The following is a 72,089-nucleotide window of genomic DNA, read 5'->3' on the forward strand; positions in this document are numbered from 1 at the left end:
AGTTCTAAATATATAGAATGCACCCTTGACCCTTAATAAAATTCACTTCCTAGTATTTTGTAAAGCGTGGCCCATAAACATGCCTATTTTTTTGACAACGTACAATACCACTTTCCTCTGTTCTACCCTCCATTCAAAACAAACCACACAAAACCTAAATCAAAGATAAGTACTAATTTTTCTCTCTTTTTTAATGACGCTAACCTCTCAAATAACACACGCGAAAAACACAAAACTCTGAAATTCCGCTCGAAGATACTGGGTGCTGAAGATAATTGCTATAATACGGAAAGATCACATAGAACTGCAGGGCCTAATAAAATAAATGAGACTGTCACGCACCCAGGCTTACAAACCAACAATTCGATTTGCCTAAATTACAAGAGGCTCTAAATTTACAGTGTTCGTAAATACACGTGAAAAAATTGAAAGCCAATTACAAACACCGTATATCCAAATTTAAACCCCGTTTTTTAACGCATACCAAACATGTTTAAAATCTTTCCAGATCCCACTTACTTTGTCACAGACATATCAAAATTACACAAAAAGGTTTAAAGAAACACCTGCAAATTTATCATTTTACAATGTCTCATCAATTTCAATAAAATCAATAAATAAGTAAATTACAAAACCTACAAGGAAATAGCAATCTGGATCCTCTCCAATGAGGAAAGGCAGGCCTGATGGCAAAATGTGTTACTATTTATCCTGTGACGTTACGAAATACCGCTGTGATGCTCCTTTCTTAGTAAAAAGTAAAGATAAATCGAACGCCTACGAAAGGATGTCACTGTTAGTGATCGAATGAACCAAAATCCGATACCGTAATCTATACAGTCTCTATTACCACATTTGTGAGCTCGATCAAACTTTTAACGTGATTTATTATTTTCAGGAGAACTTCCCGCCGCTGTACATCATGGAAACGCAGCCACCTCGAACGATCCTTCTGGAGTAAGACTGGTAGTAATGGCACTTTGCGCTTTAAACCTTTTAAGGTGACAAGAACAAGACGCTCCGAACGATTTGTTTGGAAGTATCCTGCGTTTATAAAGGAAGGCAAATAAGTAGATTAGACCGCTGTATTTCAATAATGATACCATATCAAGTAAAGAAAAGCTCGGCAGTAAAATGGACCAAGTTGCCAAGACTGCAGTTATCTTTTATGCGCATTTTTGCGGCGTATGTGTAGGTGTTAATAATTGCCGATGGGGTGAAGCTCTCGCCCTCACTCGATTGCCTGGTATAGAAACGTTCGTGTCGCCTTTTTTACTCGTACTAGTTTCGTTACAATAACCGACGTAGGCATTACTGTGAAGTGGTTTTTACTGTATTGCGTGCACTGCACATAACTTTGTAGGTGTTAAAAGGGGTTGAAGTATTTGTGGTTTTACATCCGCAAATTCCATCAGAGCAGTCTTGGACACACTAATAGTGCTGCCGCACACATAACCGGCGACCATAAGAACTAGGTGGTGTAAAAGGCACCTACAAAAGTATAATTACTCAACAGAAAATATTGTGATATAGTTAAACTAATGTATCTTCTTAGTCAGTATTAATACTATATATTTTATGCATACTTGTATAAGTAATATTTATATTATAGATATACGTACATTGGGACTTTAAAATGCCATGGCACGAAATTCTTTAAAGCGTTGCCTTTGGATTTGAGCATTATTTCCTCAAAGATCAGCTTACACTTTAGAGCTTCCGGGATATAACATATCAATATCTACATGCTCTCGTTGTGAATAAACCAATCTGATCGTTAAGTTGCTGTTGACGTAGGAGCTTTCTGTATTGTGTTCAGTACAAAACGCTCATTTATTTCGTTGGAGGGATACTTGAGTTGGCCGTTCATTTGCACTCTGTACTTGTAGCTCGTAATTTTTGGCTTTGTAAGTTACGAACCGAGGATTACAAAATGATCGGATCTGAAACTAAAACTCGCTAGGCCAAGTTGGTCGATCTCCAAACGTTGGTGTAGCTGACATGGATCGTAAAGCTTCCACTAAGCGCTGTTCAACCGCATCCCTTGTGGAAACGTGCAGTAGAAATAGAGTTCTCTGTTAAAAGGTAATTAAACGCATATCAACCTTATATAATATACTAACGTATTCATGTTTAAATATAACTTAACAGAGATTTGCAACATCAAAGCTTTAAAGAATTTCGTAACTTAACACGTTGATGTAGATTCCGGTCCCGTGTTACATTATTTTCTTGCACGTTTTAGAGATTTTCTCGAAACGCCAAGACATTTTATAAGCTTCCAAGTATGAGGTAACAAAATTTAATGATTTCAAAAGTATTTCCAGTTAAAACTTTATTCTAAGATGGAATATTTATTACGTTGCATATACTCAAAATAAATTCATTAAAAGACTATTCCAATACAAATTGTAAATATATGATGTATGTACGTACTGTATATATTTCGTACTATGTCAGAACTAGAAGTATTCGGGCTGTTGCTTTTTTCGATATCATTTCTAAATTTCATATGACGAGTTGAAGGCCTAAGTAGAGTGTTCTCCTGGCGATTGAGGGCCTCATGCTCTACCATTTTAAAGCGTATCTAGCGGAATCAGTCTAATCTCTGTAATTTACACAAACTGAGCGCGATACCATAACTCAATTTTATCACTTGCACTTTAATGGTCGAAGAAGGTATTAATTTAAATCCCAATATTGTAAAATATGTGCAGTGTGTCTACTAATCTATTACATTGTTGGTCTAGTTTTCCACTACCTAAATTCTGTGCTCTTATGATGAATTATTCAAGTTTTTAAAATGCATCTCCACCTCCAGGTCTCAGGCTGACCATGTTTTGAACGCTTCCAGACACTGAAACTGAAGTCACTCGAGCTCCTAGATTCAGTTTGAGGACCCTAAAGTCGTCAAACCACCAAATCCTCAAGTTCCCGGTTCTTCCAGTTCCCTCAAAGTCAAGATTCTCAAGCCTCCTAGCTCCGTATAACTCAATTCCTCAAATTTTAAAGCACGAGGCTCTCAAATGCACCAATCCCCATTCTTTGAAACCTCAAATCCTGTAAAATGACTTCCCTGTTTCTCATTTTCACTGCCGTCCCACAAACTTCAACTCCACATAACATGGCTTTTATTTACCGTGGTACTGATTACCCTTCTCTTGCTTGCCCCTATGTTCTTGAACAGGATTTACAGCTTTTTTTGCGGATTTGTTCAAGCTTCTATCTATCGTGAACGTCGGCCTCCTCAGTCTTCACCACTATCTGGGAAAGTTTTCGCATTTTAGGTTTTCCCTCACCAGTTTTAACCTCTTCTCCCCCATCCGCCTGCCGATGGCTTCTATGGTGGTGTCCATACGGAGTTTCACCACCTCCAGTTTCCTATCCATAGTTATCCTTATCACTGTAAGGTCATCTGCAAAAGCAACCAACTTCACCCCCCCCCCCTCCCCGGGCGTCGGTACCGTCATACCTACCACTTCATCGTACGCCATATTCCATAGCAGTGGCCCTAATACCGTCATACCTACCACTTCATCGTACGCCATATTCCATAGCAGTGGCCCTAATATTGATCCCTGAGGCACGCCTCCATTTCCCTCTATTTCATAACTATTTCCGGACGATAGCCTTACATTAATTTTCCGCTCTGTTATGTTGCTATACATTAATTTACACATTGTGATCGGCGCGGCGTCCCATCCTTTCTAGGGCGTCTATTATCACAGACGCGTTTTGGATGCCCAGAGATGCCATTATCACCACCTCCCTGGTTCGCCACGGACCTGCCTTAGCCCTCTCTACCAGATTTCGTCCTCCTTCTTTTCACGAAGCCGTACTGATTTGCGGAGCCCTTTAATCGCGCCGCAACTACCCTCTTGAATAACTTGCCTAGAAGGCTTAGTAGGGCGATCGGCCTAAAATTTCCCTTATCATTTTTAAAGTCAACACCACTTTCCACGTTGGTGAGTATTTCCCTTCCCTCATAGGCGGCTGAAAACATCTTGGTGGCTCCCTTTGCCACGAGTGTCACGAATTTCGGAGGCAGTTCGTCCGGCCCTGGACATTTCTTCTTATGCATTTTTTTGGCCACCTTTGTGATCTCCATTTTTCCTTCCTGGATTTCCGTCCGATAGCTCGCTACCTCACGCCAATCTCCCCTCTTATATGCCTTCCCCATGGCTCCTGCTCGCTCTGGTTACACAGCTCTCGCCAACATTCTTTCTTCCTTTTTTCAATCACGCTCCTTAGTTGTTTGCGGATAGTCCTTAATTCTTCCACTTCCCTGGCGTTTAGGGATTGCGCCCTTCTTCTGGCGCCCTTCTACTTTCCAGATACTTGTCCCTAAGAGCCGCTATCTCGGCGTTCCACCAGTAAGTCCTATGTTTCCTAGACCCAGATGATGTTTTTGGCATTGAGAACTCTGCCAGCTTTCGCAGTAAGGCATCGCACTCCGCTGGTGTAGTCGGCCTTTGTTCCACTCCCATCCTTTTCCATAGCCTCTCCTGCCTTGTGCTTTTGGTGGCTTAGGTTTTGCGTTTTCTATATTAAAACTGATATATTTATGGTCACTCAGTATTTCATCCTTTTCAACTTTCCAATCCCGAACCGTGTAGTTGTTAGTGCCGCCACTTACCAACGTTACGTCCAGGATCGAGCGGCTGGCTCCTCTCTCGGAGGTATGCTCGTTCCCCTGTCAACCATAATCAAAGCCATCTCTTCCACCATATTTCCTCTTTGACTTCTCTCACCCCCACATAGTCGAGGCCCGCGACCATCAACAGAAATTTTTCTCGCTCCCTCAGGATCCTCTCCGAAAGTCTCCAGGGTATCGTTTGGAAGAAAGTAACACCTACATACTATTACTCCCCCGTTATCTCCGCCCACTAATAATTCCTTCCGGAGTGCCCCTTGTTTATTGGTGCTCTTCACCTCGTGACTATTAACCAAAAAATCAACTGTTGCAATTGAAATGAACGTAATCTTGTACATGATTTTCTATTCTTGTTCCGTCTTTACTATTTAAAGTGCGGCTTCAGTTATCCACAGACCACATATCCGTCGAATTCAAAACAACCAACGACAAATAAAAAATCCGATACAACTGAATACCGAACGATCCTCGAGATCTTCACACATACATCATTTTTACAATACAATACATTAAGGGGTTGATTCTGTCCCACCAGATCAGCATGGCTTGTAAAACAAACTTTTGATGCGCAAAACAATTTTTTGATTCGGCACTAGTTTTACTTTTATTCGAGGTGCCTACATACAAAATTTCATCTAAATATCTTAACAAATAAAAAAAAACGACTGCGCATGCGCAATACAAATTTTTTGATTCGGCTCTAGTTTTCCTTTTATTCGAGGTGCCTACATACAAAATTTCATTTAAATATCTTAACAAATAAAAAGCCCACTGCGCATGCGCAAAATCAATTTTTTGATTCGGCATTAGTTTTACTTTTATTCGAGGTGACTACATACAAAATTTCCATTAAATATCGTAACTAATAAAAAAATTGGGATTGCGCAAATATAAAGGATGTAATGCGCACGCGCAATATTTTTTTGCATCTACATAGTTGCCTGAGGTTTAAGAAATATTTACTAACAAAGAAAACCGGACATTCATATGTTCTTTGTAACAAGAGTTATAAAGGTGTGCGGTAAATTCGCCTCGGAAGACTCACCCCGGTAAATTCGCCCCCAAGTAAATTCGCCCCCAGAATATACGCCCCCAACAAATTCGCCCCCGGAATATTCGCCCCCAACAAATTCTCCTCCGAAAAATTCGGCCCGACAAATTCGCCCTTAGAAGATTCGCCCCCTTAGGATTCGCCCCAAAACATTTATTAACCCTCGGAAGTAATGGCTTGGTTTGGTAATATATTAAACAAATCACAATTAAACAAAATTCATTTTATGAACTGCTGGCCCTGTTACCTCCGAGGATTAATCTTATGGGGCGAATCCTACGGGAGCGAAATCGCCAGGGACGAATTTTCCGGGGCGAAACTTACGGAGTCGAATAGTCTGGGGGCGAATTTACTTGGGAGCGAGTTTTTCTTGGGGGCGAATGTTCCTGGGGAGAATTTTCAGGGGCGAATTTACCGGGGCGCATTTACAATCGTTATAGGAGAAACCCTTTTTGGAGGTTGGGCAGTTTTTGGGCGGTAACTTTTTGGCCCGTTAGTCTACGTAGCCAAAAAACAATAGCGACCTTTCATATATCCCGAAGAACATGTGTATCAATTTGCAAAGCGATCGGATGTTTCTACACAAAGTTATGGTGCACACGGACAGACAGACGGACGGACGGACAAGACAGACGGACGGACAGACAGCAATACAAAATTATAAATGATCTCGAGGATCGTTATTAATAAAGAAAACAAAATGAAGCAATTTTAAACAAACTTAGAATTTCACTTAGGGTAAATGTTTTTTTTTTTGGTAAAATAGTCACTTCCTTGCCACCTTTCTAGTCGCTAGTATAATAATAGTGATGCTTCATCTTCGCATGATTTAAAGCTCTAAAACTGCGTTATGTTTGAATAGTACGCGAGGTAGGTAATTGTTATTTATAATATACATCGATCGGTTCTTGTTGAGTGTTTCCTCTTTGCATCCTCTCTGTGTTCTACACCCCTAGTAGAAATGTGATAAGGAAACAGTCAAGTAGTGCCACAACATTGAATATATAATTAGTAATTTACTTCTAGCATTAAACCGCTACACTCAATTCGTGTAATTTCTGCGGAAAGTACTATTTACTATTATAATTGCCACACCATTTTCCAGCACGTATTGTGTTCCACTTCCACAAGAAGTGGAAATTAAATTTTCTGCAAGATTACGTAGACACACTGTACCGTATTATCGTAGGTCATGTTAATAGTTTCGTATTGTTATTGACGAGGAGTGTTTTTGTGAATAATCATATGTTAAGCGTTACGTAATTAAGATGGCGCTACTCCTAAAACGTTCGCTACCGATTTTCTTGCAACTTTCCAGCCGAGAAAAGCCAATTGAATTAGGAGAATCCTATTTATAAAGACTTTACTTAGAAAATGAGCTCAGCTTATAGATGTAGGGAGTTCGGTAACTTTTTATGGCAAGCTGTAAATAAGCACATATTCTGTACATGCCATGACCACTTCTGCACATGAACAACCGTTACTTTCGTTATCCAGGGATGAATGTCAAGTTAAATGGTGCTTGTTGTAATCTAACAGCTGTTTTGGAAGGTTTGGATTTGATCAATACACCGCTAACTGTATTTTAGGTTTTAGTGTATACATTCCTATTCATCATTTACGAAATATTCAATAGTTTGGCAATTAATTATCTTTACGTTAAATGCGAGAGGGGATATCATCCTGCTCTAAAATATTACTTAGGGCTGTAATCTCTAAGTATAACATAAGCTCTGCACAACCAACTCTACGAGGAACATATTTTCATGCAGAAGGAAACGACAGCATAATACGCAGTTGTATTAAGTACATCTCTAGATCCGGTCTTTAGATTGACTATCTGTTACACGACCGACTCCACCATACAATAATTATTCTCGCTTTTGTCTTAATCGGTATTACAATATGGCAAAAGTACGACTTAATTACAACAAAGCTTGGCAATACAGTTTTACCTCCATAAATTTTACTTTACGCTTCCTTTGGTTCATCTAAAATTGCGCACCACGCATTATTCTATATCGACTTCTAATTTTTAGGGAAACTAACGATACGGGGTTGTGCTTACAGCAGATCGGAAAATGAGGAATTTGTGCTGAACTATACACGAAATGCCGATATTGATCTAATACGCATTATCCGCCACCAGTTGCAGATCAGATTATTTTAACAATGTAAGGGATGAAAATTATTCAAACCTCAAACGTACCTACATTGTAACTGGAATGCATTGTTAACTGTAAGATATATCCTATCTCGTTTGCTTTTAACTCTCACAAAGTAATGGGATTTTCACCGACACGTTGCTTGCCCGAATTCATTAGACAAAGTTATTCATATCAATCCGATCCGAGCGGAACCCCTATTCAATAGTGTATTAAAAAGCTATTAAGACGTCTAGACCGGTAACCAAGTTAATAAATTCTCGCACGTAGTAAAAAATCCCTGATGAGCAGTAATTAGTTCGTCGGGTTTAAGATTTTTCGAGAATGAGCGCAAAAAGGAACGTAATTCACCGTTACATCTTTCAATGTTTTTAGTCTAAAAAAGCAGTGACAAATTTGTACAAAAATTTTGTCTTGAAAGCACTACAATGCGGTTGAATGATTTTTATCTAACTCACTCTTTTACACATCTAACAAATTCAATGGGGAGGTTACGAGCTATCTCTTCTTTATTTAAACTTCTCTGGATATTCTTTCCCCTACAACGTTTTTTACTATAACAGGAACGGCGGCATTTCCTCTGAAGCAGAAGCTTATGAAGTCGATCTTTTATTAATTCTATTTTTACTTTCGCTTATTGATTAAACCGAATCTTCCCGCGATTTCAGTATTAATATGTAGGTATGCATCCCTGGTTGGCAGAAGGTTTCGGTTACGTTTAATTTTTGAATGTAAATAATGTTAAACTATGTGTTTCACAATGTGATTACTATATACAATATATATTGTTTGTTGTTTTATAAACAAAAACTATGTGTATAAATTGATAGACATTTTATTTTAGAGAGGAACAATTTGAGAATGTAAGGGAAAAGTGATGAAATAAATTTAATTAAGTTGTGTTATAATAATTTGTCCATTCCATACGTCGGACCATTTCCTCAACCCGAAATTGCGAATCCTATTAGAAAATGGCTTCGATAAAGGTAAGTAAAGTTCATTTATTGCTAGAGTAGGAAAGCCACACTCGTTATTTTAAGTCAAAGTTATAATGTCGTGGCGATGCCGTTTTTAGGGGAATTTTTCGAAAGAAATTCCCCTTGTGTGACGGTTTTGTCCGTCTGTTCCTCGTATAACTCGAAAACGAAAAGAGACAGCGACGTCAAACTTTCGCCAATCGATTTCTACGAGTCCAAGGATCAGTGCTATTGAATGTGAGCCGGATTGAAAATCTGGGTTCCGAATGCGAGCTGATGGCAAAAAAATCCCCTACTGAAAATCGTATGCAATTCTTCGTACATTGTTTACTTCTGTTGCAGGCATCAGCAAAATTGTGGAAAAGTCAACGGATTTTAGTAACAAATTTACAAGTGCGCCTACTTCGCTTTGTAAAGTTAGGGGTGCACCTCGGGGTGCGCTGGGCAGCGACATATGCCAAAGAATGTTGTGGATTGGGGAGGTTGTGGGGGAGGGGGGCTAACTGGGTGTTATCCGACCCGAAAGGGTACGGCCACAGCTTCGCCGCTGGAATATCTGCATTAGAGGGAACTCTCTGCTTCCTGTTAATGGCCTCGCCCCCATGCGTCTCGTTACCTTCCTTTTTGTTTCTCCCTTTCTTATTATTGTCCCCTCCCTGCTTCTTTTTCTGTCTCCTCCTTCTCCTCTGGGCTGCTTGTGCTTATATCTGATTCTTCCTCTACCTCCAGTACTCATCAGCTGATTTCCTTCCAGTGCTATGGTATGCTGGCGTCTTGAATGAGTGGCCCTCTAGGCATTGTAGTAGGTTGGTTGCGTATATCTTGTATCTCGCGCTGCATAACGAGGTTCTCCTGTAATCGTCTGTTCCTTGTGGTGACCTGACTTTTGGGATGGGGATCCGCCCTGTCTGTTGCCATTCCTTGGGGATCAAGTTCCTAGTCCATACCTCTTGAATTAATTCATGTAGGTCCTTTATTAGCCATTCTGAAGCGTATTGTAGTAATTCGGCCTGGACCCAATCCTGCCCTGGCATTTTCTCCTTTTTCAGTCTTCCTATTATCTCCATCATTTCTTCCAGCGTGGGGGTCGGTGGTAGTGGCCAGTAATCGTTCTCCTCCAATAACTGGACCTGTGCTTCTTGTTCCTCCTTCAGAATCTTCTCCCATGCAGTCATTGGTACAAATTTTTTGATTCCTCCTCTGTTTTTTTAATTGGCGCATTCCTCTCCATTGGGATAAGCTTGTTGATGTTCTCTGCGAACTCAGCGAATTCCTTAATTCCATGTTGTTCAAAGGCTCTGTTTTTCTCCTCCCTGACCTCTTTTTTTTGCTTCGGGTCCTTCCTTTTCGCTTTCGCCCTTTATCATCTTGTGGTTCGATCCTACTGAACGGGGCCATACTCCTACTGTGTTCGTGATGCTTATTTTCATCGACTTGGTCCTTACTATGTGGTCGATCTGTGATTCAGAGTTCCCTTGTGAAGTGAAATTTAGATTAATTAAGTGGATCGAAGGGAGTAAACTTCTTATTTATCCCGTATAATTTATTTGACAACTATATGTACCCGCACAAAAACTTGCCAGTTCTCGGAATGTGCTATTATTGACCTAAGGGTTTCCCCAAACATACCAAGAAGTGTCGTCAACTTGAGAATTTAAGTAGCTTGCTTTATGGGTTAGGGTGGTTGTATTTCGCCAATTGACAGGTTTATGTTTCCTTTCAAAAGGACGCCCATGTGTGTTGCTAACCTGCGATATTTCCCGTTTCATTTATCTAGACTACCTGGTTAATTGCCCCCTTCCCCCGTGGCCTGTGTCTCCCTATCCTATCTCTAGTTTAATTTAATTTAAATTGTAACCTTAATCCTAGTACTTATCTTTTCGCCCTGTTGTGTTGTTGATTTGGTTTCTACACGGTTTTGCCACAATTTAATTAAGACTTCGCGTTTCATTCATTTATGTCTTGATAAAGACAAATTTCAGTTGGGCTTCAAGTGTAAGTTCGATTTAAGCCCGGATTACTAGAGTAGGTAAAGTAAAAAAAGTAAACACAGAACTCGCCAGGGACAACCTCTCTCTTTGCTGGTCCAGACTGAACTTCGTACCAGTTTTTATTTGAAGTTTTAATTATTTTCGTACGCTTATTGTATAAGTTAGGTTAAATTATGTGACCTTTTTGGGAGTAGGCTGTTTTGTCTTCTTTTGGTTTTTTTGTCCGCGGGCACTTTTATAATTCCTGATGCTAATCATTTTATTTCAGATTTTGGACTTTACGTAACAAAAGGCAAAAGTCCAAAAAAAGTACGATTTCTAAAGTTAAACGATCTTTAAATTGCCATTTAAATTGTGATAAGGACAAACCATATAATATCAGGTCTATAGTTAAATCATTGTATATTTTCGTCATGCGATTTACGAGAGGGTTACAGAGAGTATGAGTTTTACACATGGGATTCGGGAGACTGAAGAAATGCAACGGTATGTGAAAGATAAAGTGCGAGAACAGCTTTAAAGCTGTAAATATCTAGGAACCACTGAAACAGACGATTGGAGAAGGGAAAGAATTAAAGACGTACATTGGATTTGCAGAAGGAGTATTGGTAAGAAGAAGTAGAATACTGTACATCAATTTGAACATGTATCTAAGAAAAGTGAAGTGAATTGTGTTGTGATAATCCAGGGTGCAACGGATAAGCTGACAAAATCAAAGCTCCCGCCAAAACTAACTAATAAACTATTTAAGATCAGAGCTGGGCAGTATTCGATTCTGTAAATACTTTTTAGTATTCAAATCCTTTAAAGTATTCAAATACTTTGTAATTAAATACTTTTATGGAAGCAGTATTTGTTTTTGTAACTCAAATACTTCCACAAATATTTAGTATTCGAATACTTCGCAAAGTATTTGGATACTTCGTAAAGTATTCGAATACTTCGCAAGGTATTTGAATACTTTGAGAAGTATTCGAATACTTCGCATAGTATTTGAATACTTAACCTTCCTTTTTTACCAAAAATCGACTACTCCAAAATTTCTCGGGAAAAGACTTTTTCTTATTAATTTTGGTGCGTAGAATCCAAAACAATTCGTACTTTTTCGATCAGACTTCTCAATCAAAAGTTATAGACTAGAAACCAATTTCGAAAGAAAATTCAAAGTGCCGTAACTTATTCTATAAGAAAATTTTTTTCCGGGTCGATCTGAGACAATTTTTTTTCGGGCCTCAAAGAAAGGCAGTGTATAACCTTCCTTTTTTACCAAAAATCGACTGCACCAAAGGAAAACAGTTTTTCTTATTCATTTTGGTGCGTAGAATCCAAAACAATTCGTACTTTTTCGATCAGACTTCTCAATCAAAGGTTATAGACTAGAAACCAATTTCGAAAAAAAATTCAAAGTGCTGTAACTTTTGAACTAGTAGCCCAATCTTGGAACTGTTTGAAATTGTGGATTCTACAGGCCGCATTCTATAAGAAAATTATTTTCCGGGTCGATCTGAGGCAATTTTTTTTTCGGGCCTCAAAGAAAGGCAGTGTATAACCTTCCTTTTTTACCAAAAATCGACTGCACCAAAATTTCTCGGGAAAACAGTTTTTCTTATTAATTTTGGTGCGTAGAATCCAAAACAATTCGTACTTTTTCGATCAGACTTCTCAATCAAAAGTTACGGACTAGAAACCAATTTCGAAAGAAAATTCAAAGGGCTGTAACTTTTGAACTAGTAGCCCAATCTTGGAACTGTTTGAAATTGTGGATTCTACAGCCCACATTCTATAAGAAAATTTTTTTCCGGGTCGATCTGAGACAATTTTTTTTTCGGGCCTCAAAAAAAGGCAGTGTATAACCTTCCTTTTTTACCAAAAATCGACTGCACCAAAATTTCTCGGGAAAACAGTTTTTCTTATTAATTTTGGTGCGTAGAATCCAAAACAATTCGTACTTTTTCTATTAGACTTCTCAATCAAAGTTATGGACTAGAAACCAATTTCGAAAGAAAATTCAAAGGGCTGTAACTTTTGAACTAGTTGCCCAATCTTCAAAATGTTTGAAATTATGGATTCTACGGGCCAAATTCTCCATTGCCACAAAATCAAATATAAAAATCCGATACAACTGAATACCGAACGATCCAGGAGGGAAACTTTTTGACTCGATAGTCTACGTAACTTAAAAACAATAGGGACTTTTCTTATATCCTTTAGACCATGTGTACCAATTTTCAAAGCGATCGCACTTTTCTAAACAAACTATCATGCACACGGACAAACGGATGGTCAAAAATGGATCTGATCCAAAATCGCTAGGATTATAATTTCAGAAAGGCGTACGTATCATGTGCACGACGCTTTGAAAACTGGTATACGTATTCTTAAGATAACTGGTATAAGAAAGGTTACCTCTTATATAATAATAATACGCTTTTACTCCCCTTAAATTTGTATATAATAATAGAAATATAAAAAAGCTAACCCCATACAAAGTATAGGTAACATGATTTTTTAAGTAGTATTAAGACTTTTATCTTGTAACGTTTCAAAATTTCGTTCACGTCCCTGTATATATAATGTGTTGTTTTGGTCGTAATTGTTCGTTTCCTTGTCGGCGTGTGAGCGATACTTAAATGATAGTAAGAATGGGTAAAGCGATAGGGGGCTTTTCCGAGCGCATTTTCCTTGAAAGATTATGTTTGGAGTGCACGTTTGAAAATTTACTTCGTGCCAAATTAAACTAATTATTAGTTTTTGTGCCGTTCAGAAACAAAGTTACGGGCCGATTCTTTGAAAATTACGTTTCGAGTACGTATTACAGATTTACCTCGTACTAAGTTGAACTGCGTATCTACTAGTTTTTTGAGCCACTGAGAAACAAGCCACGTATTGGTCTACAGTTTTGGGGATTACAGATCCATAAGTGGAATTAGATCAAATTTTTGACATCCATTTAATCTAAGAGCCGATTTCTATCAAAAGTAAGTCACGAAATAAACTAAAACCCTTCATGATTCGCATTACGTTTTAGGGCTCATTTGTACCTCTAGTTTGATTCCCTTTAAACCATTTGGCTGTGAATCTACATCAGTAGCTGTTTGGTAGCTGCAACGAACAGTAATAGTAAATGACGGTACGGTAACCAGGCGTCCCGAATGAGCTCCGATTAACACTCTAGTCTAATCAAGATATACCATTCCTGCCAGAGGATTGGAGACCTTCGACCTTCCAGATAAGCTGGTATCATTCATTATCATCCATTTTATTTCACTAATACGTTCATAGATAATAATAGACAACTAATCGTTCATGATCAGGTTACGTATTTCACCCAACTATGATGTACCAACTGCTAATTCATAGATACTGTAATTGTAATATAACTAGCATAGTTCCCTGAATGATCATTCAGTTTAAGGAGGCTGGGTACGGTACCTATAATTTAATTAATAACGTCCTAATAGCTATATGTCTACATGCCTTCCTAATAAACTGAATTGTTATTTATATTATTATCGTTTAGTGCCGGCGCGCTTGATTTATCTGTCGATCAGTGCGTACAATTAAGACAGATTGGCGCCCATCATCATCTTCAACCCACGTCCCAAGCTCCCGCAGGAATTGAGCCACCTAACCGTGGCAAATTATGCCAAAAGTTCGCGGCAATCTAGTATACTCTTTTAAATTTTTAATGTATTTGGGTGACTAGTATTTGAATACTTTTTACTGTATTCGAATACTTTTCAAAGTAAGTTAATGAAATACTTTTCAAAGTATTGGAATACTTTTTATAGTATTCGAATACCTTTGATAGTATTAGAATACTTTTGAAAGTATTCGAATACTTTTGAAAGTATTCGAATACATTCTAAAGTATTTAAATACTTATTTTTTAAAGTATTTGAATAGTTTTCTATGTATCTGTATCTAGTATTCGCTTGTGCTGGACGTAAAAGTATTTAGTATTCAAATACCTTTGATTTGTGTAAAGTATTTACTATTTAGTATTCAAATACTTTTTGAAAGTATTATGCCCAGCTCTGTTTAAGATATTGTGCCACCATTTTTCAGGGAAAAGAATGTAGGTAACACCAGGGTTTAATTGGAGAAAAATGTATGCTTATGGTTTTCGGATGGTGGTTAGAATTTGGCGTTACCTTTGGCTAGGACATAACCCTTCTGATAACAATAATACAGGGTATAATATTTCCATACCCAGTAAGGTCTCGAGACCCATCACATAACAGTATTCAATTAGCAAATATTCGGAAGTCATAAAAATAATCATATTTGGCAGTTATGCAGAATAAGGTAGTGGCAAAGTATCATTGTCTGGTATAGCAGTTGTAAACTCCAAAAAGAGGGCAACATTATCGTAAAATATTAGCATAATTTATACTCGAGCATAAGGAGGAGACGAAGGAGTGGAAATGTAACATTCAAACTTAATTGAGTTCGGGGTCAAGCTAAGGCAGTTCCAGTACTGAGATTCATAGCCAGGTTACAATCAAAATAGAAACAAAGTCATGGGCTCTAAGCTAAACAAGAACAAATCAGTCTCGAAATGTTAATTCTATGGACCTCAACCACCACCATGTCAAACACCTTCCTGGCTAATCCACATTTTCGAACAGAGGGGTCAGGTCTAAGAGAAACCTTTTCGCTTTTTACCGAATTTAAGGGATTGATTCTCATTGGCATGTCCAGTCAGTTCTCAAATAAGTAGCATAAGTAGCAACCTGAGGACAGATGCACTTGTTTTATTTGGGATCGAAAGACAATTATACGATCTTTCAACAAAAGCATCATCAATTACTAATTAACAAAATCTTATGGCAATACAGGAACAAATTCAACAAATGTATCGCCCAAGCCGATAAGAAAAATCATAAATGAATTTCGGTCACCTTTCTGTTAAAACTATAAAACGTAATTGGTAATGTCTATAAACGTACCTAATTAAACCTACGCGAAATTGTAACGTGCATGGGAAAGCGCTCCGTATGTACCATCTCTAGCAAATAAACAAAGCTGCCACTAAGTGAAGCTGAAACTCATAATATTGCGCAGTCTTAGACAAAAGGGCTCTGCAAATTCAAATGAAGCACCTATTTAATCAACAGCAATTAATATGACAATAACCCAGACTCTATGCTAATTACAGGGGTGACAAAGGGTGCATTTACCTAGCTTCGAGAACGCACAAAACACCCACAGAGCTACCTTATTTTTCTGCTGCCTCAACTAAAACTCCTCAACCTGCTCTTTCTCGCTTATGAGGATCGGAAGACTGGCAACATGAAAGTTGTCGTATTCAAAGGTAGTGCTCCACACGGTTCCATTCGAATTGGCTGATAACGATATTTATTCATTCTGAATTTATCGCGCGGTAAGACAGGCGGACGGACAGACAAACACCACGGAATCAATAGTATGCTAATCGTTTTTTTTTAGCATACCAATAAATAAGGTAGGTACACAGCACCTCTTTAGCGATTTGAAAGCTATATCAAAATAAAAGTACAACAAGTAGGTACTATATTAGCCCATTTTTTAAATAGTCAATTAGTATACGTCAGTCAAATCGCCCTTACCTACGCCGGCCCTGCACGAAAGCTCTTTTTACAAAAGTAATCAGACAAGTCCCCTTACGTTTACATATTTTGCTCTCTTCGTTCTTCTTAGAAAGTTCTTGTCGACGCGCATGCGCATTTATTTATTTATTTATTTACCTTCTTTTGTTCTGGGCCCTCAACAGGCTTGCGCCCAAGAAGGTCTTAAGTTGTTCTATACTACTCCGGTTTTTACCTTATGAATTAGGAAAACTGTAGGAAAACCTGATTCGAAGTAGCCAGCAGAATGCTCGAAACTATGGTCTAAGGTAATTTCCCATATCTGCCACAGAAGAAGAATTCATCTCGACCCAGGTTCGAACACCCGACCTCCGGCTTTATAGCCCAACGCTCTTCCATTGAACCACAAAGTCGGTGGCGCAAGTAAGCAGCATAATTTTTAATATAACCCGTCTGTGTACGGTACGGTATCTTAGAGTAGGATTTTGAGAAAACTCTTACTGAATTAGAAGGGAAACGCTGAAAAACATAGCCAAAGTAATTAATATAACCCTTCTAGTTATTGTGATCATTGGGAAGAAAAAATAAGTTCCCATATTTATTTGTGGGAAATACTTGCTTTGATCCTTTCTACTACCCAATATTTTCACATACTTTAACTGTTACACCATGTATAGTTGTATTTATGGAGCTTGCATGACCTTTGGTAGTTCCAAAAGGTTCTCAACCATGGAGATTAACCACAGTTGCGCTTTCAAAATATTCCCACAATGGTGAGGTCACTATAGTTAATGAAGATGAGATAATTGCGCTCCACAAAAAGGTGACTTTCCAGGAGACATGTGAGACCCTCGGCAGCGCTAGACGTATGTCTGCCGTAGGGAAGCCTTGGTGTCCCCACTTTTTGCCCCGAGTCTTTCAAAAGGATCTTACGAAGTTTTTGAACCTCCATGACCTTCGGTGGGACCTTCAAATATGGTCGTTATACCTACCTGCACTGAGCGATCTTGAGATCTTCCCAGTCCGCAGGCAGTTTAATTTGCATGGGCCTATTAAAGAGTCTGCCAACCTCCTTACGAACCGTTTCAAGGTCTGAGTTCCACAAATGTGTTCTCTTCGTTCAAAATATTGTCAACTACCATTATGTACTACTTGTATGGCCAATAACTTAAAATGTCGAAAAATAATCTTGGTTGATCCTGTACTTAAAATGTACAAGCGCATGCAAAGTGCTAAATTGTGAGAACGTCACTGAAGAAGAGGAAGAAGCAGCAGATTTTAATGTATATGAAACCTTTGGGAGTGATGAAGATTAATGAGTTGATCCTTAATTGTTGATTTAAAAAAATGTTGCAGTTACATGTGATATACCCAATTAAAGATTACCTCCTTCACTGCATTTTTTATTCAAAACAGTTTTAAAAAATATATTTTTTTAAATTAATTACTACCTATAAGAGTTGATTTTATCGAAAAAGTAGTTATGACAAAACTGGTACCACACATAAAGAGCTTTCATTTAAAAAAAAGAATAATGAAATCAGGTCAATAGTTCCAGAGACATAGTTGATTTTATAAAACTCAAAAAACTCAATTGAACTTGGAATATATTTCATTAGTAGCACCACTACTTATAGATGCTATAGATTCCACTTGTTAACAACATTAACCCACACCCCTTATCATAAATTGACGTACGAGTTGCGATTCATCCCCATTATTGCCACGCAAACGTTATCCTTTATACCCTGCAGTGCTGGGGTAATTAAAACAAAAAAAAACTTGGTCTTTTGTTACACGTTGTTTCTGTGTTGCTTCCTTCTATAGAGTCCCCAAAAAAAAGCGAAAGGCCGTAACCCTCTTTTGAATATCACACATTAATTAAATCTGTCTGGAAATGTTCTATTCGACATTGCGCTTTAATATAATCGTGTTAGTCATGTTAACACGCATGCTGCTTTTTGGCTTAAAAGTAACCGTTGTTAGCATTAATAACGTTGTAGGTTTGCATTAGTAATGACTCATGTGGTACTTCCTCATGAGTTCCTTTGAAGGCCCATTTACTTATTTAACACCGTGAAATAACATGTTTGACACATTAACCATTCATTTGGTTCGAATAAGTAAATAGTTGATAAAATATTTACAATTACGGTGGTGTCGTTGTGTTGCAACCCGAGAATCACTTCACGTAGACACGAAACCGTTCTCCGAGATTAATTCTCTGTCATTTACGGAAGCACCCTGACCTTTTAAGTGCAAATCAATTCCCAGCTTGTAATAAATCAAGATGCATTCATGTTTTTATGGACATTTCTAATAAATCCTGTACGAAATGAGGGCCTTATGCTGCTTAACAAAATTTACGGTCGCAGCAGCTAACTAGGTATACCTATATCCCAAGTATCCATAAACCACAATTTAACAAGCAGCTTTGCTTTGACTTGGACAAAGGTAACGGAGGGTTTTAGGAAGACCCTTTATTTAGTAATAATAACCACTTAACGCATTTTAAGGTATAAAATATTTAAAGGTCAAACGCTCCGCATTTACTAATTAAATTAGATTTCCAATTGGACGAACTCCAATGAATGTATATCTCATTTGTAAAGTGAAATTTACGTTTGACTGAACTTTCAGCATTGGTTCAGATTTGCAGTTATATAATTATGGATTCTAATAAATGTCCCGGAGCTTTAAACTTGCTATGTATATAGGCTAATTCAATAGAAATTAACTTTTTATACAAGTTTGGAATTAAGACTACAATGAGAGATATAATAATGTATTTATTTGTCCAACAGAAACAAAAATTTCAATAATAGGACAAAGCAAAGTTTGTCGTGCTCACGAACAACCTAAATAAATGTTCTATGTAAAAATAAGGTAACCATAATATTGACTGAATAAACATATTGTAAAGAATGAATAATGGCTAAACTGTAAACAACAGAAATAAAGAATAATAACGAACGAGTGTAATATGTATGCCAAATATTTGTGAAACTGAGTTGTAGTTTCAGTAAATAGTATGCATAGGTGATTTTATAAGGAGATTAGTTCTAGGTGTCGGATACGTAAAATGTAATGGAATGCGGGGGTGTATAACTCGAAATATTGAAATGTAATTGTGGGTCGGTCAGTCATTGTGGTGACCTTGAATTACCCTTTAAAGCATTAAAGTTTGCCTAATTCAAATTGTTGAAATGTCCCGTTAGCGGTGCCAGTAAAGTAACTAATTATTAAATTTACATCACTCAATCACATTGCGAAGTAACAATGTACCCGTTATTTTATTTATAGAGCCTGTACACGCTGCTTTACAAACTAATGTCGATCACTAGATGTCGCTAACTAACCACAACACATGATTACAAAATGTCATTTACCCTTCCTAGTATTATCAGTAATCATGCCCTTGGCTTCACCGAACACTTCTTTCTGTCACTTGCTGACCTGAAAACCTGATATCCAAACCTGAAAACTTAAAAACCGTTCATCCGATTTCCCGCTATTCATTTGCTACCATTTTCCGTTTATCTCGTTCATCCTGTATCATTCGACCACCTGTCCCTGCTCGGGCGCCAATTCTGTAAGGGTTCGTGGTGGGCACTCGTTGCAGTCGTAACCCAGATTCTCAATAAAATTTATAAACAGACCACTTTGATTTATTTTGTAACAATAGAGTACACCCGTCCAAAATTTAGAAAAGCGGGGGTAAATTTTGTGGAGTTATGCCTTGGTATTTCAAGACAGGTTTACTAAGTGGGTAGAAATGAACGTGTATTCCAGGAGCAGATTATATAAGGTACGGATGTCCTAAAGTGATTGGTCAATTCGTTGGATGAACGTTAAAGGCAGGGGAGGGGGGTTTAACCTCCGTATTCACCGCAAGCCAGCCCAGTAGAGCGGGCACATAAAGTAATAGGGACCATTATTGTACAAAAAACGAAAAACAGCTTTTGCTATAAACTCGGTAAGGCATAACTCCACAAAATTTACCCCCGATTATCTAAATTTTGGATGAGAACTTCTGCCGGTTATCAGTTTAATAAGGGAAGTCCAAGGAGAACAGAATAGTACCGCACTGGAACCTCAGGAGCAGGCAGAAACCCTACGAAATCCGGAAAATCATTTCTCCTGTAATAATAGAGGTCCAAACAGAAGGAAAACCCAACGAGTCCATGTGAAAGACGTGAAACCAGTTGTGGATCCCCACCAAGCTGATAACGTCCATAAATGTAGGTGAAGACAACCTAGAGGAGCCGGAGCAGGAGATGGAGCAAGGTAGTTTAGCGAGTATGGCTCTAGTACTACGACGGGCTAAAAGGCACAAAGGTCAGTTGTGTCCATGGATCCCAGGACGGTTTCAGGCGAAGGATACGGGACCTGAGGTCCAGAAGACTGATGAAGACATACCCTTCTCCAATCGCGAAGCAAGTGGAAAGCTCAACCAGCTGGATGTAGTGATTATTTGGCAGTCCAGATGTCATGGAATTGAGACCTGCAGCAAACACATCATCGCCATTGGTAACGATTGGCTTGTGTCCTTCACCGACGGTGACTACAGGGGGAGATTCTAGCAGGTACCATAGCAATGCTTCCACAATTGGATCCAAAGGGCGTGGCTGCGATATTATCATCACCTCCCGAAGAGTTGGCGCTCATATGCGAAAAGGTCGTTTCCTTCATAGGAGAATTAGGGATACAAAGGTTGCCAGACGGATCGGAACCAAAGGACTACATACCCCAAGTCACCAATAGTCAGCTCGAAAGTGTTCCAACATTGACCAGGAAGCATCGTCGCAATAGACGACGAATTTCCCGTAGGAAATGGCCAGTTTGTACGGATAACTCGCCGAGAAGCTGAAATATTGGACGTAGGCCGTTTCCATCAGGATCTTTTTATCCGGGGAGGATGATCTGTAGGGTAACAATGTACCCGCTGTTTATTTATAGAGCGTGTAAAATCTGATTTATAAACTAACTACAATGTCGATCACTAGATGTCGCTAACTAACCATAATAATGATAACAAAATGTCATTTCCACTTCCTAGTCTTATCAGTAATCATTGTGGTTATATTGAATAAATATAGCTGTGTTTATTTGGTCCGGCAGGACGAAATTTTTGGACATCCTAATGAAGATGAACTCCTCTTTTTTGTGTCATTAACTTTCGTAATTAAATTTTATTAATTTGTCGTTGGTCTATGTAACGGCATGGGGATTATTGTGCGATACGAGAAAGCGGTCAAGATTGTTTTTGTTTACATTTTATTTTATTTAAACGTAGAAAGTTCCGGGAATTTATGAGTCTTATCTGTTATAAAATGTAAATGTTTTATTTAATTGACTTTTCTGTGTAGTTAAGATAGATGAAATTTTATTTTTTCCTAGAATTTAAGTTTGGATTTATCCCTTAATGTCTGATAACAAATTAATCTACCATTTCCTCCATTTCTCAGGTGGATGGACCACGGTGGCTTAACTAGAGTTTTTGTCGTACCCATATTTTCAGACGGTTCTGAGGCTTCTCTGCGAGACAATTGTGGGACAACAAATAGATCTTGTATGATATATCATTCTTTTTCAGTTCTAAGGTCAATGACATAAATTCTCTTCGTAGTTCATCATATTTGGCTTTCAGTTCATTTTCGACCATATGAATCTTGACCAGCTTTTATTTCTTGCATTAATTGCTGAAGTTTGTCTATTTTTTGCGGTCACTACTCGCATAAACTAACACTAAAATTGATCGCCTTTGTTTTGATAAATATATTCAATCTCTTATCATTCTTTTTTAACGATTTACAGGGCCCTTTAAATAATTGTAGCGCTCTATTCAGAAGAGCAGCGGGGCCACCGTTTCTCATTTGCAATCCATATGAATTAGTGAAGTCTATATAACAGAATTTGTTGCCAAAGTGTAATCTAGGTAGAATTACGTTTAGTAATAAGAAATGAGGTTCCATTGCACAGATAATAAACGATAATCAACTTAGGTAGGCTTAGAAAAATAATTAGCTGTATGCAGATTGTGGACCAGTCCTTAGAACAAAAGACGAATTTGAAAGTAGATGTGTTTAATAACTAATATAAAGAGGAACAACGATAAATCTAATTAAAGTATGTAATAAGATCATTGTGGCACCTTATATTCAATCGAAAAAAAAAACACAAGGCGTAGATTAAAAGACGATGGGAGCGTAGAAGAAAGTTATCCCGAATAATACTATCGAAATACCATGTGAAATAGGCTATCAGCAGCGTCATAAAGGGGTATCTTATCTCAACTTTTCTAATATATGGTCGACATGTCGAACCTATTGTGAACGGAATCTCCTTTGAATATTCATTTCCTTATCCTAACATACAATAAGATCTCTTTCTGCATATTCAACGTCTAATTCGTCAATTCGCTTACCAAATTCTACAACAAAAACGGCTATTTCGACGTTTGAAATAGCCACGTAAACCGCTTTCCGAAAAGTAAACTAATAAGTTAGAAGGAAATATCGATTTACCTTTGGTAGTTGAATTACTCGTAAGTGTCTGCCGTTCTTGGATTAACCCAGTGCAGTACTTTTAATATACGTTCGAAATGTTTATTTATGTATTTATTTATTATTCCTCTCTTGTTCTAATAAATAAATAAATACATTTGTTTGTCTTGTAAAGAGCAATTCCCACTACTTTGACGTTTTGGCACTTAGCTTAAGATATTGTGATTCATGATAACGAATTAAATAAATTAGAAAATACTTTCCCTTTTAGTTATAAATTGTATTAGATTACTTAGCATATTAAACCATAATTTATTCTTTCCCATGTTGCGTTTTATTTCATAGGTAATTATTCAAACCGAATGCCCTATACATTCTGTTAAATTTACTGAAACACGGTTACGGTTTTTGAAAAAGGAAAGCCGTCGACGCTTGCGTTGAAAATAAATAATTATAGTTCGTGGGCTTTTAATTGTCCTATTCGAATTTATTAACTGAATTGCTCCGGATGGAAAAATGTATCAAACGGTTCTACTGTTGTATTTTTATTACGGTAATTAAAGTACTTAGTATCAGTTTAAAAAAATGAGTTCATTACCGCTTTGAGAGAGAAAAAATAAAATATGTGGGTATTAGACCACAATTGGACTTACTGTAGATTTCTTCCCCTAAATTTCTAAAAATTAGCTAAAAACAGTTACTCCACACCCCTTTGTACATGAAATTTTTCTTATAAACTGACTGGGGATGAGCGTGATTTAACCTAGGTAACCGGGTTTCCCTATACAGAAATTTGGTACTAATGTAACTTTGCGCGTACGAACGAATGTGTATTATTGTATTGTATTATTCATTTATTCATAACCCAAGGGTTGGTACTTTATTTAATAGTTACGTAATGCAGCTTAAATGGAATTAGCAATATAAAGTTAGAATCGTGGTGAAAAATGTAATTTTAATTCAGATGTAAGTAGAATAAGATCATAAATACTGCTTTACGTGTGTATATTCAAAATGAGAGCGAGTATTTATACCGATGTTAAATGACAAAAACCTAACGAATAGGTACAACGAACATCGAGTGGTTACTTTACAGGATTGTTTCGCCTTAAACCCCCACTTACTAATATGTTCTATTGGAGCGGGGGTCCGAGGTACTTTCAAGAAAATAGTAATCGTTTCACAATTTAATAAAGATTATTGAGTCATTATTACCCCTTTACCATTTCTTTAAGTTGCCAGAAGGGGATTATTAGCCGACGAGCAGCCGAGGCATACTAAATATAAAATTTTGAGAGAAGAACCGCCCCAATTTAATTAAGATGTATAAAAAGGAGGTGGTGAAGTACAATTGCGTTACACCTACATACCAAAGAAATCAGCTGACCTATTGAATCCAGTACGTGACATCAGCGCAAAGCTATCCGGTGTGCAGAAAAGGATGAGAGCTACTTTTGTCGGATACTTTGATCCTCAAACTTTTGAAGTTATTCCACGCTGCGCAGTGGAAGAAAGCCATGGAGGAGGATATCACTCTTTGATTAAAAATAAAACAAGACCAATAATAGGTTTGCCATCGGCTAAAGCAGCATTTCCATGTAAGTGGGTATCTGAAAGTAAAGCTAATGAGAAGGAAGCAAGGTAAATAATAATAAAGTGTGGCCCTAGAGTAAAGAAAATGAATATCACGAAGTCTATGTTCTCGTTGTAACGCATACCTTAGTTCGACTCTGGCTTGCTCTAGCTGTATAACCTTCATTGCCTATTTCTAGAATCGCCAAACTTTGTACAGGGACCTACTTGGGTACGCTATTTTGTTTTCAGGTGGAATTTCATACAGGAAAGTAAAACGAACGAGTTTTCCTGAAGCAGTACTTCCATTATTTTTGGAGTAGCGAATATTCCGACTAATTTTTCGGGAAGGTAAATTTTTTTCGGATCGAAATTTCCAGGGGGCGAAAATTTCGCGAGGAGAAATACTAAAAAATCACCCTCTAGGAAATGTGTAACGTGATTTTTGGCTGGGTATGAAAATTTCCGGCGGAAAATTATCCCAAGAGGAATGGATAACCTAAAGTGGATTTCGGAGGTGAGTTTTACCCGTAAAAAAATCGTCTCAGATAAATTATACCCTCGATAGGATCGACTAAACGAGAATCGTTTTCTGGGTTGCTAGTATTCCTACGGAGAGTGAATTTTCATGGGCCAATGACGGAGGCGAGTTTATGTCAGGGTGAGTTATCTTGGACGCGAGATTGCAGGAGGCCAACATGTTCACTCACGCTCCTCACCGATTGTGAGTTCGAATCCTACAACTTGCCAGTTTTTAGTGGTTCAGAACATCTGCTGACTACCATGCTTTGAGAGACATGTAAAGCTCAAGGGTGAGTTTTCTTAATTTTGAGCTCTAAATTTTCGGCAAGTCTTTATGATGCAAATTCAGGGGGAGAATTTTCTTATAAAGGAGCCACTATTATGTCTGAAATAACTTTAAAGTCAGTGTCGTTGAAATCAAGAGCAAAAGTAAGAAGCGATATCTCCTGATGTTTTTTGTTGCAAACGCAATTGACCGGATGTTATTATATTACCTCTAAGGTAACTAAAACTTTATTTAAATTAAATTTGTTTCAGTCGATCCCTTGTTGCCTGGTATTTGTCCTCTGGCTCTGAGTGTTGTTATTGGTTGAATTCGTCGAATAAATTTGTTTCATTTGTAAATGATTAGCTTTTTGTTTAATCGAGCCCGAATACCACCCAGGATATAAGCGCTCTCAAGATAATATTTGTTATTAATCCCACGATTATGTCAGCTGTTAACTAAAAATTAAGGCTGCTGAGTTTCTCGTTTTAACCGAACTAAGGTCTTATCGAGATTTTTCGTAGTAGCAGATGCCGGACATTCCTTGAAAAATGTTATAATCAAAATTTTTGCCTAAAAGGATTTATTAGTGCATTTTTTATCTTTAAAATTGAACGTACAGGGTGTCCCATTTTCGACACTCCGTAATGTTTAGTGCTATAAAAATTTAATATAGGCGTTATGTGCTCTTATTGGATACAAACTTAAAATGGTAAAATCAAAATTTGAAAATATATTAGCTTGCATAAGTAGATACCGAAAAAAATTAAAAAATTTTCAATTTCTGAATGAGTTAGATAGGTACAGAAAATTGTTTGTTGCAAAAGTTTTTTTTGTAATAATTATTTCAAAACAAGTGTATGGGGTCAGGTAAAAAAGTTATTGGACCTAACCTCATTTTTTTTAATGAAACACCTTGTATAATTTAATCTAAAATAATAACGCATTAAAATCTCTTTTAAAAAATATAAGATGTCAAAACAATTCAATATTGACTCAAAAAAGTTCAAAAATTTCTTATGTATTTTTAGTTTTTGTAAAGCTTTTCTTAATTTTTCAGAACACTTTTTGAATTTGTTTGAATATCATCTATGGAGTGTTATATTTTCGAAAAGAAAATTTAATATGGTATCTTTAGAATAAAATATATAGGGTGTTGAAAAACACACAGTACAAGGAATGCATCAACTCCTTGGACGTCATTGTCTAGCTTTCTGTGACGTGATTTTTGAGTGGGTATGAAATTTTCCGGCGGAAAATTATTTGAAGAGGAATGAATAACCTAAAGGCAAATCAAATAGGGAGTATTTTTGCGAGCGAATTTTCCGACCAGCAATTTTCGGAGGTGAGTTATTTGCCCGTAAAAAAATCGTCTCAGATAAATTAGACCCGCAATAGGATGGACTAAACGAGAACTTTTTCTGGGGTGCCAAAATTCCAACGGTGATGGGAGAGCAGGAAGCTTTCAAAGCAAAAGTAAGAAGCAATATCTCTTGATGTTTTGTGTTGCAATTGCAATTGAGGGGACGGGATGTTATTACCTTTATGGTAATTAAAACTTTATTTAAATTAAATTTGTTTTAATCGATCCCTTGTTGCGTGGTATTTGTCCTCTGGCCCTGAGTGTTGTCTTTATTACAATTTCATTGATTGATTTTGTCGAATAAATTTGTTTCAATTGTAAATGATTAGCTTTTTGTTTAATCGAGCCCGAATACCACCCTGGATATAAGGGCTCTCAAGATAATTTTTGTTATTAATCCCTCGATTATGTCGGGTGGTAATTAAAATTTTTTTAGATAGTTCTTTGGAATCGTCTGGAGGAGATTATGGCTGCTGAGTTTCTTGTTTTAACCAAATTAGAGTCGAGATTTTTCGTAGTAGCGGATGCCGGACGTTCCTTGAAAAATGTTATAATCAAAATTTTTATATAAAAGGTTTTATTAGTGTCTGAGTTTAATTGAGCTAGCTAAGGTGGTTCGCCAAAAATTCAAAATGATACAATAAATTTTAAATTATAAACGGCTCCACTTAACCTCATTTTTTTAATGAAACACCTTGTATAATTTAGTCTAAAAATATAACATATTAAAATCTCTTTTCAAAAAATGTCAAAACGATTCAATAATGGTTCAAAAAAATTCAAAAATTTCTTATGTATTTTTAATTGTTGTAAATCTTTTTTGACTTTGAATTTTTTTGACTCACTTGAATCTTTTTTTAATATCATCTATGAATTGTGATATTTTCCAAAAGAAAGTTTAATATGGCTCTAGAATAAAATATATAGGGTGTTCCGTTTAAAAAACACACCGTACAAAGAATGCATCAACTCCTTGGGCGTCATTCTCTAGCTTTCTGTAACGTTTCCGGCGGAAAATTAGCCGAAGAGGGATGAATAACCTGAAGGCAAATCAAATAGTGACTATAGCGCCTCCAGAAGGGGCGGGGTGATAGGTATTGCTGAGCAAATATTTCAGTGCCAGTTTTTCGATTTCCGGAAATGGATTTTCCCCAAGCGATCACGCTGCCGCAATCAATCAAGCGTTATCTACGGGTGAGAATACAATGCAGTACTTTTTAAATTTGCATTAATAACCAGTTATTATCGACGTTAAAGTCAAAAGAGCAATTTCTTAAGACCAAATACCTTTCAGCCCCATTTCTCTTCAACGTAATTTTCCCGGTGTTCCGAATTATAAATATTTCAACTGAAACAAATTTCCTTTTGGCTTTCTTCTTTTCTTTTGAGAGTGAATATTCGAAGGGATTCTGGGATTTCCGGAAAAGTATATTTCGGGAGTGGTGGCGAAATTTCCAGTTACCTCTTGCCGAGGGCCAACAATGCGGAAGCGAACTTAATTTTGGGAACGCGTATTTCGAGGGTAAAGACCAAAGGGAGTCTTTCTGCGAGCGAATCTTCCGAAGAGCAACCTTCAGAGGTGAGTTGGACCCTCAATGGGATCGACTAAACGCGAATTTTTATCTGGGTTGGTAGTTCTCCAACGGGAATGGGGGAAAGAGCGAATTTTCATGCAGGCGAAATTATCTCAGGGTGAGTTATCTTGAACGCGAAATTTATTATGCGAATCCAAGCTGCTAAAGGGGGGTGAGTTCTTGGGGGAGACTTCCGGTGACAAATATACGACGAATACGTGGTATTTGTAACGTAAACTAATTCTTAGGGTCATCTATTAACAAATACCTGCATTTGTTTATGTTCGTTATTCACTGGTGTTTTGTTATCATTTGTATATTCAATTTCGCATATCTATCTATCGATTAGTACTTCGGACTAAGTTGATTGATCTATTATTGCACTTTACGTTTGTTGAATTGTCATTATAATATGTGCGAAAGAAATGACTATAGCTTCATACATACCGGTGTAACATTACTAATCATTTGCAATCACCTTTGTTTACTGGAAGTGTTATGTTTATGCGATTATTATGTACAAAGAGCTTCGGCGAATGAATTGTGCATTTATCTATGTGTAAAAATATATACGTAACGATAACGTAGACCAGTAGGTAGATGATTCCTGAATCATTCAGTCTTCTTAGCAACTCTTTATAGTGCGCCATTGTCTGAAGTGTGAATTCTAAGATTGTGTTACCAGTGCACTTAAGGGTGTATTTAAGGGATTATTTTGGAAAGATGCAAAGGAACATGAGAGGGCGCCATCGACAACCACCGAACGGGATGGTGGTGCAACAATATGAATTCTACTGCGGCCCAAATACTGCTAGAGAAGAGATTACTTGGGCGAGACCCGAAAATGTCTTTCCGGAAAGAAGACCGGAACCCCCAGTGAGTGAAATATTCTACCATAGTGTGTATCTTATTTTCTGTCTGGGGTGTGAGGGCAAGTTTTTGTTGCCCTCCCCCTTCCAATATAGTGAAGGGACGCTAAATCGCATTCTTTAGGTTGTCAATGCGTATCTAACCGATAATCTATGGCGACGTCCACGCTGTTTGTATCCACCTGGCCCTGCTAGGATTCAAGTTGATGCAAGGAATCTTGCGATAGGACCATCTAATCCGACCCTCAGTAACAACGGAGGTTGGGATCCATGGGCCAACACTTCCGAATTTAACAACGAGCAGCTCAATAATCTTCTAATGGTAGGATTTTAGTTTTCATGAACCAAATTTTACAATAAATTATGCGTAATGTCAACTCACACTTTCACAACTGGACAATTGAGCCGATGATAAGCGAAAAATGATTACCCATAAACAAAACTATTTATCTGCATAAAACTGTTAGGAACTCTTATCAACAATTCATTTACGCTAATGCTTTAGCTCTGATGCATTCGTTATTGGCCTTGGTTTTTGAAAAATTTTTAGACGCTTTCCCAATATGCCCAAATTTATCGTACTTTCTACATTCAATTTTTAGAGAAAAATTGACAAAATCATTTAACGTCCAGGTTGAAATCTTCAGCAATCAGTCTTTGGTATATTGTACTCAAAGCCATTTCCAAAATTCACACTGTGAAGCCTTAAGGCACCATTCGCTAATATTCTGGACTGCTTTAATGCACCTCATCTCTAATCCGCCCCCTTTTGAAACCGTAAACTCAGGTTTGTTACCCCAAGACTGACCACGATTGACTCCGGTTGGGCCATGGGACATTTACCCAGCAATATACACGTGCATCTCCAAAAAACATGCAAAAATGTGTTTCTTAAAAACTGTTTTTCGATTACACCTGTTGTGTAAACTACGTCATGCGGATGATTTTATTGAATCAGCACCTATCATAACGATGGGTCACCTTGTACTAGACGAACTTAAATTTTTTTAGGTTAAATGTGGGGGTTATTTTCGATCAATTTATTTGCGTTCGAAGTCGAAGTTTTGTTTAAGAATTATTAGATATTTAATTTTGTTTTAATAATCACCTTTGGTTATTTTATTGTTCAGTGAAATTACGTGTTAATAGTTATGTGGCATTTGGAAGTAATTGCGTTGTATTACTGTAAAAGTTTATCTCCGTTCATTGCAATAAGAAGTTTGGTCAGTCAGCGTCGTTGAAATCAAGAATAATGCAAAAGAGAAGCAATATCACCTGTTGCGTGTTGTTTAAAGAGAATTGCAGTTGACTGCATTTTAAGTATTATTACCTTTAAAGTAATTACAACTTTATTTAAATTTAATTTGTTTCAATCGATCTCTTGTTTCGTTGTACTTGTCTGGTGGCCTTGAGTGTTACTATTTCTTACAGCTTTATTGAATGATTTTATCAAATAATTTTGTTTCATTTGTAAATAATTAGCTTTTTGTTCAATCGAGCCCTAAATGACGACCCATAGTTCTCAAGATAAAATTTTATATTCCCACGATTACGTCAGGAGTTAATTACATATTTGTTAGATAGTCCTTTGGACTGCTGAGTTTCTCGTTTTAACTAAATTAAGGTCTTATCGAGATTTTTCGTATTAGTGGATGCCGGACTTGCCTTGGAACATTATATAATCAAACTGTTTGTCTAAAAGGGTTTGTTAGTACCAGAGTTTAATTGAGCTAACTAGAACGGTGTTTATATAGGTGGTTTAGTAACCGTTTTCCATTGCAATACTGTCACAGAACACTTCTCGTCGACAAAAATTGAAAATGATTAGATTAAAATTATAAATAGCTCCACTAACGACATCTGATCTTTAAAATTGAACGTACAGGGTGTCCCATTTTGCACACCCCGTAATTGTTAGTGCTACATATAAATAGAATAGCCTTGAGCTAGATTTCGCCAGAGAACATGTTCAAAAAAGACGATTTATTATTATTATTATTTTAAAATAGTAATATAGGCGTTATGTGCTCTTACGTTAAATGGTAAAACCAAAATTTGATCTCCCATAAGAAATACGGCGGAAAATAAAAAAATTGTCAATTTCAGAATGATATTAGTTGAAGAAATACAGAAAAATGTTTATTACAAAAGTTTGTTTATAATAATTGTTTCAAAATAAGTGTACGGAGTCAGGTAAAAAAGTTATTGCACCTAACCTCATTTTTTAAATGAAACACCCTGTATAATTTAATCTAAAAAAATGTCATATTAAAATCTCTTTTCAACAATCGACTACTAAAAAATGTTCAATATTGATTCAAAAATTTTTTTAGCATTTTTAATTTTTTTAAAATCTTTCTGAATCTTTTTTGAATTTTTTTTAATCAGTTGAATCTTTTTTGAATATCAACTATGGGGTGTTATATTTTCGAAAAGAGAGTTTAATATGCTTTCTTTAGATTAAAATATACAGGGCGTTCCGTATGAACAAATTAGGTTAGGTCCGGTAATTTATTTACCAGACTCCCTATACTTATTTTGAAAAAAACAGATAAATGAGTTTTTGTATGAAACATTTGTCTGTACCTCTCGTGAAGTCATTCTGAAATTGACAGTTTTTGATTTTCCCCCGTATGGCGAACAAACATTGACGCGGCTTGCGAATTTTTCACAGGGTGAGCTTTTGACCGGCTGGTGAGCGACCAGAAAACGAATACAGTATAAAATGCAGTAATGAAACCGCTCGGGTGTAATGTTTTTGCAACTTTTGTTTTATGTGCTTCTTTGTGCGAATTGCGCTCAAGGGAGGCCTTAAGAAAATAAGCGTAAACAAATTATGAAGGGCGTGAGAACATAGTGGCGGAAAAACTAATGAAACAAAAAGTAATTGCAGAAGACGAGACCGAAGCGTGCAAGAAGAATGTGTATAACGATAGAGTACGTTAAAGAAGTGAAAGTATATTTTAATACGGTGGGAATGGGTGTGGTACAAAATAATCGCGAAAGCGGCGGCGTGAGGAACCGGTATGTGAAGGAAGACGTCTGAAGCAGATAGGAAAAAGTGCAAATAATGGAAGAACCTTGAAATAAGATGGTAGGATGAAGAAAATCTAGAGGAAAGAGGCGCGGAGGAAGCATGTGTTAAAGCAATTTTGATAAAACAAATTACAGTAATTAACTCATGTGAGCGGACAAAAGTAGCGGCAGTCGGCGGCTACCTGGATGTGATGACGGAACGGACGGACGTGCGAACAGACTCGCACGCCACCAAGGGTACGGCCTTGCCCCTGGTCCAAGGCGGCGGTAGCAGCGATTCGCGGGACGGTTTCGAAAGTCTCGGGTTGGTGGAAAGTAAATTTAATAGTTTATTCATTGGAATAATTTACCATTATGAAAATGTCATTGTTCGCTTGGTATACTTACGATTTTAAAAAAAGCACTAATTAATCGTCTTTAAACTTTTTACCACTTGCCGTTTAAATTAGAAACGCAATGAACGTTCGCTCCCTAGACCCCCAACGTGCTCGTGGTAAAATTTATTTATGCGCTATTGTGTAACCAAAACTACAATTTTCACTGTTACGGTTAATTGCGGTTCTGCACAATTTTTTGCCATCCTTGATACGGTTGGATACTGACTGAACGTTAATAATTTAGTAGCTGTGACGTTTTAAAAATACATTCAGTATAAGTTTATTATTGATTGTGATGTTACCATTTACAGATTACAAATATGCCACACATGCCACGGAACGGTGTGCTCATTCAAGGAGCGGGACTTCTTAACAATGGTATGGACTTTAATCAAACGGCAGATCTGCCTGTTGTAGCTTTTATTGACCCACACGTACCTTTTGAGGCTAGTCCCTATGCTATTCAGGTAAATAAGATCTCCCGGTACTCCATAAACTATATTCTACACCCTACAGGGAGATACTGTGCCAATCGTTCACGGGGCCAGACTTCTTAGCAGTAACATGGGATTTAATGGAACCGCGGAACTCCCCACTGGCTTCCCACAGGTAGCTTTTGCTGACAGGCGCTATAATATAAACGTAAATAGATTTTCTTTCACCTAATTCCATGGAAGTTCACATCATTGTGATGTAATTATTTGCAGGTCGCCAACCTGACCAACGTTCGACAGGCAGATGGAACAGGCGTTCAGGAAGCGCAGCTTCTTAGCAATAACTATACTTCAGGACTGCCTACTTCGGCTCCCACTTCACGGGCGGCTTTTACTGATTGGCCTTATGATATAAACGTAAATATTTGTTTGGTTTTTACAATTATGATGTAACTATTCACAGGTGTCAAACGCACTTGGAGGTGGCATGTCAACCTCTGAAGAAGCCGGATTTTTTGGCACCAATATGAACTTTAATCAAACTGAAAACCTACACTTGCCCCTTGCCGATGGGTCTTATAACATTAGAGTAAGTATATTTTTCTTATGCCCTCCAATATCTTCGTCATGATTGTATTTCCAGATCGAAAATGTGACAAACGTTGTGCAGGGAAATGGCAGATACTTTAGTCATACTCCAGAGCAACCTACTGCGTCTTTGAATCCTGAGGTGCCTTTTGCTGACAGCCACCCTAACATAAGAGTAAGTAAATTTTGCATACATAGAAGCTCACATGATTATGGGGTAAATATTTACAGATTGCAAACGGGGCAAATCTTCTACAAGAAGGTGGAGCGTCAAATGTTCCAGAAGCTGGATTTCTGAGAAGTGACATGGCCTTTAATCAAATCCCAGATCCAACTACTTGGACCATTGATGAAAACGTTAACCAAAACACTCAGGTGGGTGCACATACTACATACATGTGCAAGTTTGGAATATAGAGTTGATATCCCCCTCTCCAAGTTACATTACATTATTTTTTGTGAAAAAACGTCTCATCTTCCTTTCTGTTTGCTAATTTTTAAGAGTTTTTGATCATTTGCTGCATACCCCATAAAAATCACATCAGACAAATTTCGTTTCGGGTACGGTAAATTCGCCCCAAAAAAGTCGTCATGGTAAACCCTCGGGATACTCGCCCACAGAAGATTTGCTCCGGAAAGATTCGCCCTCGGAAGATTCTCTTGTAACGGTAGCTCTAAATTGGCATTTAAATTTTTTCAAAATTTCGTGTGAAGTTAGACATTTTGGGACTTTAAGAATAGAGCAATTTGGGAATTGCGGATCACAGAATTTTACAGGATATCGAATTTTAGAGAGTTGATTTTCCATTAGGGGCAGTTGGTTACAAGTGCGTAGTCAGCACGAGGTCAAGCTTAGATCGTAAAAAACGAAGACAGCTGACGCTTCCGTGAATATATCGATTCCAATATTGGCGCAATTAAAAGGGGCAGTACTTAGTAAAAATAATAGTGGGAATTAGCTTTGGGGGAAATTTTGGGATTCATTCGGGTTTTTGGCCATTAACATTACTCTGAAAATGGGAGTTATTAATTAAATCGCGTCTTGATCGCAAGAGAGCCAATAAATAGTACCGAGGTGGAATTTGGAAAAGATTCGCGGAAAGCCGTTGTTGGTAGTGCGGAATCCATAATAATGTTTGAATCAGATTCGATTTTTTGAAAACCGCCACGACCAGTACTTATATTTGGAACGTAAAATAGAAGAACTTGAGTTCCGGTAGCTATCGTTAAAAAAGCGCACCTAAATAAATTTCATTTGGAAGCCACCCTCAAAAACGTGTAAAAATTTGCATTTTTTCTGCAATTTTTGTCTCGGCAACCATACAAGTTAGAAAGACTGCCGGCATGTCTTTGAATAGGTTTTGGGATATGTCCTTTTCAAAATTCCCACCATGAAACTTTTGTTTGAAAAGTGATTAAAAAAACTGTTCCACAATTTTGTTCCTCATCATATGTACGCAACAAATTGCGTGGAATTCTCTTCATTTTTGTTGTCCGATCTAGAATTGCAGTAGAATTTTTTTTTGAATTTCCAGATACAAGAATTTCATGTTCAAAAACCTCGAGATACCAAATTTCGTTGAAATCATAATTTTTGTTCGCACCTCCATTTAGGTGTGCGCTCTTTCATGGTCGGAATTTTGAAAAAAATGGGAAGGGGAATACCCCAAAACCTATTCAAAGACGTGCCAGTCTGTGTCACCAGATGAAATGCCAATTTTACCACTTTCTTGAAGGTGGCTCTCAAACAAAACACGGACTCTCGGTTTTTTTCGAAAAATTTTATGTTGATCCCCTCTACAACCATTGTTAAAACTGCTGTGTAAATGTTTACTGATTAGAAAAAATCAATAAGAAACTTGAAAGTGCAAATTTTTACACAATTCAATTGTTTTCCAATTTGTTGGTCAAACTCGTTAATCCCAAACAGTTGTATTGATGAAATGGTGGTTTGCTCGTAACTTTTAAAATACACAAGAAAAGACAACGGAAAATATAACATACCACACCTCTTTTATTTATGTAAAATTCAAGGTTTGAATATTTAAGAGAAAAAATCATCATAATTTTAAACTTGATTGATGTTGAAAAGTTAATTAAAAAATCATGTTATTCTTCAACTATGTCCATTAACCTAGCAGAGCAAGGTAAGCAGAACACAATCAAACATATTGCATAATTAGGTGCTAATTAGGTGCTAATTAAGTGCCCTACTCTCGAATTAAATGCGCAATCTTTTTTAAATTATTACGTTCTGGCAGGTTCATATGAACTCAGCAGAGCACTACCTCAAAAAACCAAGAAAATGAAAAGTGAACTAACTATAATTAGGTGCTAATTCGGTGCTAATTAAGTGCCCTATCCCCGAATTAAATGCTCCTTTTTTTAAATTATTACGTTCTGGCAGGTTCATATGAACTCAGCAGAGCACTACCTCAAAAACCCAAGAAAATGAAAAGTGAACTAACTATAATTAGGTGCTAATTAGGTTCTAATTAAGTGCCCTATTCCCGAATTTAATGCTCCTTTTTTTTAAATTATGACATGTTCTGCCAGGTTCATATGAACTCAGCAGAGCACTACCTTAAAAACCCAAGAAAATGAAAAGTGAACTAACTATAATTAGGTGCTAATTAAATGTCCTATTCCCGAATTAAATGCTCCTTTTTTTTTAATTATGAACCTAGAAGAACATGTAATAATTTAATTAGCACCTAATTATAGTTAGTTCACTTTTCATTTTCTTGAGTTTTAAAGATAGTGTTCTCCTGAGTTCATATGAACCTGGCAGGACATGTAATAACTTAAAGAAAAAGGAGCATTTCATTCGAGGATAGGGCACTTAATTAGCACCTAATTATAGTTACTTCACTTTTCATTTTCTTGGCTTTTTGAGGTAGTGTTCTCCTGAGTTCATATGAATCTAGCAAAACATGTAATAATTAAGAAAAGAAGGAGCATTTAATTCTGGAATAGGGCACTTAATTAGCACCTAATTATGCAATATGTTTGATTGTGTTCTGCTGACCTTGCTCCGCTAGGTTTATGGACATTCTTCAACTCGTAAAGAGCTCATTCTGTAGGCAATTTAAGCCGTTTTGTCTTGCATGTATTTTTTTTGTTTGATTATCAACCCACAAAAAAATGGATTTCTTTAAAAGCAATTGAGTTTTGTCTAGAAAGTTATTTCCGTTCAGAAATAATCGACTTTAGTGGGTCCGTTACAATGATATTTTTAAATAGAATGTCTATATAAAAATGTGTCATATTTGGGATTAATAGATTCTATAGTCCAGATTAGTTCAAAAAATGAAAAAAGGTTTTCGCGTTAAGGCATTTTCCAGGAATTGGTCAGTACTTCCCGAAAGTTCATGTAACATGTGTACAAAGGAAAATAAGTTATGGCATAATTATTCTTATGAATAAGAAACTCAGCATTACGCAATCTGCCCATGCGAACACCTGAAGTTATATGCTATATGATTGCCTTTACTAGAAGAATCTTTGGTTAACATCTCAAAAGTATCGACAAAAGAAAGTTGACATTGCGCAGTTTACATATACGTACATCTGATTTTTACAATTTGAGATATGCTTGTCTTTACTAGAAGAATCTTTAGCAAAAATTTAAAAAAATATCTCTAGAGATAAAAAGGTTGTTTACTCGCAACTGATTTTTACAATATGCGATATGCTTGTCTTTGTACATCTGTGGTTAAAATTTCGAAAAAATTCTACATAAATAAGAAAGATGACTGAAGCCACCGAATACAAAAGATCGAACTATATACCTTGAAAAAAAACTGGGCGGACGGACGAATGAAGTGGCCATAATAGCGCCATCCACCAACCTATATTTTTTTAAGGCAAAACGAAATTTGAATCCGAATACTTACATCTACTACTTTTTGAAGGTGGTTCATTTTCTATTTGGAGAGTTCGCTTAATTTGTAGTTGGCTAGACTACAATTATACTAATTATATGTTCTAGTCCTAAGGTCATTACCGAGATGTATTTTGAAATTAGACTTTCTATTCTCTCACATAACATTCCAGCATCCCACGGAATATAATCTAACCAAAAGACTCCGATTGCATTTTCCTTTGTGTACAACAACCCCCTTTGAATTAAATTTCCCTGCAGGAAACCAGTCTTCTGAAAAGGAAATTCAAATTCTACAGTTTCTTCTTTACTTTCCCTGGTTTCAGCAGTGCTTCGCGGTTTTGAAGGCTATCATTACCATAAAAGTTCTAAATGTCTATATTTCCCCAATAACATTATTTATTTGTGATTAATGATTGTTTTCGTTTTGCAATAGTGAATAAAACACTTGTGCCGCATTACTATAGTGAACTACAACGGCTTAACACTGATAAAACTTTGGCTACAAGGGTCCTGGGTTCAAATCCCAGGTAAGGCATGGCTGTTTGTGATTGTATAGTGGGTTGAGTGGGAAGAGTAGCAAATTGCTAACACTCCGCCCACTATAAAATAAAGGCAATAAAAAAATAAAAAAATCAGACACCTATTAGGAATATTCGACATATGGTGTATAATCAAACCACTCCTCCGTTTCTCGTGCCAATACATTATTTCTTAACGTTTCTTTGTGCTTTTCTCTAATACACTAATTTTATGCTAAACTGTTTTAGGCTTACGTTCCGAATTGGATGTCAAATGGGGAATCGCAAGAGAATCGCACATCACTATCGCAGTCTCCAATGAACCAACCTATCTATGCAGCAGTGGATTTGAACGACGACAACGTAAGAAAGCAGACTACAAATGAGATAAGCGTTTTTAAATATTCCTCGTAGGTCGAAGATGACTCTGAAGAATTCCTTACTCAAACCGATTCTGAAGAATAAAGTGAGAAAATGGAAGCCAATTAAACCTCTATATATTAATCATATTGGGAAATAAAATAAATAAAAATATATTATATTATTATACTATTATTAATCACAATAATTTTCATGTTCATGTATTGGGGTGCACAATAAATATTAATAGGTATTTGACTATATTACTCAATTGCTACCCTAGAAGCTCCCAGACAGACGATTGCAAATGTGAGGACAATGCAGCATTTGCACTGTCAGGTCTGGAGTCTTGGTCGTGATGGTTGTAATGATACTAAATCTGGTTATGGAAAAGAATAACCGTATTGGATGGAAAAACTTTCCAACCTATTGCCTCAGCACTCAAGAGGCACATTCCTGAGCCAACCTGGGAAAAGGTTTCAATGCGGTCAACTTTTAAATGAGATTAATCTCAGTGGGATTCGTTGCGGCTTTGAAAAAATCAGGACACGACCACAACTGTACAGCTACTGAGAGCAGAAAATCGAAAATACCACGACAGATGGTATGTCGGGAGGACATGAAAAAAACTCACTCTGTATGTCCCACAGGGTTGGTCCAAGGAGTGACTCCTGGAGAGTTTTCCGTAAGGTAAATACCGAAGTAGTATAGAACAACTTAAGACCTTCTGCAGGGGCACCTATAAAGACCATTATGCGGGTCACTCTGTAAGTGGGCGAAAGCCTGTTGAGGGCCCAGAACAACAGAAGGACAAGAAATAAATAAACTATCACTTTCACTAATACTCCAATATGGACACTATTTCTACCGCTACTATTACCAAACGTATGTCTTAAAATGTTGTATTAAGGTTTTAAAGTCAAAAAGGGGTTGGCGCCTCTCTCCTCCGGGAGTGGGGGGTGGAGGGCGTTTATGTAATTAATACGAATATTTTTCTCTCCTCCTGAACATTTCTTGCCCTCTCAAAATTTACTGTCCAGCTACAACCCTGCTTTAATTTCACTTTACTTTATTGTCAATTTTAGTGTGGCACCGTTTAGTAACTAAGAAATTCTGATTCATGTATATTTTCAAGAGAACAGGCACTTTCAGAATGTAAAATAAAAAATCCTCCCAAAGTATTCAAAATTCTTTCACTTTCTAAGAAACGTTAAATTCTGCCCAAAAGTGCGCCACTTTGCCTCCCTTTAACCGATTTCGTGAATCTTACCGTTTTCGAGATCCATATTCTCACCCTCGAATTTCAGACACCCTGTACAGAAGATAAAGGGTTTCACTACACTGCTCAGGGATACCTCAGCCGACGTCTTTTTGAACTGAGAGTACTCTTCTCCTTGTTTCACCCTGATCATCAGGTACGACTCCGCCAACTCACAGAATTCCCTTGAAAGGGTTCTCTGAAGTTCGCCATACTTTTTCAAATGCTTCGGGCAATAGCTTCTTTCCGCTCTAGTAATTCTGTGCACCTGGTCAGTGGTTCAATGCTCAGCCCCCTTTGGGTCCTGGGTCGAAGATTGTGGTTTGGCAATTCTCAAAATTAATTAAGTACCCTCCTCCGACACTCCGTTCTGCAGATATTGGTACTGAATGTTTTAATATTACTAGTAGATGTGTCTCGGCCAGACGTTCGCCTTGCCCTTTATGAGTACCTTTTTCTGACACTGTTCGAGATATTCGCTCTTATATATTTGACATCACTAATGGATATTTTTCTTCTAAACGTACAAATCGCTCTTTGTGAGTACCCTCCTCCGACACTTGGTACCCCCAGTTTTTATAGACTTAAATAAATTATTAGAAAAATGAATTAATAAATATGATTTTAGCTTTGAACGAGGCAGATAAAAATTGCCTTTTTTTGCATGGCCACCTCACTATTATGTAAATTACATATAACTTATTTAAGATTAGAATATAAAAAACCAGAAAAACCAGGATATTTCGAAAACTATCATTATTATCAAAAGTTGAAGGTTTTTGGAGGAGCTAAAAGATGGCAGAAAAATATACAGCGTGTTCCATTTAAAAAAAGTGAGATTTTTTAATGTGAAGTTTTGTAACTTTGGGTATAGAAAAAAGCTATTTTTTTAATGTTTCATAGTAGATGTATTTATTTGACTTTTAGTTAGCCCAGGATAATATAAAATATAATATAAAGCCTGGGATCAAAATTTAAGTAATAATTTTGACAATATACTGACGCTTGCAAATGCCCAATTTTTATTAAAAATTGAATTATCTGTAAAACTACTAGCTTTTCGGATATTAACCATATAATAAACAAATATAAATTGTGCACAACTCTTGTGCAGATAAAGCGCATTTTTTTTAACCGAAATAGCTTTTGTTTTGACATCACCAATGGGTGTATTTCTTGCAGACGTCTCAATCACCCTTTGTGAATATACCCTCTGCCGGCAATACGTTCTTGAGGTATAAGGGAATATACTCGATCACGATAAGAGGTCTAGGAGGATGGCTATGGTTGGTAGAAATTAATTCCTTTCGTTGAGACCTTTCATTAGAGTACAATGAAGGATAAAACTAGTTCCACTGCCCCCTCCGCTCCGTACTTTGATAAGAGGACAGAAAGAAGGGCAGTAGTTGGTAGAAAACGGTTCCTTTCGTTAAGAACTTTAATTAGAATACAATGAGAGATAACATTAATTTTTAACCCCCTCCCCCCTCGCTCACTGATCTCGAAAAAGAGTCGCACGAGAAAGTTATAGTTTGTGCAAATCAATTTATTTCGATGACACCTTTCATTAGAATACCATAAAGGGTAGAACATGTGCCCCCCCCCCCCCCCATTTCCTAAAGTTTAGCTCGGCACCACTAAGGGCATGCGTATGCAAAATCGCCAAAATCTGAAACCAATTGGTTGTCGTATGTAAAAGTTATGCACGTTTTACTTTCAAAAATAGCCTCTCAGGAAATAATTCGTGGGGGAGCCCCCCTTTTAGACAGCGAAATTTGATAGCCGTCTGGCACACCTTCAAGGTATACGCTACCTACTGCAAAAAATTCCAGGACTCTAGGACTAATCCCCTAGAAGTAGTTCAAGACGGTAGAAGTGGGTCCGGACGGACGGACAAAACGCAAACAATACCACATTTCTTTTAATTCTTAAAAAATGCGCTAAAAAGACGTACAATTATACGTAAAATTCAAAAATGCATTCAAATACAGGGGGTTCTATTTAAAAAATGTACCATTTTGGTCATGATACAAAAGCACTCTATAGAAAAATCTTATCTTCAAGGCATTAAGTTACTCCGCGCAATCGTTGACTCATCCTGTACAACAGTAGCCCGGCCCGCATCGATCATTTTTATAATAACTTTTTGGCCCAATCGTATACGTCGCTGAAAAGAATAGCGACCTTTGTTATATTCTTAAGAACGTGTTTAGCAATTTTCAAAGCGATCGGGCGTTTCTAAATAGTTATTGTTTTCGTACACATGGACAGACAGACAAACGAACATACAGGTAGACAGCAATACAAAATTATAAACGATCTCTAGGATCGTTACTAATTTAGCCCTCAGACTCAGACGACTTCCTAACAATATAATTTTGTCTATGAGTATACAAATTAGTTCTAAGTTGCATTTCTTTTTACTAATTCTGAGAATTGTTTTAGAAAAAAAATGTTTAAATAATGTATAAATTGTTTAAACAATGAAAATCTAACTTGGCTACACATTAGTGTTCAATGCTTTCAATGTTCAATGATTTTGATGCGACTATAATATACTTTCAATCGGAAAAAGTGGGGTGCTAACTTGATTTCTAGTCAACACCCCCCACCTTAGAATCGGTTTTCCAGCGGAACCAAGCGGGTACAAATTGCAATTTTGTGGGTACAAATTAGTCTTTAATCTATAGGTTCCATTTATTTTTATTAATTCTGAGAATTATTCTTTTTTTAGTAAAAAATTGTTTAAAAAATGTATAAATTGTTTAAACAATGAAAATCTCAACGGATTATTGTTAGTTGGTAATATTTGATACAGTATAGCTCATTTAGGCAGCACGAATTTAAAAAATCTATTATTGAAGAATCAGTGGTTACCCACACATTAAGTGGGTACACTAAATTTAACATTTTATACAGATTTTTTACATAGCGTACTTGTATTTATATCCCTTCAAAAGCTTGCACAATGTCTTTCCACATTTTTGTAAGCCTAATGATACTAATTGACCCATATGATAGTGAATAGTCCCATAAGAACTTTTACAAACAATGGGTATCGATTAAAATTTCCCTCGAAATTTCCAAAAAGTGCCTAACATTTGGTTATCTACAGAAAGCAATCATAGCAAAAGATATTTGAAAACTTGACCAAATCCGATCTACCTAATACCACTCGGGGTGAGTGCTCACCCCGTTAGAGAATCACTGCAAATGTTTAAATAAATCTGAAATTCCTTAAACTGTTTTCGGCTTGTGCTTGAATTGAATAAGTATCTTACACTACAAAAAACAATGTTACCAAACATAAGCTAGATAAAACGACTATACAGGGTGGTGACTTGCGTAACGCAACATAAGAATTTCAATGTAAAATTCATAATATGTCCCCAAATTATTTTAGAGCAAAAAGGTATTAAGGTTTTTTGTAAAAAAAAATTTTTACGCCATTCAACCGTATTAGTTTTCCACATTTTTCATAATAAAGACGGAAAATTGGAAAAATAAAAACCGCATCTTTTTCAATAAACCGTGATATGGAATTTTAAAAATCAAAAAGTAGGCCCTTCTGTTATTTTTGACATCACATTAATTATTTCGTGTAGTAACTTCGTTTATAAAATGTATTAAATAAAATAAAAATGTTTTATTATCCGAGAAAATTGAAATGGTTTTACACGGGAAATGGTGCCCATCAAGTTGCCGCTTTGTTTAGTGTAAAATATCCAGAGAGGTCAATTCCAAGTCAAACTACTATTACGCGTATATTCCAAAACTTGAAACTAAAGGTAGGTACATTGTTTAATAATTGTAAATGTAACGACGCTGTTCAGAATAACAACGAAAATGATGCAAATGATAACACCTTCAACGTGCTTTGGCTTCAATAACTGAAAATCCAAATGCAAAATTGGGGTAGATTGCATTCGACGCAGGTCTCTACATCATAGCCGTGTTTTTAGAATTTTACAAAAGAAAAATCCGATACAACTGAATACCGAACGATCCTCGAGATCTTCACACATACATCATTTTTACAATACACCTTAAGGGGTTGTTTGTGTTCCATCAGATCAGCATGGCTTGTAAAACAAATTTTTTGAATCGACATTTTTACTTTTATTTGAGGTACCTACTTAGGAAATTTCATTTAAATATCTTAACAAACAAAAAATCCGACTGCGCATGCGCAAAACAAATTTTTCGGTTCGGTACTACTTTTACTTTTATTCGAGGTAAATTAAGATTGCGCAAATACAAAAGTTGGAATGCGCGTGCGCAATCTTTTTTTGCATCTGGCTGAGAAGGAATATTTACTATAACACAGAAAACCGGACATTCATATGTTCTTTGTAACAAAGACTTGTAAAAGATACCCTTTTTGGAGGTTGAGGGAGTTTTTGGGCTGTAACTTTTTGGCCCGTTGGTCTACGTAGCTGAAAAACAATAGTGACCTTTCTTATATCCTGAAGAACATGTATATCAATTTTCAAAGCCATAGTACGTTTCCACACAAAGTTATCGTGCACACGGACAGACAGACGGACAGATAGAAGGGCAGACAGACGGACAGACAGACATCAATACAAAATTATAAACGGATCGTGTCCTACAAATTTAAATGCCATCAAGGACTACGTAAAGGCGATTGTGAAAGACGAGTAGGGGTAGCTTTCTATTTCGAAATTATGGAAAGGTGTAATGAAGAAGAATGTCACAAGATATCCAATTATCAATTAGCAGCAGTTTGAAATGGATTGTATGATCGACTTGGTTACTGTCTTTAGTTAATGGTGACTAATTCGAACATCTATTGTAAATTGTTATACTAGAAAACCGTTTTTAGCGCATTTCCACAAAAATAAAAAAAAAATGCGCTATTGTGGCCACTTTGTCCGTCCGTCCGTCCGTCCGTCCGCAACTTTGCGACGCTACTAGTTTTTTATCTTAAGAGCTATTGTTCTACTTTTTTCGCTATTTGGTTCGTTATGGTGTCGAGTCTTGTACCAAGGAAGGAATTTTTTCTGTACCGCTTACAAAAAAAGTTATTGTAAAAAAAACAAAAAACCTTTTTTTACATGTTCCATAATTTTACACTTTTGCCGTTTATTAACGATCCTAGAGATCGTTTATAATTTTGCATTGCTATCTGTCGCCTGCCGGTTGGTCTCTCCGTCTGTTCCTTTGTCTGTCTGTCCATCTATCTGTCCGTGTGAACGATAACTTTGTTTAGAAATGTTCGATCGCTTTTACATCTCCGTTAGTTATGAACTGAATTGCATGAAATTCAATATGGGCATAGATTTAGCCATATAATACGCAATGCCAAAAGTTGGATCGAATCGATTCCAAATTCACAGTGCCCTTTTCGCATCTCGACCATTTATAAACCGAATTGCAAACTTTTTTACTTATAAAAGTATTTGAATGAAATTTGATACATAGGCACTTGGAATAAAGGAAAATCAAACGCCAATTTCAAAATTTGGTTTTGCGCATGCGCAGTGCCAACTTTTTTTATTTATGGAAGAATTTAAGCGAAATTTGATACATAGGCACTTGGGATAAAGGAAAATCAAACGCCAATTTCAAAATTTGGTTTTTGCGCATGCGCAGTGCCAACTTTTTTATTTATGGAAGAATTTAAACGAAATTTGATACATAGGCACTTGGGATAAAGGAAAATCAAACGCCANAAGTGAAATTTGATACTTAGGTTAGTTTATTAGTTAGTTATAGTAAATTAGTTTTAAAATTTAGGTTTGCGCATGCGCAGTTCCAACTTCTTATTTAGAAAAGCATTGAAATGAAATTCTTCTCATAAACTGAAATTGAAGTAGCACGTCAACAATGGATTGCCCATGTGCAACGCTATCTTTCATATTTGTGGCCGGATTTTTACGATTTTAACAGAAGTTGCATCTTACAAATGGGAAATGAATGCAAGTGGAAATGCGCTTTATGTAAATCGTTTACGATTACTTTTTAACTTGTTAATTTGGTTCTTCTTTATGTTTAATTCGCTGTTCTAAATAAAATACTTTTTGATAGAATTTGATTTGTTTTACAGCAGACATTCCATGGCATGACGAATATTAGCGTAGTTTTTGGCATCACACAGATTATTGAAAAAGATACGAGTTTTATTTTTCCAATTTACCGTCTTTATTAATTAAAAAAAATGAAACTAATACCGTTGAATGACGTAAAATTTTTTTTTCTACAAAAAACCATACATTTTTGCTCTAAAATAATTTGGGGAGCCATGCATGTTATGAATTTTACATTGAAATCCCTATGATGCCTTACGCTAGTCACCACCCTGTATAAAAAATATAAACAAAAAAGTTCACGCTGGGGTGAGAATTTACCCCACCTGGGACCAGGAAGGTTAATTCATAGTTTTTGATCCAACTAATAAAATTTCAATCGGGAAAAGTGGAGGTGCTAACTTGAATGCAAGTTAAAAAAGTTTAAAAATCGGTTTTCCGACAAAACTAAGCGGGTACCAATTCTAATTTTGTGGATACCAATTAATCTTTAATTAGTCCTAATTATATAGGCATATTTTTAGTTGATTTGGGCAAAGTGGGAGTGCCATACGTATACTATGCAGTCAAGGTCAATCTTACGGCAATTATCATTAATTTCAATCTTCAAATACATAATCATAACATTTTGAACAGGAACACTAGAAAACGTGTGACGAAGGGAGGGTGGCGAGAACAATTCCGAAAACAGGGCGTTATTAAATATTGGTGTTATACGTGACGAAAGCCACGTTCGTGCGACGACTTTATCCTTGACTTTATCGTTTCTTGATATATAACAAGATAGCTCATATTTTCAAAAAATCCAAGGGGCGTTCTCTCTTCAAGTTACCTATAAGACCTATTCTTTGTAGGTGAAAGGTCCGCTGACAAAAGTGTATATTGAAAAACCGATAATGGTCCATTCCACAATAATGATTTTTGAAATGAAGTTTGTACATTTACTAAACGTACCTCGTCGAGCAAAAGAAATTAGCTTTTTTTTACAATCTGACAGGAAATAAAAAATAATGGGTCTGTCTCTGTTTTTGATTGAAAATTGTTTACAGTTTGAAGCGTGATATCTGATAGTAAGTATGCGTAAACAAATTTTTTCATGTGGTACGAATTTGAACCGACTTCATTGACATGATATTGCACTTTAGGTTTTTTTGAATAAGTAATCCTTATGCGACCGGAAATGATTATTTTGATAAACATCAGTCTCAAATTGCTAATATTCATAATCTCCTTACTAATTGGAAACCTTGTTTATGCTACCAATATGCACAAAGAGCATGATTGTAAAAGTGAGGTATGCGTTTATGTATTATGAAAATATACAACGATAACGTAGGCCGGTACGGAAATCATGCGTGAATGATTCAGTCTTCACGGTATCAGTTTATACCACAGGTTACGACCAAAGTTCAATTAACCATGTTACCATTCCAAAAAGCTCTGTTTCTTGATCAGTGTCAGTTTTATTTCGAAATGAACGAATTTTTAAAAAAATATTTTGAAATGCAGCAAGCGGCGGTCACAAGAAGGCGAACGCATTACCACCCAGCCGTCGAAAAGTTACGCAACGAGATCTTGATGCTGCAAGTTCGACGGAATTACCTCAATTCAAGTAGCTACCAGAAACTTGAATTGGCCAGAGCCGAAAACGCCCTTCCGGAAATGAGGCCAGAAACAGCGGTGAGTAAACTACTCCACCATAGTTTTATACATGTAGGGCAGCCTTTCCCTATATTTGTAAAAATCTTCAACCCTTTTCCGCACTTAAGAATGCGGAGAGGACAAGGACACTGGCGCATGGGGACTCGACGCTCGGGGCGTTTCCAGGATCTTCTTCTTACGTTAATCGCTCTCTGGCTCTGTGCAATTTTACCTACAGCTCCCCCACACCCCAAGGTCCGGAGCCTCATATCTTTGTTGTTCATCGAATCCTACCACGAATTATGCGAGAAAAAATGCGTAGGTGTATTGACAACAATTGACAGTTGCAGTAGGCAACGTGAGAAAAGCTGACTCATGTGGTGAAAAATTGTTCCTTAATCGTGTTCCTTAAGGTGTAAGCCGCATTTCCTTTTACTCCGAAAAAAAATCTCAATTAATGCAGTCAGGAAACGCTACACGACTTGGTTTAGTGTTAATAAAAAACCGGACAAAGAAGTGATACTTACTGTAAGCGCTCATGTGATTTTTGCATACGACTTTCAGGAGGGAAATTCTTATCCGTAAAGGGGAAATTTGAAATAACACTTACTGCGGTTTTTTGGCAGGATTTTATTTTCACTTCGTGAGCACCCTGTTCCGACACTTCGTTCCCCAAAGTACATTATATCTCCCAAAACAATTGCGTCTCCGCAATAAGATCGATCGTTTGTGCACCGCTCGCACCTACATCCGGCTCATATTCAATAACACTGATACTTGAAATCAGAAATCGATTGCCGAATGTTTGACATCCCTGTCTCTTTTCATTCTCGAGGTCTCGAGAACGGACAAACGAGGGGACAACCATCACATGAGACGATTTTTTCTTCTTTCGAAAAATTCCCTTAAAACGCATTTTTTAGTTATCCGGCAAAGTTACGTAGACGCCGTGTCTGGTCCCTAACCGAGAAACTCAAAACGATAAAAATGCTCGAATTGCTTGGCACGCACTTTTAGAGTCGACGCAGAATAAACAGGCACTTGTAGTCTAAATCAGTGATTCCCAAACTATTTTGGGTCGGATCGCCTTTTTCCAAAATAAACGTACCTCAAACCCCCATTACCAAATTACTTTAAAAATCCTATCTTTAGTTTTTTCCCTATCCCTATTTTCCCTATTATTTTCCTACTAAAATATTAGTCATTATTCTTGTTATGTACAAGTTGGTACACGTAACACGACTCATGACAAGTATCTTGACAATTTCAAATAATAACTTGTGTTGATTAGAGTACGGGTTGATTTTGAGACCTCGTCGACCCCCCTAAATTAGTCTTCGTTTATTTTGACCCCCCGGAAACCAATTTCGACCACTTTGGGAATCCCTGGTCTAAATAAATAACTGGTGCAAGTTTATTATTGCCCACCATGAAAAAAATGAAACTTGTTTTTTGTCAATAAAAATGTGGTGTTATCTAAAGTTAGAAATGTCAAGAATGGAAAGATGCCGATCAAGAGTTGCATCCAATAACCTTAACCAGTGCCGGATTTAGGGGGGCTACGGGACTATTAGCCCCTGGCGGTAAATTTTGAGAGGCGGTACGTCGTCGCTCCAATTACGTTTTAATTATAAATGTAGATATTTAATTTAGGGGGTTCAGGTTCGGAAATACCATGGTAATAAAACTTCGTCTCTTCGCCTATAAGATCGGTACCGGGCTCGGGCTGCCGATGATTATAATGTAGGGCACCTTTACCTGTTAAACCCTTATTACAACCAATTATTAAACGCCAGAGCAAAGCGATATAAGCTTTATAGGGGAGTCGATGGTGTCCGTATGTCCGTCCGTGAACACGATAACTGCCAAACGCTTGGACCCATTCGGTTCAAACTTTGCACAGTTAACCTACGTACAACATGTAACAAGTCTATTGAAAATGGCAACTTTGACACGCCGTGATCTTGTCCGTGAAGTTAGCCCCCCAAATTCCGAATTTATATTCAATTTGCCGCTTACTAATTAGTAAGTTATTAGTAAGTATTTGTAAGCCAAGAATCTAAATTTGTAAATTTTTCTTCCTTCCATCTTTACCCGGTCCTGTTTTCATTTCCGCATCTAAATCATGCAATGGTCTTTATATTTTTGTTGTTCTTTAGTAGATATTTTAGTGTAATGTTTTTATTTCTTTGTACGTGGTATTGTAGGTGCTGTTTTCTAGTCGACTAATTTGGTATTGTAATTGGTTGTCTTTGTATCTCTCCATAATCATTGGTATATTTACTCTCTTTTTCCTTTTCGTTTGGGAATATCTTCTTCTCTCTTCTGTCCACTTTGCTTTTTTGGTCTTCCTTCTCTCCTTGAGAGTTTCTTTTAGTAACCCTTTTCTCCTCTTTCTATCCTTTCTTAGTATTTAACTGCTTTATATCCCGCTTCTATCCTCATCTTATCTTGTTTGGTTTCCTCCAGAAGTACGTAAGTTTGGGTATCTCTTGCCAATCCTAGGATCCATTTGAGGTATTTGTTTTGTATCCGCTCGATGTCCTCTATCTCCTTCCACCCCCCACACTTCTGCCCCGTACATCACTGTGCTTTTGATAGGTAGTCGAACATCATTTTCTTGATTCTATAGTTGTTTTTGAATCCTGCGGTATTAATCCATTTGTTTTTTAGCGCATTTTTGAAAATTATTATTATATTCGTTATTGCTGGCAGGCCGGCTGTCCGCGTTAGATCTCCACAACTACAATAGCTAGAGACTTCAAATTTTCACTAAAAGCTTCCTGCTATAGTGTAGATGTGCAGGCACTAGTCTATTTTGAGTTAGATTACTTGTGAGATCGATAATTGAAGAAAATAATTTCGATATGGGTTCCGGAGGTGCTATAATTTTACCGTTAGATAGCGCTACCAGTATAAAAACTTATTATTTACTTTGTGATTTGTTTTACAAAATGAAGACGTACCGTCAATTGAAATTAAATAAAAATAATTATTTGACGCAGCCAAAATTACTCGTGAGATCGATAATTTTAAACTTCGCTAATAAAATACTGACCTGCATTACCAAAAATGCGCTTTAATCATGCATATGCCGATTTACAACTTGTTTTCTTTATTTGTCTTATGTGAGCACTTGGTCCTCCGTTTTTCATTAGTGTGTACCCAAGGTATATAAATTCCGAAACTTCTTCTATTTCTCTTCCTTCGATTTTCCACGATGTCTCGTCCTTATTCTTCTTTCTTCCTGTTGTAAAAACCATTATTTTTGATTTTTAGGTGTTTATTATGAATTTCCTTCTTCTTGCGTGCCTTTCTAACTGTGCGATCATTTCCTTCATTTCTGATGGCTTTGTTGCAAGCAGAGCTGGGTAGTATTCGATTTTGTAAATACTTTTTAGTATTCAAATCCTTTAAAGTATTCAAATACTATGTAACTAAATACTTTTATGGAAGCAGTATTTGTATTTGTAACTCAAATACTTTCACAAATATTTAGTATTCGAATACTTCGCAAAGTATTTGGATACTTCGTAAAGTATTCGAATACTTCGCATAGTATTTGAATAATAACCTTCCTTTTTTTTTACCAAAAATCGACTGCACCAAAATTTCCCGGGAAAACACTTTTTCTTATTCATTTTGGTGCGTAGAATCCAAAACAATTCCTACTTTTTCGATCAGACTTCTCAATCAAAAGTTATGGACTAGAAACCAATTTCGAAAGAAAATTCAAGGGGCTGTAACTTTTGAACTAGTAGCCCAATCTTGGAACTGTTTGAAATTATGGATTCTACAGGCCACATTCTATAAGAAAATTTTTTTCCGGGTCGATGTGAGACAATTTTTTTTTCGGGGCTCAAAAAAAGGCAGTGTATAACCTTCCTTTTTTACCAAAAATTGACTGCACCAAAATTTCTCGGGAAAACACTTTTTCTTATTAATTTGGGTGCGTAGAATCCAAATCAATTCGTACTTTTTCAATCAGACTTCTCAATCAAAAGTTATAGACTAGAAACCAATTTCGAAAAAAAATTCAAAGGGCTGTAACTTTTGAACTAGTAGCCCAATCTGGGAACTGTTTGAAATTATTGATTCTACAGGCCACATTCTATAAGAAAATTTTTTTTCCGGGTCGATCTGAGACAATTTTTTTTCGGGGCTCAAAAAAAGGCAGTGTATAACCTTCCTTTTTACCAAAAATCGACTACACCAAAATTTCTCGGGAAAACACTTTTTCTTATTAATTTTGGTGCGTAGAATCCAAAACAATTCGTACTTTTTCGATTAGACTTCTCAATCAAAAGTTATAGACTAGAAACCAATTTCGAAAGAAAATTCAAAGGGCTGTAACTTTTGAACTAGTGGCCCAATCTTGGAACTGTTTGAAATTATGGATTCTGCAGGCCACATTCTACAGGAAATTTTTTTTTCCGGGTCGATCTGAGACAATTTTTTCTTCGCGCCTCAAAAATACGCAGTGTATGATAACCTTCCTTTTTTACCAAAATTCGACTGCACCAAAATTTCTCGGGAAAACACTTCTTCTTATTTATTTTGGTGCGTAGAATCCAAAACAATTCGTACTTTTTCGATCAGACTTCTCAATCAAAAGTTATAGCAGGTTATAGACTAGAAACCAATTTCGAAAGAAAATTCAAAAGGCTGTAACTTTTGAAGTAGTAGCCCAATTCTGTAACTGTTTGAAACTATAGATTCTACAGGCCACATTCTATAAGAATTTTTTTCCGGGTCGATCTGAAACAATTTTTTCTTCGCGCCTCAAAAAAAGGCAGTACCTTCCTTTATTACCAAAAATTGACTGCAACAAAATTTCTCGCAGTGAAAACACTTTTTTTTGTTATTTTTGGTGCGTAGAATCCAAAACAATTCCTACTTTTTCGATCAGACTTCTCAATCAAAGGTTATAGACTAGAAACCAATTTCGAAAGAAAATTCAAAGGGCTGTAACTTTTGAACTAGTAGCCCAATCTTGGAACTGTTTGAAGTTATGGATTCTACAGGTCACATTCTATAAGAAAATTTTTTTCCGTGTCGATCTGAGACAATTTTTTTTTCGCGCCTCAAAAAAAGGCAGTGTATAATCTTCCTTTCTTACCAAAAATCGACTGCATCAAAATTTCTCGAGAAAACACTTTTTCTTATTAATTTTGGAGCGTAGAATCCAAAACAATTCGTACTTTTTCGATCAGACTTATCAATCAAAAGGTATAGACTAGAAACCAATTTCGAAAGAAAATTCAAAGGGCAGTAACTTTTGAACTAGTGGCCCAATCTTGGAACTGTTTGAAATTATAGATTCTACAGGCCACATTCTATAAGAAATTTTTTTTTCCGAGTCGATCTGAGACAATTTTTTCTTTGGGCCTCAAAAAAAGGCAGTGTATAACCTTCCTTTTTTACCAAAAATCGAATGCACCAAAATTTCTCAGGAAAACCCCCTTTTTCTTATTAATTTTGGAGCGTAGAATCCAAAACAATTCGTACTTTTTCGATCAGACTTCTCAATCAAAGGTTATAGACTAGAAACCAATTTTGAAAGAAAATTCAAAGGGCAGTAACTTTTGAACTAGTAGCCCAATCTTCAAACTGTTTGAAATTATGGATTCTACGGGCAAAATTCTATAAGAAAATGTTTTTTCCAGGTCGATCTCAGACAATTTTTTCCGGCCTCAAGAAAACTCAGTACTTTTAAGTTATTCAATTATTTGAGAACAATTTAGAAATGTTTAGGGAAAGTTTCCATTGTCACAAAATGAAATATAAAAATCCGATACAACTGAATACCGAATGATCCTGGAGTGAAACTTTTTGACTCGATAGTCTACGTAACTTAAAAGCAATAGGGACCTTTCTTATATCCTTAAGACCATGTGTACCAATTTTCAAAGCGATCGCACGTTTCTACTTACCATTTTCTTCTTCCAGGTCTGCCACATAAATATTGAAAAGGGTTGCACTTAGCGGACATCCTTGCCTGACTTTTCCGTCCAAAAATAGTTTGTTTGTTATTAACTTTAACTTTACTCTTTGTTTCTCTATAGAATTCTTTAATCCTTTCTATTGTGTTTTTCTTTTCCAAGCTCTTATATAATTCGTTCCTGTCTAGATTATCGAATGCTGCTTTTAGATCTATGAATAGGGAATAGACTTTACCTCCTTTCTTTTTCCAGTTCTTGTTGTACTGCGTGATTTATTATGTATATGTTTTCTACCGTCCCCCTTCCCTTCCTAAAGCCCATTTGTGTTTCATCTTGTATTTCTTTGTCCTCTACTTCTTCATTTGTTGTTGTTTAGTATTTTAGCATAAAGTTTGTATGTTGAGTTTAGGAGTGTGATTCCCCTATAGTTTTTGATGTCATCTTTGTTTCCTTTTTTGTATATTGGGCATGTTTCTCCTTCTTTCTAACTTTCCGGAATTTTTAGGTTAGTAACGCATATTCAACACCAGGTGAATGGCAAAACGAACAACCTCCACCACCCTATCCTTATCCGTATGGCACTGCTACCAATCAAGTTGGCGTAATGGGACCGAGCAATTCGACCACCATTGGTATTGGGAATTCGGGTCCGACGGATTACTCCACTAAGGTAGGTGGTGGTTGTTGTTGTTGCCCATGACGGTCCCTAACAATAATAAAGGTCCCCGTGAAAAAAGGCACATTCAATAATAATAACGATAACGAATAATATATTTGAGTGTCATCGACGTATAGGTGATACTGTCAGTAGCAATTTTTCTGGTATTACCGACGTTTAGATTGGAAAAGCACGGTTCCAAAACAGATCCTTGCAGAACGCCACAATTCACCAAACTCCAGGGTGAAATTGGACCATTAGAAACGATTCTTTGAAACATGTTAGTGAAATGGCAGCGGATCAACTCATGGCGCAACGGTTAAATCCGGCATAGTGTAGATTAACATATTGTGGTCAACTCCGTTAAAAGCTCTGGAATTGTCTAATTATAGTAGTGCAACTATATCGTTACCTAAAGTCGGAGTGATGTAATGGGATAACATTATGCTTGCTCAAATATTTCTTCATTTGAAACACCATGCACTTTTGACAATGAACATCATTTATTGAGGAGGAGAGAGGACTATTGGCAAAGGAATAACATCAGCTTACCTTCAAACTTACTGCAAACAGCGATCTAGCGGACACACGTTGAGGGTAAACGTATTGTTACCTAAAGAATCATTCAAAAATTGCGCCGGTTTTGAATCACTCTATATTTATCTATTTGTTGCTTAGCAACACTGTTTTGTTTGAACTGACATCTACTAGACCTAGTCTAGTATAAAAACAGTCACGTCAATCACGCACCAGGTTAGATGCAGATGAAAATATAATAGCATAATTTGTGTACACCTCACAGGCGACCAATTTTGCAGTGGGCAGCTACCTGCGACTGTTTTTATACTAGACGACGTCTAATATTCCGATTAATTCTGGGTCACTATGGAACGCTTTTCAAGTAAGAAACGAGTGTCAATTTAATTCAATTAACCCAGGAATTGAAAGCACTCGATCATCTGGAGAGACCTGATTTGATTGACGTGATTTTGAGCAGACAACAGGAAGATGATACCTTTGCGAGAAAAATCTTCAGTGACGAGGCGCTTAAACGGCTTTGTCAATAAGCAAAATTGCCGTACCTATTTCCTAGACTTCGTAGTAACCAGTAATGGTACCAAGGTCGTCCGACTTAACTCCATGGGAGTTCATTCTTTGGGGTTACATCAAATCAAAATCAAATTTGCGTCAAAACACCCCGAAATATCCACGAATTAAAAGAAGAAATTTGACGAGTTTTTAGATTTTACCAAGAGAGTATTGGAATGCCAGCAAAGTGGGGGGGGGGGGGGGGGGGGTCATATACCTCAATGCGAATTTGTGGTTTTATATCAATTTACAATGCAAAAAACGAACATATGAGGTCGCCTCGTTTTGCAATGGGACTCAGGTGGACAGCATAGCCCTTTTTTCCAAATAAGTAAAATAGTTTGCACACAGGATGTTTCGTTTTTGGGGTACACCTCCAAAGATCCCGAAAGTTTCATATCTAGAGCAACAGCAACGTAAGTAAAACGCTTTACCTAGGTTCCTTGGTATGTCCTTTTCGATATTTTAAAATAATTACGAGATGTCTGCCGCAAAACGGTACATCTCTAAAAGAGTTGGTAAAAAATTCTAATCTACAGTCTTTGAGATATTTACCTCAAATGCTGGAGGGCTTATATCATTGGTCATGTCAATGATAATAAGAATCTACAGTGTGATTTTTTTCAGGGGCAATGTTCCATTTGGTACCCCTGAACTTTTTGAACCGCTGGTAGATTGTAAAATAAGAAATTAATGTTCGGGTTTGCTTAGAAACTTTTTGGTGTCTTGCCATTTTCTCGTATCTGGGACCGTTATCGAGAAGAATAATATAAATCAATTTTCTTTCATTTAACGTCTTGTTTTTATTCTCATTTTAAATACTATAGTTATAAGATTAAAAAATCGTGAAAATACCACCCTGTAGATAGGTAACGAACCGTTTATATGACCATTCTATTTAGGAACACCTTGTATTTCTGTTTCTCTACAACCAAAGGGCATGTGGACTATTTATTTCTCCTTTTCCCCCTACGTCTCTTTAATCAACCATGCACTAAATTGTTTTGTTTAGGTTAATAATGTATATTCAACACCGGGTACTTCATGGCGAAATGACGAACCTCCTGCATACTATCCTTATTCGTATGGCAACGCGACCAATCAAGATGGCGTAATGGCACCGAGCAATTCGACCGATATAAGTGTTGCGGATTCGGGCCCATTGGACTACACCTGTGAATTTAACAAAAAGGGTAACAAGGTAGGGTTTCGATGGTTCTTATGACCAAGGTGTCGCCCATGACGGCACCCTAACAACCAATGCCTGAAATCAGTCCCTAAAACATTTAAAAAGGTCTGCATAAGAAGAGCACAATAATCCTCACTCATTCCATCGCGAAGCATCATTTCTGGGTCTTATCCATTGAAATTGCGATTCACCTATAAAACGCGAAAATTCGTGGTCTTATCAACTTGCAAACAAGAAGTGAGTGTGAGGATGCATCATTCTAAGAGGTGCTAAGAAATTCTAATTTAATTTTGGTATGAAAAACTTCAATTATTGTATGGATGGAAAGAAATGGTTAAAATTTGGTGGGTACATTCTTGGGCAGTATGTTCTATATCCTTGCTTTTTGCATTTCTGTAACCAAAGGGTACGTGGATAATTTGTTATCTCTCCTCTTCCCTCACTCAACACTGCACTAAATCGTTTTCTTTAGGTTAATAATGCATATTCAACACCGGGTGTATGGCGAAACCAAGAGCCTCTTGCACACTGCTCCTATTCGTATGACCAAGCTACCAATCAAGTTGGGCCGAGCAATTCAATTGGAATGAGCGTTGCAGAAACGGGCCCAATAGATTACACCTGTGAATTTAACAAAATGGCGCAGAACGATCACCAGGTAGGATTTCTGTTGTTATATGGCATATGACAACACCCTAAGAATCAAATTCTGAATTTTTTTGATTACGGATGCCGGTCAAGGGCGTATTTTGGGCACGCACTGAGTTCGTACTCGCCATGGCACATTGGTATTTACCCTAACGCGAATCGACAACTATGGGTCTTATCACCTTGAAATCGTGCAAACTTTGTATATGGGCTATACGTTCAAAGATCCAAAAAAGTTGAATTTCTTCTTTATTGAAGCAATCGCACGCCCATAAAACGGATTTATAGACATTAACTGTCCTTTTCCGATTTCTCAAATAATTCCAAATTTTCTACCTCAATCCCTAGAGGAGGTGCTAAAAAATTCTATTCTAATATGGGTGTTTTTTAGCATGGAAATAGCAAATCTATTCTTTTTGAATGTTTGAAAAACTTCAATTATTGTATGGGCAACAAGAAATGGGTAGAATTTGATGGTTTACTTTGCGATTTTATACTTGCTCTATTAGTATTTATATAACCACTACTACTTTATTCATGTTATAACTCAGATTTGTACTCGCACCTCCCCCATAAACTTGTAGCTATGTACATTCATTGAAATTTTTCTAAAAGATCTTAGAATTGGATATGTGGGTAGTTTGTCACTCTGCACTATATCGTGTTCTTTAGGTTAATAATGGATATGCAACACCGGGTGTCTGGCCAAACAAAGAACCTCCTGAATACTATCCCTATTTGTATGGTACCGCTACCAATGAAGTTGACGTAACAGAGGGGAGCACTTCGACTGGTATTAGCATTGAGGAATCGGGTCCAATTGATTACACCTGTGAATTTAACAAAATAGCGCTCAGAAATTACAAGGTACGGTTTTTGTGGGGATTCTGATCAAAGTTTCGCCCATGACGGCATCCTAATAATCAATTGTCTGATTAGGAATGCTGATCAAGGGCTTAGGTTGGGAGGAACGCTCAAACAAGTAAATCGATTTTCACTACATCCTTCCTTAACAGTTCAAATCAAAGTAGTGTAACCATTTACAGATCGCTGATGTTGAGAATACGCTACGGGGAGGTATCATGCCAACTTTCCAAGAAGCGGGACCTAGCAGTAGAATCGAAGTCAAACAATTGGCAAAGTCACCTATTTCGTCCTCTCAAAGTTTCGAACCGGAATGGTATGGCATAACGACAATGCCATCTCCATCGCCGGTGCAATGCGATGCTTCTTTCCCGATCTCGGTGCCAAATTTGGAACAAGAGCTATCTACTTCGGGCGTTAGTGAAGACACAAATCCAGACACTAAGGTAGGTACGCATTTACAGATGTTTTCAGGATAATTACCACAAGCATGTATAAATTAACAACCATGGATTTAGCGTTTTCTCCCGTTGTCCATGTATACTATCTGCATCTGTTGTTGTAGACCAAATATAACGGTCATCACCACCTTTATGATGACCGTAGGACGTCCATCAGTCGTCGTCAGTATCAGAATCCACCGTCGACCGTCGACCAAATTTTCTTTGGCATTTTTCTATAGGTACTGTTTTCTAACTGTTTCAGACTTCCCTCGCTGTCTCGATACCAAGTTTGGAACCAGAGCGGCATGACACAGTAGCAGACCCGTCTTCATCGCAGATAAAAAGTAGAACTTCCACCCCTCCAGTAATGCCGATTTTGGAACCAGAAGTTCCTACTGATTCCTTCAGCGAAAACACAAAGGTGAGTACGTATAGCAATTATAGCATTGGCAGATTACGTGCGCCGTAGCAAATTCATAAATTATTCCAATTTTTTTTTAAACTTCAATCAGACACTTTCTCCACATCCTTCTTGGTTGCCATTTTTGTTATCAACTTGATAATTTCGTTTAAAATTACCTCACGACATTTTGACTAAGATCCGAGTTGTCTTTTCGCCTACACTAATACTATCTACAGTTTCAGACCACCCTCGCTTTCTCGATGCCGTGTTTGGAACCAGAATTGCAAGACATAGCGACTACCCCAGTTTCCGCGCAGGTGGAGTGTAGCACTCCCTGTCATCATTCGATGTCAAGTTTGGAATCAGAAATATCGGCAATCCCATCCTCTGCGCCAGTGAAAGGTAGTACTCCATGCCCCCAACGTAAAGCTCGTCCATTGAAGTCCGCCGGGAAAGATGTAATGGCACCAAGAAATGCGAAACGATCGACTGATAAGCGCCCACCTATAGTTCGCCCATTAAAGCCCAAAGGGAAAGAAATAACGACAATACCATCATCAACACTAGTAAAATGTACAACTCCATTCCGACAATCCACTGTTCCAGCATTAAAACGAAAAGGAAATGTGGCAATGACAACTTCGAACTCTAACAGAAAATATATGTCGGCAGTGCAGGTGAAATCTAGTACGACATCCAGCCGACCCACCCGTCGAGCAAATGGGTCAAGGTGGAATGACATAGTGGCAACTGCATCACATTCCCAGGCCAAATGTACGACTCCATTTATAGATCCTGAATTGGAAATAATAGCGAATAGCATAACAGGAAAGACATCACCATGCCATATAAGACGTTCGACTCCTATGCGTCCACCTACCGTCCGACCATACAGATTTAGAGGGATGGGCACAACGACAGACCCAATAAAATATATTACTCAATATTACCAGCCTACCTATCCAGTAATTGGACTGAAACGAAAGGACGCGGTGGATCTTCTATCATCCTCGCAGAAGGAATCCACACCTAGCTTTATAACACTGGAATCAAAGAGGATTCGCGTAATGGAAATCCCATCGTCGTTTGAGGTACATTCCACGACTCCAACAGGACAATCTTCAGACGACGAAGACGTAAGCGAGCAAACAGCCAAATGGAATTTTCTTTAAACAATTTTCTAGGGCAATTATGACTCTGACGCTTTGGTTATTGATACAGACTACGAGGGGTCAGATGTCGAAACCGAACCCAAGTGAGTGCGAATACAAAGCGCCGTAACTGCTAGTACAAAAATAGCTTAATCACAGTAATCTTTATATATGTATCGAGTTTTTGATAATAAATATAAGTTTTTAACTATATTAAAAATCAGGCGCGTAGAACACGTCAATTTTAATCGTATAAAGTTGGATGACGTACATGAAACGGTTCCTGTATTAGTAAAGAAGGAAAGTGGTGCGTTTCTTCATTGAGGTCGGCAGCCACAAAAGCTTGGTAACCGATCATTCGCTTGAGATTTGAGGCATTGTTACCCTAGACATTATTGGGGTGTAGGTTCCTGACATGTTACAAATTCATGTCCATCAACCCGACAAAAACGAAGCTAGTTCTCTTCACAAGAAAGCTGAAGGGTCTTCGAACTTCCCTGGTATTCCAAAAACACGTCCAATCTTCAGAGTCAGTCAAGTATCTAGGGATCACACTTGACAAAAACTGAATTGCAGCAAACATATACAGATGAAACGGAAAAAAGGAAATAGAGCGTTCTGGCAAAGTCGCCGCACAATTGGGAAACTTTGGGAACCATTCCCGAAGGATGTCGTGTGGCTCTACATTGCCGTGATAAGACCTATTCTTTCTGTGGTGGCCTAGAACCAGACTCTCCACAACCGTCAGGGGGCCCTTCTGGGTTTTCCTCCAAGTGAGAGAGCAGCCATCTGGCATTCTTGCTCCTGAAAATTAAGGGGCTGTTCAGTAACAGAGGTATCGAGGTGGGCCACTCTTGCGTTCCTAATAATGCAGATGCAAATTCCGACATGCCAGTCGCGTATATTTCCACAAATTTGTCTGCGACGTCAGCCATCTTCTCTAATGTGACGCCTTCGCTGGTAGAACGAATAAGCTGGACATTTTGAGGTAACCGTTGCACCCACAGGGTCTGCTTATCTGCTAAGCTTCTAATTTGTCGCAGTAATTGTGAAGGTTCTTTCTTTCCATTGTCTGAAGTGTTGCCTAGAACTTCAGCAAGTGGTGATCCCAGCACTTTGGCTTTGGGTGATAAAAATATGATGTACTGTCACAACTGGTGTCGAACGGGTGGAGCAAATTGGATGATCTTGACCTAAAGCTAAAGAGTTTGGTAAAGGCGAGTCCAAGTGACCTCCTCAGATCGGGATAGTCCAAGTCGTGCCCATGGTCTGATACCGAATTTTATCGAACGGAGCTTTGCAGTGGTAGTGGTCCATGCCAGATGTCACCGATGATACAATTGCTGCCTGAACATGATCTTGGCATCTGCAGCGAGCACTGTGGGGATTACTATGGTGGGTAGGAGCGTTTGTTTATCGCTTCTTTGGCGGAAAGATCAATGTTTGAGAAGATGTCTAATAGACGTTTTGAGAAAGTGAGATCGGGATCGGAATGGATGCTGTTTTCGGCGATTTGCAGGATATAATTTAAGGTAAGGATATTCCGTCTTGTGTAAAGAGGGGGCTCGAATGTCGAGATCTTTTACACATAAAGCACTTACGCCGGTCCTATGGTAAAACAAATTTCTTAAATAAACGAAATCTACGATACCAGTTCCCCGTAAATACATAAATACAATTCAACACAAATACGTATTTGCTTAATCAAACTTCAGAAGTCTACTAATTAATATTTGCTAATATAATTATTAAGCGCGTGCTGTAGTCTTGTAATTTCGATCGTAATTAGTGTATAAATCTAAATTTCGAGTTTCGCCTTAACCATAGGAAATATTTTAATTAATTATTTATGTTATGTCTTCATTAAATACGTTGGCGATATTTTATGAAGGATTAAGAAACTTGACCTAAAAACCTAAGGCTTTAATGATACGCTACGTAGCACTTATAAAAGATCCTCAAATAGGTAGATGAATTGTTTGCTTTGAATATGCTTGAAATAAATTATTAAAAGATAGAGGGTTGCTTTTGTCAAGAAACTATGCACTTTCAAAGCACAGAAAACGAAAACACCCTAACCTATTAGATTGCATTGTTTGGTACTAAAAGTCAAATCCACTAAAACCCGCGAATAAAATTGTGGGATAGCTCCATTCCAGATTTCTGAGCACCAGATTCTACTGATTGGAAGAATGACCTCCGGGCTCAACTGGACTGTACTTCACTTTGCCCGCAATTTGTACAGGAGCAAACATGTCTTGTAAACAATTATACCTTATCAATCATACTTACAACTCCTACCATCGAGGAATATATTATCTTGGGGTTAGATTGTGCTTGAGTCGTACATGGATGGACCCAGTGCACCACTGCAGTTGTTTAGATTGGAGTAATTTTTCTTAGTAAGTTTTGCTATATATGCTGCTCAATTTATTTATTTATTTATTGTCTCTCTTTTGTTCTGAGCCCTCAACAGACTTTCGTCCAATTACAGAGTGACCCGCATAATGATTTTCAGAGGTGCCTCTGCAGAAGGTCTCAAGTTGTTCCGGTATTTACCTTACGAATTAGGAAAACTGCATGGAAACCTAATTCGGAGTAGCCGGCAGAATGCTCGAAACTGATCTAAGGAAATTCCCATCTCTGCCACAGATTAAAAATTCGCCTCAGTCCAGGTTCGAACACCCGACCTCCGGTTTTGTAGCCCAACGCTCTACCACTGAGCTACAAAGCCGTCTACCTCAGTATCTAACGGGTTCCTCGTCGGCGTTACATTGAATGATCTGACCATCAACTCTGCTTTCTGGTGGGTTATTAATTCGTTTTAGTATGGACATTTGTCATAATTAATGGATGGGTCCCATTTCTTGAACCGTCTACTGAGAATAGTGCTGATCTTTTGTAGTTTGGAACCATTTCATTTTGAAGCATTCATTTTTATTTATTATGATTGTTCCGTCTGCGTTGACGGTAGGGAAGTCCCGCATGAAGATATTGAAACGGATTGGGCCTAGGTTACTATGAATATTTTTGGTGGAGGATAGGGCCGCATGAATTTTCACAACGAAGTTACATAATAGTATGGATTTGAAGTACCTAGTCAGATTTTGTATTTTGTGGGATATTATTATTGTGATTCTACTGGATTCTGCATTCTGTAACACAGTAGAGTCACAGAAGAGGCTCCGCCTACAAGGGAGCTGGCTAAGTTGATAGAGTACTGTCGAAATGGTGAACTCCCTCTTGTGATATAAACGCACGCCATGTTGCGTGGGGAAGCACGAACACGATTTCGATGGACAAGAGCCAGGAGGTTATCGATCTGACGTTTGCCTCCTTTTCAATAGCCCACGTGATCACGAGTTGGAGGGTGTCTGTCACAGGCCCACTGCAGACCCCTTTAGGTTTCGGAATGCCTGTTCCACCGACTGGAACTGCTATGTGGCGAAACTGTCAGAGCGGTTGGATGGGCCACCTTTGCTCTGTCGGAAAGCAGGGCAGGTGGAAAAGGCAACCGCATTAGTAAGCGACGCCATAACAGCGTCATATGAGGAAAGCAGCAAACTGCGGGCTTTTCGAAGAGAACGAATTCATTCGCATGCTCTTTAATAGGGCCATGCGAACTAAGCTGCCTGCGGACAGGGAAAGTCTCCAAATCGCTCAGCGGAGGTATAAGAACCATATTCGGACTAAACGAGGATCATGGAGTATCTTCTGGAGGGTCTTCTTGAAGCTCAAACTTCGCAAGATTCTTTTGAAAGACCCGGGGCGAAAAGTGGGAACACTTAAGTCTTCCATTCGAAGATACGTCTATTGCAGGTCAGGCTCTTAGAATCATACTTTCCAGGCTCTGGGACTACGTAACTTCGGACCCACCAAAAGGATGGATGGCCGATCGACTAGAAAATAACTGCCCGGGTGGTTACCGAGGGATCTCTGAGATGCCTGGATTACAGGTCCATCAGCCTATCATCGTTTCTTATAAAAACGGTGGAGAAACTGTTGGATGCACACAAGAAATAGCATACTGGTCCTTTGACCACTACATCCCCTCCAACATGCTGCTATGTCCACGTAGACGGGTCCTCACAGACGTGTGTATGCAGGCTGGAGGGGGGAATTTTTCGCGGGGAGGTAGTCATGGGAGTATTCTTAGATGTTGGGGGTTCGTTTAACAACACCACATTCGAGTCCATTCGAGAAGCTACTAAAAAAGCTTTTGCATTGATGGGCCAATCGTAACATGAACCCGTGCCATGGTTGGAAGTAGGTAGCAAGCAGGGTCATTTTATCCTCCATTGGAACGACGGAGATGAGCTCCTCGGTTACTAGAGAATGTCCGCAGGTTGGAGTGTTGTCTCCACTGCTGTGGTGCCTGATGTTACACGAGCTCCTCCGCACTTTGAACGAGGACCGCCATATGCACAAGTCATACGCAGACGATCTCGCGAATGTTATAACCGGAAATTTTCCAAACACAGTGATAGATCTCGTGCAGAGGGTTCTAAAACAGGTGGATAGGTGGTGCAGTAACCATGGCCTCTCCGTTAACCTGGAATTACAGGTCGATAGGAGTGCGGATCTTGACGAAGGCACTCTTCGAGGATGTCACAACTGAGTCTAACTAGGTCAGTGAAATAGTTGGGATGGGTGAGCTGACAGCAGATGTTAGCCTGTGCACAGGAGAACCTCCGTAGAGATTACCATAATAAGTATATACATATGCCGTGACAGTCAGGTGGCGCTGAGGGCCCTCTCAGCACACAGGTTCCGATTGGCTAGGGCGCTTGATTGCAGGCGAGCTCTAGACAGATTACGCGAGTCTAATAGCGTAACCTTGATCTTGGTGCCAGCGCACTACGGAATAGGGGGCAACGAAATGGCGAACGAACTGGCTGCCGAGGGCAGTGGTGGAGTCTTCGTCGAGCCCGAGTCTACTCTAGGAATCGTCAGGACCAGGATTAAAGATTGGGTGACCAGGCAATTCCAGTGTCAACAAGCAACCAGATTCATGTACTCCAGAATTGATTACGAAAATTACCGATGTCCTCACGGGCCGCTGGATGGTCAACTATCACCTGTATAACGTTGAACTTGTGGAGGGGCCCACGTGCAGGTGCTTAGGCGAGGTGATACTACCGAGCATGCGACCTGTCACTATAACGCTTTGATCGGAGACAGGAATCAGCTCCTTGGTAGCAGTTATCTGGAACCGGAGACGATGAAGAACTTATGCTAAACACTCCTATCCTTATTGTGAGCAATTTACTGGGATAAAATTTAATATTAACAACATTTGGAACCATTTCAGGAATTACTGGATGCTCTTATACCATTATCTTTTTCTGCACATACTAAATTGCTTATCCACTCACTAGGTTTCTTTGTAGGAATGACACTTTTCGAACTTTTGCAGTACAGGAGCAACCCCCCACCAATAAAAATTCTCCCGTTTATTCAGATCTGTCAAACGATTTTTTACTAACTTAACCTTAATACTAAACAATTGACATCTTGTGATGTATTAATGTTTGACTGGATAAATATCCATGTGTCGCTACCACCAAAATGTTTTGAAACGATTAAATATAAAAAATCGCCAAAAAGAATCCCGAGTTGGCGCAAGATAGTTCATGGTATTTGACCCAAAACAACGCGTCTGCTAACCAAGGTATAAGTTTTGTTCCAAAAATCTGAAGGCTGTCCTCTATCAACCTACCTACCCTTCCTCCCCATCCAGCGTCCTGTCCACCCTCCAGAAACCTACCTACTATGCTTGTTTCTTTGCGATCTCTTTAAAAACCAAAATTAAAATTACTGCTGTTTCAACCCCTTCGACGACAAAACAAATTCAGAGAAATGTTATGAAAAGTTGAAGGACCACTGGCAAAAATGTATGAGTAAATAGGAGGGGCGTTATTCGATTAACGTGTATCGTAAAGTAAATAGACCATAGTTTTTTCAGGTACCCTAACATCTTACATTAAAGGGTCATACTTGGAGGAGTCTTATTATTCCCGTTTAAAGATTTTTTACAGTTCGAAACAAAGTGCTGTTGTTTCCAGATTTCTCTATCTGGTATGAATTGTGACTTCATTGACATATTTTACTTTTTTTTGAAAATGCACTATATCAGCCCCGTGTGACCGGAAATGATTAGCTTGATAAAAACCGGTCTGTAATTATCGCCGCATTAAATTGAAGCCTTGTTTATGATACCAATGTGCAGAAGGAGCATGATTATTATAAAAGTGAGGTATGCGTTTATCTATTATAAAAATATACACCGATAAGGTAGGCCGATTGGCAAATCCTGCATGAATCGTTCAGTCTTACATAAAGGGTGGTGTCCAAAGTGTAGTGGAAAATGTTTCCATTTCGGGAAGTGCTGTTTATGGAGCAGTACCGCTTTTATGTGAGAATGGAGGAATTGTTAAATTATTATTTTGAAATGGGACCAACGACCATCAGAAGACGACGGGCCAATTACCATCCAGCCGTGGAAAGGCTACTCAACAGGATCTTAATGCGTCAAATTCAGTGCAGACGCTTGCTCTCGAGGATTTACAACGAATTTGCAACCAGGCCCGAAAATGTCATTCCAGAAAGAAGACCGGAACCAACGGTGAGTAAACTATCTCACACGTAACCAGATATGTACTTCTTCTTCTTGTGGAAAAATGTTCAACCCTTTTCTACACAACAAGTATGCGAAGGGGATACGCAATGCTACTCGGACATCGGGGTGTTGTCCAAACTTTCCGCTCTTGTAGCTGGTGTACAATACTACAGGTCAAACCTAAGCCATAACCAGCAAAAAATGTTTTATTTTAAAAAAATGAGCTCAAATTTTTCACTATGTCCTGGTGCCTGTGGTGCTGGTTCAGTTTAAACTGAACGACTTTCGGTTTCCTAGCTTTCTGGGTATTGTTTCCGCGCGACCAAAACCATCTAACTTCAATTTTTGTCACGACCATAGAATAATGTGTATATACAGTCTGTTCTACAAAAAGGCTCCAAGGCCATACCGGCTTTAATTATGTTTTAACCATTAAGAAACCCCATATATTATTAAATGAGGCAGTATTAGCTGCACCTTGGCAAAAGACAAATTGGTTCAAACGCTTTATTTACATGTTATGGCGCCACTGGCACTTTTTTTAATTGGTAGACAATTTTTTTGTTCAATGTTCAATAACCATCCTACGTATCTTCAGTACTTCTATATAGCCAAGGGGTGTGAGAGCAATTTATTTCTCCTTCTACCCCTCTCTCCAATTGATAAAGACTAACTCGTTTTCTTTAGGTAAACGAACCACATGTATCCCCCGGTGTATGGTCACACGAAGACCCTCCAGCACACCATCCCTCTTCACAGGGCACTGCTACCAATGCAAATGCTTCAACGAGTAATTCGACCGCTGGTAGAGATTCGGATTCGGGCCCATTGTATTGCACCTGTGAATTTAATCAAATTATGCATAATTACAAGGTAGGGTTTTAATCCCCCCATACCCAAACCTATTTTCGTGGAATAAAGTACAGAGAAGGATTGACAACTGGGTAAATATGCATTAAAAACCGTTACTAGTATACAGGGTGTTCCCATTTTCGGTGTAACCGCAAGTAACGGGAAACAACTAGTGGGTATTTTAATAAATATCGATCTACCTCTCACACACAGTTGCCAAATTGTTTCTTTTCTCCCATATTAATCAACACTTTGCACTAAATCATCTGCTTTAGGTTATCAATGCATATTTAGCATCAGTTGTGCCGCCCAGCGAAGAACCCCCTCCAAACTGTTTCTATTCGTATGGCGCTGCTACCAATGAAGTTGACGCAACGGGACAGGGTAACCCGACTGTTAGTGATGCGAATTCGGGCTCATCAAATTTCACCAGTGAATATAATAAATTGCCAAAGGATTACAAGGTAAGGGTTTGGTGGTAGGACCAAATACAAAATTCCTGTTGATTCTTAGATATTTCGATGGAACATGACACTTCATACGTCAACTTTTGACATTTTAGTCTTAAGATTTAATCACTCGCCCCATGACTATGTTAAAACAGTCACTTTTTAGAGCCAGGACGCTTCGAAATATCACTTTTGACTACGTTGAAACTTTGCGTACTCAATTCTAGCTTGTTTTTTACGGGACCATTAGGGTTGGACATAAATTTTGGAATTTTTTTGTTGTTTGTTGTTTGTTATTTTCCCAAACAAATCATCAAATACCGACGTCTTTGATGATCTAAAGAATTTATCTGGATGATTGCGGTGAACCCAATAGGTGTAATTTCGAACCAATCATTTTCAATAGGTTTTTGTTTTTTAATTGCTTAAGGCGTCAAAATTGCGGTGATCAATTCAGTGTTTTTAATGGATTTCCAGTATTACATTAGTGAATAATATATAATATCATGGGACAAAGTCAACGTAAAAATTTTTGAGTAAACTTGCTTTGGGAAAGAGAGGAATTCGCCTTACACTGCCTCTCCCACTCAAATGCCAAACTTCACCTTTACGTGGTACAGCTTGCTATCACCGACGAGGACATAGCGACCGAGGAACTTAAGGAACTCGAATCCTCTACCAAGCGCCAACGGTCCTTTCGGGAGGCGGAAGAGCGGATAGAGAGTGAGGCACTCTGTTGTCCCTGGGGTTGTAAAATAGCGCCCCACGGCGGCGGAGTTTATTAAGACCAACGACACCAGGATGTGAAAAGCAACGGGAGACCACCCCTAGTGGTATTTCCCTGGAAGAAGGTAATGAACGGATACACATTTACTTAGTATGGATTCCTGGAATCCTTCATATTCCGGAGTTAAAATAGTTATAGTAATTCGGATCTCCGGGGGAGACGGTATTCGGGGATCCCTACAAAAGTGCAAAAAGCAGGCTGAGAATAGGGATGTAGAACGTAGATCCCTAACAGTAGCAGAAAGAAAACTTAGAAAGGGCAATGGAACGAAATAGATTGGGTATTATTTAAGTAATGAAGATAGTGAAATAGAGGAAATGAAGTTGCTAACAGAGGCTAACCAAGTGCTAAAAGGAGCGAGTATATGGAGAACTTATACAAAGCAAATTTGAAACTTGAACGAATAAATATAGAGAAAGCCTCAAAAGTATCAGAGGAAGGTAAGGGTGGGAGTAATTTGATGTCAGAGATAAAGGCAACTGCAAGAGAAATGAAGAATAGTAACGTTCATTGCGAAAAGCTGATAGAAATTAGAATGAAAAAAGGTGTAGATTGGAGAGAAACAAGATTGACCAGCAACTTGTACACGAGGGGCAATAGGGACAGGAGCCGGCACTGGAGGTGGGTGATAACATTTGACTTGATGGTTTGGAATAGGAATAGGAGTTAGGCAGGGATGTTGTCTATCAGCAGCTTTATTTAATATCTATATGGAGGATATGGTGAAGAAATGCTGGAAAAGAAATAAGGGAGTAAAAATAGATGGCAAAAATGTAAGGTTATGGTGAGGATATGATCTGTTGTATGGGTGTGAGGTATGGACATTAAATAAAAAAGAGTTGGAGAAGGTTGTTAAAAGTAGAATGGAGTTAGAAATGAGAACTATTAAAAAGAGCAGGAGAAGAAAGACAACTGTTAACAAATATTAGAAAGAGGAAGGTAAACTGGGTGGGTCACGTATTCAGAGGTAATGGAATGATGAGAGACGTACATACATATTGGAGAGATCGGTGGGAACAGAAGGTTGGGGAAATCGAAGCAAAAAAAGACGGAAATCAATTGATGACTTCAAGAAGAATAGAACAGGCTATGTGTGGATGCAGAGAGGCGCAATGGACCGGGAATTGTGGAGGATGGATGTCACCTAAGGACCTGCCAATTGGCAGACAAATTAAACAGAATTTTTCTATCTAAATAAGTACATAGTACCTATTTTTTGTATTTGTATATTCACGGGGTGTTTATTGCTCCCTTTCCCCATTTAGTCAATACCATGCGTTTTCTTTAGGTTGACAATGCATATTTAGGTAAGCCAAAACGAAGAACTTCCTGCCCACTATCACTGTTCATGCACTACTACCAATAAAGTTAAATCAGAGAGATCGAATAATTTCACCGTAACTAGAGATGCCGATTTAGGCCCATTGGATTACAACTGTCTAATCTAATAAGATGTGGAGAAATTCCAAGGTAAGGTTTTGGTGATTGTCAAAAGTAAAATGCGGTCAATTCGATTTTTTCAAAGTCAAAAAATTGACTGTTTTAGCAGCCATAGCACGCTACACTACAATTAAAACATTTATATATTGTTCGTAAGAACATACAAGAGGTACCATCTAAAATTTGCTTAACATGCAAGTCTTTTTCATTAGGTCATCAATGCAGATTTGGCATCGGGTCTATGTTCCAACGAAGAATCTCCTGTACACCTTCCTCATTCATATGCCACTGCTACCAATGAAGTTGACGTAATGACTGCCAGTAATTCGACTGTTAGCGATGCAGATGCGGTTCCGTTGGATTACACCTGCGAATTTAATACAATACTGCAGAAGAATTACAAGGTAACTTATGTTAGTGGTTGACTTGTCATATCCATTGTTCGGTCATGACCGGACGACCCTTATTCATTTACTGTTTTTAATAATAGGGGCCATATTTTGGGGAACCCACTCCTGACAGATCCTATATAAGTCTTGAATACACGATTTCTTTGTAGCTCAAATAATTGTGGCGTAATTGTTTGTAGATGGCTGACGTTGATAATACACAAGGAGGTGTTATGTCGACTTTTCAAGAAGCGGGACCAAGCAATAAGTTCCACTACGCAGAACTAGTTACTTCGGCTCCTTGTTCGGGGCCAAGTTTCGAACCAGAATTGCAATGCACAACGGCAATGGCATCGCCATCGCAGGTCTCGATGCCAAGTTCGGAACAAGAACTACCTACTTCGACCTTCAGTGAAAACACAAACCAAAACACGGAGGTGGGTACCTATAATAATGTCTAAAAAAACCACAATATCCAACTTGGTAACAATCCACAATTTAAAAACTGACCGTCTTACCTATTCTTACCACAGCCTTCTACTTGTACGAATAACTATAATGCCCCCCTGGGTTTTTTTATTTTGTGGAATCTGAAGTCAAGGTTTAGTAAAAGCATCTATCAAAGTTGTTCTTTTTAGACTTTCCTCTCTGTCTCGTTGCCAAGTTTGGAACCAAGATGGCATGATATAACGACTGTCTCGTCTACATCGCAGATGGGAAGTAGGACTTCCTCTCCTCAATCAATGTCAATTTTAGAAACAGAACCAGATACAACTATGTTGCCCTTTACTGAAAACACCAATCAAAACACGCAGGTGAGTACGCAGAGCACGATTCCAGAACCCTAACTCCTTGGTTGCCTTGTTGTTTATATCTACTAGTTACATTTACTTTGGCTCTTATGGCATTCACTACAAACATCTAAAGCCGCAGGATACGCTCAATAGTTCTCTAAATTGTATTCTTATCAATCGCCTGATTGTCGAAATGTCATTTGGGGCAAGTTGCTTCCGATCAAGCATCTGAAACCCTTGCCGTTTTCCTACACACTAATATTATCGACTGTTTTAGAGTCCCGGTACTTTGGAAATAGAATGGGACGACATAGCGGAAATGCCATCCACGTCGCCTGTGAAATCTAGAACACCATTCAGCCGATCTACGGTTACAACATTAAAAGCAAAAGGGAACAGCCGTTCTTCCTCTCAAGTGAAATGTACGACTGCATTTCGTCAAGGCGCAACAATGACCTCAACCGGGAGTGACATTATTGCAATGACATCTCCATGCCGTGTTAGACGTTCGACGCCTATACGCCCACCTACCGTACTAGTCCCGAAGTCTAAAACGACAGCAATATTGACAAGCCAATCATCACCTCAGGTGACATCAACAGAACCACTCGACAACTTACCTTTCCAGAATTAGATTTTGACAACGAGCACGTAAGAGGGAAAACTTAAATGTAATTTTTAAGGCAATTTTCTCGGGAAATTATAACCCTCAAGCATTGTTTGCTGATGGTATGGAGCGTCAACATAGAACAAAAGTAATAACTTCTATCAAAATAGCTTTGTTATATACGTATTAAGTGAATTATAAATATTAATATTATATTAACTATTTTTTCTCATTTTCAATATAGGGAGAGATACAAAGTCGCAGAATTTGATGCCGATTAGCGTTTCTTGTAGCTCTACAAACAGCGAAGTTTTGGCACAAAAACCGTAAAAATGTCATTTTCAAGAATGCGATTTTTAAAGATATCAAAAAAATAATTCTAACAAATCGAGAGGTTCCACCCTGTATATACAACTTACGACGATACATACATTTTTGGGAATTGGCAACCATACAATTTCTAGATGGGGAAGAGCTGCCTGCGCCATCTGGAAAGCATGAACGGGAGTTACGTTTGGCACCTTGTCTTGAATGGCGG

At 37.8% G+C, this 72,089-nt stretch overlaps 1 protein-coding gene across 2 annotated transcripts; it reads left to right on the forward strand.

The window, feature by feature from the left end:
- Nucleotides 1-28,862: 28,862 nt before the first annotated feature.
- LOC116166227 lies at nucleotides 28,863-38,435 on the forward strand. 2 transcript variants are annotated; one of them, XM_031481092.1, is made up of 10 exons: nucleotides 28,863-29,086; nucleotides 29,204-29,401; nucleotides 32,804-32,959; nucleotides 33,009-33,134; nucleotides 33,200-33,343; nucleotides 33,390-33,515; nucleotides 33,570-33,689; nucleotides 33,746-33,889; nucleotides 38,168-38,281; nucleotides 38,333-38,435. In XM_031481092.1, the coding sequence occupies exons 1-10, from the start codon at nucleotides 28,934-28,936 to the stop codon at nucleotides 38,381-38,383; spliced, it is 1,332 nt and encodes a 443-aa protein (XP_031336952.1). In that variant the 5' UTR covers nucleotides 28,863-28,933; the 3' UTR covers nucleotides 38,384-38,435. The 2 variants fall into 2 exon arrangements, with proteins under 2 accessions (XP_031336952.1, XP_031336953.1); XM_031481093.1 differs by having other exon boundaries at nucleotides 33,009-33,101.
- The last annotated feature ends 33,654 nt before the right edge of the window (nucleotides 38,436-72,089 follow it).

Source organism: Photinus pyralis, unplaced genomic scaffold (assembly GCF_008802855.1).
Source record: "Photinus pyralis isolate 1611_PpyrPB1 unplaced genomic scaffold, Ppyr1.3 Ppyr1.4_LG3a, whole genome shotgun sequence".
NCBI classification, from domain to species: domain Eukaryota; kingdom Metazoa; phylum Arthropoda; class Insecta; order Coleoptera; family Lampyridae; genus Photinus; species Photinus pyralis.

Coding starts and splice junctions, on each gene's coding strand:
- LOC116166227 (XM_031481092.1), top strand. CDS start 28,934: ATGCAAAGGAACATGAGAGGGCGCCATCGACAACCACCGAACGGGATG. Junction 32,960..33,008: donor CTAGTCCCTATGCTATTCAG/GTAAATAAGATC, acceptor TACACCCTACAG/GGAGATACTGTGCCAATCGT. Junction 33,890..38,167: donor ACGTTAACCAAAACACTCAG/GTGGGTGCACAT, acceptor AAACTGTTTTAG/GCTTACGTTCCGAATTGGAT.